Below are 72,089 nucleotides of genomic sequence, written 5' to 3' on the forward strand. Positions count from 1 at the left end.
CTAACCTTGTCCTATAAAGAAGGTTCTAGACTTTATATAGGTTTCTGTTTTAGCTTTCATCACCAATACAAACTACCTGAGGGGAAAAAAAAACAACTTGGTGAAAGGATTTATTTTGGCTCATGGTTTCAAAGGTTTAAGTCTCTACTTGACTGACTCCACTGCTTTGGGTTTGTTATGGTTTGGATATGAGGTGTTCCCCCAAAGCTTCTGCATTAATGCAGGAATATTTAGAGGTAAAATGATTAGGTTATGAGAGCTGTAACCTAATCGCCCACCCTGGGTGGTAACTTTAAGCAGGTAGAGTGTGGCTGGAGGAAGTGGGTCATTGGGGCCTGCCCTGGAAGTGTTCTTCCCTTTTGCCCTTTCCCCCATCTTCTCTCTCTTTCTAGCCTCCATGAATGGAGGAGCAGCACTCCTCTACCACACCCTTCCGCCATGATATTCTGCCTCACCTTGGGCCAAAGCAATGGACTCAGCCAAGCATGGGCTGGACCTCTGGAACCATGAGCCAAAATAAACTTTTCCTTCTTTAAGTTGTTCTTGTTAGGTATCACAGCAGCGAAAAGTTAAGAGAGGGTCGAGGTGAAGAAAAACATCATGGAATTAGGGCATGATGGAGGAAAGTTGCTCATCTCATGGCAGCCAGGAAGCAGACAATGTGCGAGGAATGGGCTGGGAACAACATATACAATTCAGGGAATGCCCCCAGTGATCCACTTCATACAACTAGGAACCACCTCCTAATAGTCTATTCAACTATGAATTCCTCAGGATTAATCCATTGATGATGTTAGTGCCTTCAGGATCCAATCACTTCCCAAAAGCCCCACCTCTGAGCACTGTTGCACTGGAGACAAAGCCTGCAATACACAAGTCTTTGGGGGAACACTTCATATCCAAACCATAACAGGTTTTAAGTTCTCTTCAAAGGGTGCAAGACCTCGTCTCCTAAGTATTAAAATCCAAGCCTTGAAGTTAATAAAATTGGGAGATCCTTCAGTACTCCGGGCTGCAATATCACATTTATTGATTTAGTGGTAACTTCCCTTTACATTAGAGTTCAGAGAGAATTCCTTTATATTCTTTAGAGCTCAGCTATTCATTTCAGGAATGTTATTGTCTTTCTTCTATTTCTGTTCCATACAAATGGCTTCCTTGTTTTTAAGCATTACTGGGGTTTTTTTTGAGAGAGAATTTTTTAATATTTATTTTTTAGTTTTCGATGGACACAACATCTTTATTTTATTTTTATGTGGTGCTGAGGATTGAACCCAGCCCCTCACGCATGCCAGGCAAGTGTGCTACCACTGGAGCCACATCCCCATCCCATTACTGTTTTTTATTTTCTTATTTTACACTTCATCTACTATTACCATTTGTTTGAATCAGATTGAAGAATTTAAATTTCAGACAATGCCACCTTGACTGAAAATTCTAGATTTCTATTGTTCATTATGGCCAAGGCAATAATAAATTTGAAGAAGTATCCCAATATTCCCTAAGGTAAGTATGTGTGTATGTGAATGTGAATTCCTAAAAAAGGTAGAAGAGGACTATGACAGACAATGCTGGTTGGTTACCAAGTAGTAGCCATCCCCCTTATTTTCTTACTGAAAGATACTTGGTTTTGTTTTATTTTTCCACCCTTCCCTCATTGTCTCAAGGGTAAATGTTAATTTCTCTATGTCATTCCCAGTAATACCATTTGTTTGCTAGTGGTAGATTTTTAGCTTTGCTAGTGGGAGATTTTTAGAAAGAGATGATCTTGAACCATGGAGTCTGAGAGAGGTCTACTGGTGCCTTCTGAGAAATATTTCTTTGCTCTTATGAAAAATAGGCAGAATTAAGCATTTGCATGGTAAATTCATCAGAGGATATTCAGATATGTTGTCTGAAACTGCCATGGGCATTCTGAGACCATAAGAGGAGATGCCCACCTAGCTGGGATGGCAAAGCAGAAAGATTCTGCCTTCTTAGATGGTGGTGAATTAATAAAACAAATAGATTCCTATGTCTTGAGATGCCACTTTCCAATGTTAGATAATAAATTACCTCTTTATTAAATCAGAATTTTATATTACTTGCATCTGAAAACATGCTAATAGATTCAACATGGTGTAAACTTGTTACCTATTATTGGTGATAGTCTAAAAAGGCAAAAGTGAGCATGAGTTCATGACAACTGAGAGAATGCTTTAATCAGATGACTGGTTTAGTGGTACATGCATTCCTCTATGAAAACATATGTACTGACCTTGATAGGAGAAAAGACCCGGTGATATAAAGCCTAGAGAACATGAAACTTTCCTATGGAAAAAGGGTAACTGAGAAGTTGAAGCCACAAGAACCACAGGATGGCTTTTTATCTTCTCGTGAAAGAAGTAGGTCAGATGAATACATCCTAATGCATGCATAGCTAGAATCAAAAAAATATCTCAAGCTGTATCCATGTTAGTTATAATTTGCTTTATCTATCTTGCTTTCTTCAAGCTTAAAAATGGTCTATGGCTGCTATGCTTATAAAGTAGTGAAGTGTGATAGAAAAGGAATGTCACTTGGACCAGTTCCCAAGACCATACTTCCTAATTATGTGAAGTTGAGTAAATCACTTCTACAACTTTGTTTTTTATCTGTAAAATGGAAATATTGTTATCTGGCATATGAGAAAAAATCTGCTATTAAGATCAAAAGAGTGAAACTATAAAACTCTTCACTAAAGCAACCCTTTTCTGATTTTGTAAATTAAACCATGGTTAACATTTGCGTTACTTTATCCAAAGCAATGATTCCATAAATTTCAAAAGACAGGGCTGGCTAGCAAGAAAGCCTTCTGAGTGGGTGATGTCTTATAGAGGGTGTAGGGGTGCAGGTTGGTTTAGTGTGAGTTACAACCACATAACACAGCACATATCCTCAGACAACTAAAAGGCACAGGTGAGCTCTGCCTGAGAAGGGAGAGCAGCAATTGCCTGGCTCCAGACAGCAGCTACCTCTGCTCTCATGCCTCCTAGGGGCTTGCTGCTGGGACTCAATTATACTGTCTCTACATCCAGACATGTTCACAAGAGAAGGCTAACAATCTCTCACAGTTTCTCCTTTTCATTTAAAGGCTGCATTAAAAAAAACTAATTAAGAATATATATTTAATGTCTACTGGAATATTGTGAGAGGGGATAAAAAATTTTTCAAGTAACACATCTCACACCTTAAAATTAATTCTACAACTGATCATTTTATTGATAATTTTAAAATCCTTGGGATCACAAAAAGGCACCCTTGGCCTAAAAATCTTATTTTCAAATGAAGAAACAGGCTGAGAGAGAGGTAAAGGGATTTTCTCAGGGTTGTCTGATTTTTAAATTTACAGTATCAAATTTATTTCTACTTTTAGTAAAAGTGGTAAATCAACAATATTACTACACAAAAGCTATGATATTGACAAATTATAATGGGGACATTTCACTTTATGTAAGTGTTTAAATAGGTTGAATTTATACCATCAGAAAAGTAGTAACAAATATGAAATTATGAAATTATCCAAGTATCACTCTTCCTCAATGGAGTCCTTCATCACTTATGCTGATCAAGGTACCATATCCTAATATGGTAACATAATAAAGTACGAATAAAACAAAGGGACACAATTATTATTACTATTTTAGGGGAAAGCCATCAAATATGTGGGATGAATCTTTGAAGTTATATCTAATTAGGGATGGCTTACATAAAAAACAGTGAGAACTTAAATACTTACATGTTTGCTAAATGACTAGTAGGACATAAGGCCTGCCTTCAGTTCTCCTCAGGAATACCGCTACATACAGGTTTCCATATACAGCAAGAGTCAAGCTCAGTCTAATGGCCCCCCAAAATTTAGAATCAAGGGATGAATTTTACAAGAAAATATATGGAATATAAGGACCTCCCACCATGAACTATTCCTGTAATAAAATACAATTAAAACATTATTTTATTTTAATTAAAGTACAATTAAAAATAATTCCCAGGTGAATTATTTCCTCCAAAAATGATAGTGATATTAAAATTAATCCATTTGACATAAAACAAACATTAGTGTTTCTAAAAGAGCTGCTTTATAGTTGGACACTAGTCAATTGAGCATTAATTTTAAGTAGTATATACTCTTATCAGTCTAAGTCATTGGTAATTAGCCATTATGGCCCTTATCAAACAGTGCTTTCAAAGGTATCCATTTACCATTTACACTGTAATATTTAGACTTGCAAGATTTACCCTCTGTTTATTTGGGGTCAACTCAAAAGGAGCGTTTTCTAGGTCTCCAAACTTTAACCATATGAATATTTCACATAAGCAAGCAATTGTCTCCTGCTGTCAATAATTCCAAATATGTTTGAATGTTCTACAGAACTTACTTAGTTATTCCCGAACCTCTCAGGAATACAACTCTACAACTCCCTTATCTTGATTTAAAGAAAAAACAACTCCTACAACCATAACATAGTTGGATACAGATCACTCAAATAAAGAGTGTTCAGAAAATAATTTTTGAAAACATTAATCCTCTAATTCTTTTTTAGTAATATTTTTTAAAAGCATGAATCACTCTGAATTGAATGAAGTAGGAAAGTGATTGGAAATATTAAAGTAGGTTAAGACTCTCTAATTCGACTCCACAGGGAAAGGAAAGATGCCATCTTCAAATATGGCTGCTTAATTTAAGCCATCAATAACTATTTGCCTAACTAATTTGCAGCAGCACCCTCTTGTGAAGCTAAAACTTTATAGCTACCATTCAAATTGCAATTTCTGAACACCTGCTCATTTGTTACATTACTATGATCTATAATACCAGTACCATGCTCAAAAATAATCATTTCTTCTTTGGCAAGACTCTAGCCAGTTGTGATCAAGTTCATATCTTGGGCATATTTTCTCTGCTCTGGTAGCAAAACAATCTTAATGGTTTATAGTAGAATCCCTTATATTTTATTCTTAATTCTCAGAGTATATCAGCAACAGAGACAAGTTTTATGTCTTAAGTGAAAAAAAATTTTTCCTCATTTTTATACCTCAAAAGCCACATATGTTATTAAACTGTAGTGGGTGATGTCTTACAGAGGGTGTAGGGGTACAGGTTGGTTTAGTGTGAGTTACAAACACATAACACAGCAGTAATGTTAGATCACATGTAAGAGTTCTCCAGGAAAGAGAGTAAGGTGTTGTTTAGATTGGAGTGTTACCATGGGAAATACTTATGTAACTGTTAGGATTAAAACATACACAGGGAGAAAACATGTAGTTGGGGAATAAGTTCATAAAGTTCTAAAAGGAATTCAAGAGGCCAACATTGGCCATATTCATTTCACCCAGATCTGAGTGTCCCTGTTTCTAGGTAGAGGAAGGAAAGGTGGAGATAGAGGGATGCTGATAAACATTGTTGGATCTTGATTTCAGTTCCAACTTCAGGATCTTCGATAAGTCACTTAATATCTATTTCTGTCCCATCATGTGATCAATTATATGGTAAATATGGGATAGGTAGAATTTTTCTGTAAAGGATTGGACAGAAACAGACACCACTAGTATAATAACTACTTAATAATGATAACTGAATAATTTTAAAGAGGTATAATAAAAATATAAATAAATTTAGCACAGGAAGACATAAAAGATAGCAAAAAGGAAAGTAGTTTAGCTAAGAGAAAAACTAGTATCATAAGGTAAATGTCCTACAAAAACAAAACCTGAAGACCAAGAACTCCAATTTATTTTGATGACAATTACATACATGAAATTTTGAACTACAATTAAGAAATCTTAGACATTATAGTCAATCTCTGGGGAAGTCATTTGGAGTTTAAAAGAATTACTGCTAAAGAACTAAATCCTCTTTGTAAAGCGTTCATTATCATCCTAGTGAATACTATCGACCCAGCGCACCATGTTGGCTTATTTTACCACCATTCTAATTATTTTCTCACTAGAGGTCAATTTTAAAAATCTTTCACCCAGAAGATGATAGTTATCCAATATTCAAAAGGAATCGAAATCATGAGAGTCTTGTTTTATACTTTACTCTCGTGTCATAAATCCTTACGATTCATGATCAAATAGCAACATTTTAGTCTTCTATATGTCAACATTAATTACTTTAAACACTTTTAACAATTTACCAGCATAACTGTAAAATAAAATAATGACATGGTCTGAAAAGGGAGAAAATTCTGTAGTTTCCCATGCTTCTCCTATAGTCTATGACTTTTCTACAATTTGAGAAGCAAATTTAATAAAGTGAGAGTTCTGAGGATATACAGATCTACAATCTCTTAATCTGAACCCCCTGGGGCCAGATGTGTTTCAGAATACAGAATTACAAACTCAAGAAAGCAATGCAGTTCATAAAACATGCAGATCATACATCACCAGTGAACTCCAGAGCACTATTCCATAATCACATATACTGACATTACTACATCTTCACTTGTTTATACCAAAGAGAATAAAGAGTATGAGTGACTTCACATCAGTTTAGTACAGATTCGACTGCCAAAATAACTTTGTTTCAAACTTGTGAAAAATGTTTTGGTTTTCAGAGCTTTTTGAATTTTTCATTTTTAGATGAGGGAATATATATAGGCCTGTGGTATGTAAAAACAAAACAAGTCTTCCTGAAGATTTTCCAGTTCAAAAGGAACCAATTCAATTACTTGAATGACAAACGATAAGATACTTTCCAGTATGAATTCAAGAATGAGCTTAAATTCTTCCAGTGGAAAAAGATTCAAGAGAAATGTGCTCCCTCTGCTTGGATAGTCTCAATGTCTATCCAGAGCCAACACACATGGTACTGTACTCCCTGGCATCAGCAATACTGGTCATTCTGGCAGCAATTCTCAACCAAACAGGTTTGTACTCAAGGACTTGGGATTCTAACATAAGCAACCACCTATCCTTTAAGAATCTTTGGTTTTTCTCCTCAATACAAAGATGGTTCTTGTAGTTAAAGTAGTAACAGCAACTCTATATTTTAACTGGTACTATTCTCGGTAGAGCCCTTTGAGAATCTGACTATTTTATGAGCATTAATTTTTAGTCCTGGTTGTGTTTTAAAAATACACATGGAAGTTTGTTAAAAAAAATACAGAGGTCCAGGTAACAGCAGATCAATACATTTAGAGACCCAAAGCATCAAAGAGACAGTGTTCTCATTCGTAGTTCAAAATAAAACAATACTATAGATAATGAAGTACATGTAAGGAAGACTCTATTATATTGGATTTTTCATACAAAGTTTGCACTCTCTTCCAATGTTTTGGTCCCTTTTGACTTTGATGCTCCTGCTTTGTTAAAGTGCTCAGCATGAACCTCTTCTTCCTACTAGACAGTCCAGTACTAGGTGAGCCTTCAGATTTGTAGTCTGAGTCCCCAGTAGGAGAGAAGGGGAAAAGAGAAAGAAACGGCGGGGTTGGGGTTATGGCTCAGTGGTAGAGTGCTTGCCTAGCATGTGTGAGGCACTAGGTTCAATTCTCAGCACCACATATAAATAAATTAATAAATAAAATAAAGATCCATGATTAAAAAATATTTTAAAAAAGAGAAAGAAATGGAGGAAGAGAGAAAGGGATGGAGGAGGATAGGGAGAGCAAGAGAGTGGGCAGAAGCATCCTAGGCTGCCATGCAATGTGTGAAAGATTCTGCAAAGTTCCTGAAGTGTCCTCAAGTCAAAGTTGACTATCAGGAGTTGTGAGTCTCCCAGGATGGGATGTTTAGTACTGTGCCACACTCTGTGGGAGATGAGAGAAACCACAGAAGGCATGGCCTCAATACAAATGAAGCACTAGGCCTATGCCACAGATCACTGGTGTGCCCAAGGGGCTCAGAAGCCTCAGGAAAAAAGCTTTTCCTGACTAGTGTCTTTTAAAGGCCTCTGTAACTATCAATCTACCTTCTCACTATTATAGGACTGCTTGGATATTTAACACAAATCCACAAAGTTTCACAACTGTAATGCATCAAATGTTTTATTTCTCTCAGTAGTTCATGGACAAGTAATTGACTGAAATGCGTTTTTAAAAAATGCAATATATATTACTAACGGATTACTTCTGTCCCAGATTAAATCAAACAAAACTGTTACAAATACTTGAAAGTTTAAGACAACTCAGATAATGAGTTTATAGGTTTCTATAAATTTCCTTAATTTAATGTGGTATACCTGTGTTTTGAAAATAAACCATCAGTGCAATATAATTTCTTCAATATTTAGGACACTGTTAATAGTGGTTATTCATATGAAAAATCTAATTAAATATCCCAAATTCCTGATTAGGTCAGTTTTAAAGACACAAAATACCAGAAATACTTACTATAGAATTGTTTATAATGCTCTTTTTAATAAACTACAATCAACTACTAACACAGAAATTATGTTTAAAACTAGAAGTTTTATATATGATACTTTTTTCACCAAAATAAAAAAGAATGTTGTTGAAAAGGCAATGTCTACCAAAAATCAAACACTCTGGGCATTAAACAATGCATCCTCTTCTGAGATTTAACATTACATATCACTAGGAAAATTTAAAAAAAAAAATTATAGCCAGGTCTTAAAAAACATGAATAACACTAATAATTCACACATCACAAAAACAGCCAACCAAGTGAATCCACATCTTGAATTCATCACTGACTCAGCGATTTGAAATAAATGCTAAGTTCAATACTATGAGCACATCTAAAGGTTCAGCCAAGGAAATTAAATACTTCTTGAGTATTTTGTTAAAGTTTTAATAAGCAGAACATCTCTGATCAGCATAGAGATATACAAAAGGCAAAAATACATTACACTGAATTGATTCTCATCATCTTGCTCCTCAAAGAACACATGGAACATTTTCTAATGTTGTTATACATTTATACCTTATTTTACTTTTATAAAGCAACTGAAAATTTTTTATTCTTCCTACTAAGTATTTTAAATACATTACAGGTATGTATTATAACAAAATATTAATTTATGATGCCTTTAAAAGTCTCTCAACTTTTAATTACTATTTCTAGAAATACAAAAATATTGTATTTTACATATCTGAGTCCTGAAAATCTTAAAGTGCAATGTTATCAGCAAATTTTAATTGTACCATATGAGCTCATCTTGAAAGAGCCTATAAATATCTTTCAAAATTTTATGACTACTACATCACAGACAGCCAAATAGAGCTATTTAAAGGTTTGATTGACAATATCTCTTCTAATATAATGCAAGGAAGAAAAACAAGCACCAAAGTAAAAGTTCTCTCATTAGGAGAAAAAACAATGTTTTCATGGGGCGGGGTGGGGGGGGGGAAACATGTCATTTCTCCATTTAGTGGGTTTTTTCCATCAATTACCTGGTTTACCAAAAAATGTTATCTCAGTTCAATTAATGAACAAATTACCTTTAGGCAAAATGTCAAAGTGTCCAACATTTTGTGGCTAAAACCATTCAAAGAACACTAATCATTCTAAACTCTTTCTCATTCTTTAGTTTAAAAAATTAATTAAAAATAAGTCTATTGCCATTTGCTTCACAATTTTAATATTAATGAAAATTTCATTCTGAGTCTCAAGTGGTATTTCTGCAAAGATCTCACTCACTTAAGCAGCAGTGTACAATGGGTTGCTAACACAGGCATGGTTATAAAATTAAGAGTCAAAACTATAGGGGGAGAAAAAAAACCCAACACTAGCTATTCTATTACATAAAACTAAAAAGTTGCTTGCAAACTTCTCTCTACCATGGTAAATATGAGTGATTTTTCCCCCACCAGCAGCCCTCTGGGGTCTATAATGATGATGATGTTTGAGGCCTTAGAAGTTTCTGTGATGACTGCTTCATCAGCTTTTGTTGGTGTCTCAAAGACTGTGCATCCTCAATGGCATTAAATGCTCTCTGTAAAATAAAATGTGTATTATGAACTGTGAAAACAAGTTCAGGTTCATATGGTAGAAGAGGAAGGTACAGAAGAGATGGAACTCTCCCCACAGATCCAGTAACTGAGAACAGAGCTTCTGTTCCATGTATCAATGCAAGCACTAACCTTCTGCCCCAGTAAGTCCACAGTTTATTATTTTTAAGTCTATACATTCATCCAATTTATAACTACAAGATTTGGGGGATAAATAACAGGTGTTAGTTATAAAACAGGCTTTAAAAAATCTTTCAGCTCAAAACCTAAGGGGTATTCTTTAAATAAACAGTTTACCTCTGCTGTGGTGGTGTCCTTCAGGTAAATTTTCCGAAGACAGCCTAGATTGGCATTATCTCTTTTGTGGAACAGACCCTGCTCCTATTTCAAAAGAAACAATGGAAGAAAAGAAGAAAAAGAAACCAACACCTTTAATTGGATGCTTGAATGTCAACTCTACTTTATAACCAGTAGACTACCAGAATATACATATTCAAGAAAGATATAAAATAAATCATCTTGGTACAATGAGAGTGATTTCATATGAGTTGTTAGAATTTATGAAATTGGATGTATATACATCTATCTATAAAATAATGGCTTTCTGCAGGCAATAATAGCCTACAGAAACACCACTTGATAAACTAATCACATCTGACAAATCAAAAAGCCCTTCCTTCATTTCCTTGGCTGACAGATAAAATTCTTATATAATGTAAAATATATTGAATCAATTCTCACCACTGATATGAAAGCAGAGTGATAACTGAGAAAACTGTAAAATATATGCAGAGTGACACAGTCTGCCCTAGCATGAAAAGTGTTTCAATACACCAAGGTACTCTTTAAATTCTAGTACTGCTGAAAAAACAAATGGGTAGGGGAACATGGTAGTTCCTCTTACCTGTAAATTTCCATAAAAAGCAAAGTAAACACAAACTAAAGGAAAACAACTCAAAGTGGATCAAAGACTTAGGCACTAGAACAGAGACCCTGCACCTAATAGAAGGAAAAATAGGCTCAAATCTTCACCACATTGGCCTAGGATCTGATTTCCTTAACAAGACTCCTAAAGTGCAAGAAGTAAAATCAAGAATCAATAAATGGGATGGATTCAAATTAAAAAGCTTCTTCTCAGCAAAGTAAACAATAACACCGAGGAGAGAGCCTACAGGTTGGTAGAAAATCTTTACCACATGCACTTCTGATAAAGCATTAATCTCTAGGATATATAGAAGAGCTCAAAAAACTTAATAACAAAACCACAAATAGCCCAATCAATAAATGGGCTAAGGAGCTGAACAGACATTTCACAAAGAAGAAATACAATCGATCAACAAATATATGAAAAAGTGTTCAACATCTCTAGCAATTAGAGAAATGCAAATCAAAACTACTCTAAGATTTCATCTCACTCCAGTCAGAATGGCAATCATCAAGAATACAAACAACAATAAATGTTGGCGAGTCTCACTCATACATTGCTGATGGGAGTGCAAACTGGTGCAACCACCATGGGAAGCAGTATGGAGATTCCTCAGAAAACTTGGAATGAAACCACCATTTGACCCAGCTATCCCACTCCTTAATTTATACCCAAAGGACCTAAAATCAGCATATTATAGTGACACAGCCACATCAATGTTTATAACAGCTCAATTCATAATAGCTAGACTATGGAACCAACCTAGGTGTCCCTCAATAGATAAATGAAAAAAGAAAATGTGGTATGTATACTCAATGGAATATTACTCAGCTTTAAAGAAGAGTGAAATTATGGCATTTGCCAGTAAATGGTTGGAGTTGAAAAATATCATGCTAAGCAAAATAAGCCACTTCCACAAAACCGAAGGCCGAATGTTTTCTCTAATATGTGGATGCTAATTCACAATAAGGCGGGGGTAGAGGGACACTAGGGAAGAATAGTGTTACTTTAGATTAGATAGAGGGACGTGATGGGAGGGGAGGGGAGGGAAGGAATGTGGGAATAAGAAAGATAGTAGAATGAAACAGACATTATTATTCTATGTATATATGTGACTGCATGACCAATATGATTCTGCAACATGTACACTTAGAAAAATAAGAAATTATATCCCATCTATGTATGATATATTAAAGTGCATAAATACATTCTACTATCATGTATAACTAATTAAAACAAATTTAAAAATTTTAAAAAAGGAAAACAATACTCTCATCTTACTAAAATTTTGTGATAAAAGCTTTCCAGCGCATTTCAATAATAGAGATAACATCACTATTATTTAGAAAAAAACAAAGATACTACAGAAATTACCATAATTAGAATGGAAACTATAAGTATTTTTAATAAATGTAAATACATTTATATTATATGTATGTTATAATAAACATGTTTCAAAGTTAAGTGAGTCTGAGAATTAAGTAAAAGATGAGGTATCATTTTTTGCAAATTGCTAGGTGATTAAATAAAGTTTTTAGAAAATGATGTGGAGAAGAGACAAAAAAATTGCTTAAATTGTATTAGCATTCTGTAAATTCCAAATAATATAAAACATAGCTATTTCTGACATATTATTTATTTTCACCAAGCACCTTGTAATCTTCTAAAAGAAGGATATTTTTCGAGAAATGCCTGATATTATAGCAAAATGGGTATTCATATGAAGTAAAAACAACAAAAACACCTCAGTTTCACTATTGCTTAAATCTACCAAAAAAGAAAGTATCAGTACATCAGCATCCTAACTTTTTTGTCAAACTGATATTTCACTCTATGCAATCAAGGATTGTCAGAAAATACAAATACACAAATAAATGGGTTGTAACTTTCTTTATATTTCAGCATAAAATAATAACAATAATGTTCCTTTTAATGTGTTGTGTAGTTAACTGAAAAACAGAGTCAGAAAGCGCTGGTTTCCACTCATAATGAATGCCTGGCTCTAGAGGTGTAAGTTGTGTTTTCTTACCTTAACTGAAATTTTCAGCAGATTTTCATCAATACTAGGAGGAAGTACAAAATCTTCAAAAGGACATTGCCAGTCTACGGACATATGGCCAAGGATTTCAACTTCTTTTATATATAGTACTCGCCTATTTTGCAAAAAAACAAAAAACAAAAACACACAGGTAGTGATAAAGACAGCTAATTATTCTCTCTACTAGTTCAATCTGTACATAGTACATGCAGTGCTCACTCAGTAAACAATGAAAACTGGCACTGAAAAGAGTATGCTTCTCATTAAAAGTCTCAATATCTGTCAAATGAAGAGAAATATGACACCTGTCATCTAACAAAGTAGACTCTCAAAAATTCCCCTTCTGCTAATCTTGCAGAATTCAGAAAAGTAAAACATTCTCTAATTGACCAAAAAACTGATAGTGAAATCATCTCTGAAACACATAAGGGACAGGCTGTACTCTCATCTGGGAAGCTTTAATGGCAGAAGTCCCTGAAAATGTTTTACTTGGGGAAACTTTTAATTGTTCTTTACTGTCAGTCATTTATGCCTTCCAGTCACGAAGGAATGTGCAGGAAATGTCACAAACCTCAAATGTCAGCAAAGATTCACTTGAAGCCTACTAATAAATATCAGACTTGAACACTTTAACTTTAATGCACTGCATCACAGAGGGAGTATCTTATTTTACTCAATAGTAATAGAAAAAAAAAAACAGAATCCTTAAAGGCCATCCACATTGATTTCCCAGTCTGTGATTCACATTAGTTACCAATACAACCATACTTGATTTTAAGTTTCTATTACAGGAAACAAAACTTCAGTAAAGTAATTGAATTGCTAATTCAACAAATATCTAGGGTGTAAGAGAAACCAGAAAGATAAGGTTTCTCTTTGAGAGGTACTCAAAGGCTAGAAGGGGAAATAATCATGTCAATAAAAGCCCCTGTACAGCAAGACAAGTGCTGGTGAAGCAAGTGACATGCAAGGAGGTTCTCTACTTGAGAAAGGGGAAAGAGAGTCCAAAGGGAAGTGCACGCTGACAAATATAGGGATACAAAGAAGGGAAGACTTCTTTAAGTAATGTGGGGGTCTACAGCTGGAGTATCAGACAAAATACAATGATGAGACACTCTGGATGGCAAGTTTCTTAAGAGTCCAATCAGGAGGCAATGAGAGCCTCAAGTAGGGCAATGTCTGTAAGAAGGAGGTGTTTGGAAGGTAGGATTAAATGAACCTGGTGACCACTGGAGTGCAGTAAACTAACTGCAACAGGCCTTTGGAACTGCATTTCTCAACTGAGAAGCCTTTAAAACATTGGGCTTATTTGGGACTGTGTTATGCCCTGAAAGAGGCTCAGGGACAATAGCCCCCAGCCTACCAAGTGCTATAATGCCAGGACACCAAGCTGCTCAAATAACTTTCAACAATCCCATTTGTTTCCAAATGTCTCTAGAAAGTAGATCCCACTCCCCCTACCCTAGGCCCCAGCTGAGATCAGATGATAGAGCTAAGAGTTAAAGCTGGCTGTTACAAATCCTTGTGCCCAATGTAACTCACTATTCTGTATATCTTTAAACTCTTCTTTTGACCACCAATATTATTGCTCTCCTACCACCATAAGTCTCCTTCACTCTCTTAATCCTGTTTCATGTTAATCAAAGTTTATTAAATCTCAGTCATTTTCTACCCTTACAAGGAGACTCCAAGATCTTGACTCCAGATTTTTAACCAAATTCCTATTGTTTGTCTACCTTTGTTTCCTTATCTACTGAGGCATCTCCACTTTGATGTCTCAAAGTTGTCAAAACCCAGTTAAGTTAAAAAAAAAAACAAAACAAAACAAGACACACACCATTTTTTTCCCTCAAATTACTAAATATAGCACCACCAATCCTTCTGGTGTTCAAACCCAAAGCCAAAGAGTCCTTTTCTATCCCTTTTTCTTTCATTTTCAGTCACCAAGGCCCATCTATTAAGCCTTCTCCTATTCAATTCTTATTCTTTTGATTTAGGCTCTCATCACTTCCTACCAAGATAGCTATCACAGTCTCTGTGGCAGATAAAATTCTAAGATGGTCTCTAATATTCCCTATCCCTTCATGTATAGTTCTGAATAATCTCAGGACCATGAATATCACAGATTTCCTCCCATGATATAGCTTTGGTTATTAAGGCACAGATAACTAAGTAAAAATAATTCATGCAGCGGTCCTGACTTAATCACATGGACTCTTTAAATATAGACCAGAGATTAAGAAGTCAAATTCAAAGTGCCCTTTTTGGCTTGATGGAGGGAGACACACAGCAAGGAATGAGGTGGCTTTTAAGAGCTCATTACAGCCCCCTGGCTGACAGAATTCAACTGAATTCTACCAATATTAAATGAGCTTGGCACATTGTAATATTTGTTGTGCAGCAACAAAAACTACAAGCCACTGATTTCCTATCTACACAGACTCTTCCAATCTAGCATCTAGAGATGCCAGAGGTTTTTAAACTACAAACCTTATCATATTACTTATTGTTTATAAGCCTTCAGTGGGAAAGAAAATAAAAAAGCAAATTTTCATTTGTGTGCTATGTTCAAAAACTTGTGTGAGAAGCTGCCAGTAATACCACCTAATAAAATAAAAGGCTATATCTTAAAAGAAAAAAAAAAGAACTAGTCATTCTCCATCACATTAATAATAACACCTAAACCTTAATGTAACAGAAGCAACCACAAATGACTCTAGCCTCATACCCCAATACTTTTCTTGCTAACACTGGACCATCAGGCCATTGTCCTGATTTGACTCTTCCAAGTACCATTCCACTTTATATCTTTGCTTTGCCTCTTGTTACCAAGTGGCAGTGACACATACTGTAAGACTCAGCTCCAGGACCTCCTCCTACAGAAAGTTACTACTCTTCCCCTTGGCACTTTGGTCCCCACATCAATGTAATCAGAACTTTTCCTATGTCTTCAGAATCTCTGTACATCACTTTTTCCTAGCACCTATCACACACAGTAATGTCACTGATGGTTTGTGGGTGCCCCCTCAGATAGGGAAGGGGCATCTCTGTATCTCTCTACTAACAGTTAAAAAATAAGTCAGCCCAAGGATCAATTTCCTAATAAAGATTACCAACATAAACAATGGGGGAGTTAAGATCAATTAGCGGAACTACAACCTAATAAATTTAGGTTATGAAACGTGTGCTTTGTTTCTAAAACCACTAAGTAAAAGAACCTTGAAATAAATTTTGAATGAAAACTCAATATATATTGGGAAATAATACATCAGGCAGAAAAAGCTAATCAATAATTTTTGCAAAAAAATCTAACCCCAAAAATATCCTTTATCCAGACTGGCAATAAGCAATAAAAATAAGCTATTTTTGCCAGTCTGGATAAAGGATATTTTGGTAACAATAATTTGCAAAGTAAATTCTAAATTCAGTGGGAAAAAAATAAACCATTGAAAAATTAGAAGTAATTCACAAAATAGAAAATATAACTGGTTGATATACTAAAACATTCATATTCATCAATAATTAAAAATTGGTAATAAAAACAAATTATTTTCCACCATTACTAGCATCATTTAAGAAAGGACACATACAGCTGCACACAAAGCTAACAGAAACTTTCTGAAAAATGACTTGGCAATATATAAAAAGGCCTCAAAAAACTCACAACTTTTAAGCCAGCAATTTCACTTTTAAGAATTTATTCCAAGGAAATAACAAGAAAACGATTTTGCTGCAAAGATATAATACACTATTGATAAAAGGGAAACTGAACAACAAATAGTAAGGGAATACTTGAATAAACTATGGTACATCCATAAATACAATACTATCTAGTCATTAAAAGTCAGGTTGTCAATAAAATTTAATGGTTTGAGAAAATGATTATAGTAATATCGATATATAAAAACCTAGATTACCAAAATGGACATAATTCATTTTTTGCACATAATTTTTAAAAAAATACATGTACTACAACAATCTGATAAGTCAGCTAATAGTGGTCACTCTTGGATGGTAAAACTGTTGGTAAAGAATATTTTGTGGGTTAAATTTATTGTACATACCAGGACATTCTAAAAATAAAAGAGATGGCTCTTAATAATTATATTGGGACAAAAGATGTAAACAAGAATGTCTAGTTAACTTTAATTATTTTCATATTTTAAATTATCTGTATTGGGGGTAGGAAACTATGGCTCTGGAGCCCAATCTAGCTCAAAGCCTATTTCAATAAAATTTTACTGGAGTGTAGCCATGACCATTTTTTAATACACTGGTGGTCATGGATATCTTTACCATCACAAGGGCAGAGTGATTAAAAAAGCTGAGAAAGAAAGCACAGTCCTTGAATTTATATCTCGCCCTTTAAAGAAAGTTTATTGATTTTGTTCTGTATTATCTATAAATGGATAAATATAACTAGCAATTTAAAAAAGCTATTTTAAAGAATGCTGTATTTGGAAGAAATGAGATAGATTTTTTTTGGTAATCATAGGGTCAAAGAGATCAACATAATGATAACTATCTCAAAGAAATCCATGTTAGAATGTTCTAAAACTAGCAGGGGCAACTATGTCACTATAGTGGTCAGGAATACTGTTTTACTAACAGCCTCATAAAAAGTTCCCTAAGAGGGGCTGGGATTGTGGCTCAGTGGTAAAGCACTTGCCTAGCATGTGTGAGGCACCAGGTTCAATTCTCAGTACCACATATAAATAAATAAAAAATAAAGGTATATCGACAACTAATAAATATTTTTTTAAAAAGTTCCCTTAAGAGACTACATAAAATTACTATTATTCTTCAAGTTTCTTGATGCAAAAACAGGTACATAATGTATACAGTAATATTTCCACAGAATGCCTTACATCAAACAAATACTAAAAGTAATAATTATCACACACACACACACACACACACACACAAAACTGGATCCCCTTATCTAACATTAATTTACATAACAGGTATAATAATTTTAAAATTAACATATTGCCACTGTCAGCTAAACACAATATGCAGCAAAATAAACATTGTTTTTGTTTTAATCTAATGGAAACAATAACATCTTGGGCATACCAATGAGTGATTACTTGTTGAATTTGTAAAAGCTGTTTTTTAGATGAATTATTTTGTGTTAATTTTTAATAGATGTGAAGACTGGAGAACATTCTCTTACATGACTGGTTAAACTTCTCTTTAAACAGACTTGTTTATCTCCAAGTCCTTATATTCCTTCCCATCCAGATGTATTTAAAGGCAATTCTGAGGAATCGAAGGCAGGGTCTTGTCTATCTTAAGTACTTTGCCTTAATTACTTAGAAAGTTCTGAAAAATTATTACTCCATAATAGTCATTTTCCGATAAATTTATTTCTAGGGTAAATTCCAAGAAAACAAGCAGATAGTTTAATACAAATCCTTTTCTTTCTTTCTTTCTTTTTTTTTTTTGAAAAAGTATCTAGGACTTAAAAAAATGCTTAGGTGAGTGTGGGACAAATACACAGAAATAATGTCATCCCTTTAAAGAGATATAGTAATCACCTCAAATAAAACCCAGTAAGAATAAGTCACTCATGTTTTCACCTCTATAACTAGAATTGTAACTCATTTACAATGGTGCCACTACTGCTGGTGTAAAGCCCACTGCAGACTCCAATCTCAGGAGTCCTCTCATCTGGATTACTTCGTAAACCATGCTAAGTCTCAGTTTCATCATCTCCAACATGAGGGCATTGGAACAGATGATCTTAAAGGACGTATTTAGATCTGTATTTTTGTGATTCTATGGCAATTAATATTTTTCCACTGCAGTACAGTCTTTTAAATCCTCAGCCATTTCAGCCTTAAAAATTCCTATGATCTATACAACTAAGTTGTACTTGAAAAATGTTGCCTAAAATAATACCTATTTGTAACCATCAGTACTGTTCTCTTGCTTCTGGGAATAACACAGTGGTATTGGTAAGTCTCTCCTTCCAACTTTTTGATATGATTCTGAAAAGGAAACAAGAGTTAAGATTTGGGAAGTTTATATATTCAAGTAATATTTGTGTAATAGCTAATTATAATAAGAACGTTGGAAAATTTTATTAGGAACAAAAGCACAGTTCTACATATTGGCACACAAAGCTAGAAAAATACCCATAGTGTGTTTATAAGTTAACTTCCATTGCTGCCCTTAAAGAAAAAAATATGTATTAAGTGCTTACCAAGTGATCATCTGGTATTTTATTCTGTGGTGACACAGAAATTTTAAAGTATCTATCAGAAATAATCACACATTTTAGGTAAGAAACATAAACATATGCTAATACAAACTGCTGATTTAGCATTACTGAAGTTCACAGCAAGGACTTTCAGGTGGATCTATGAACTGTCTAGCATAGAATATAAAATTTTTAAAATGTGGTGCTGAAACAATTTTCAGAGGACAGATCATGTGTCTCATCAGAATTTTTTGATGGAGGTCTAAAATCCCTCTCCAAAGTTAAGACCCAACCAATGATTTACACAGAGGTAGATGTTATACCAATGATAAAATTCCAAAAGAACTGATGTTCAATGTTTTTAAATACTTGGTTGTATAGATTAAACATGCATTGAAAAACAGATTTATATGTAAAATCATATTTCTTACAAAAAGAAAATATAATGATGATATTAACATGAACATGGAGAATTTCTAAGATTTCAAAATAGTTGGCATAATTTGTTTCTGAAGATGAATATGAGCATGAATAATATAATTCAAATAAAATCATAGCACATTAAAATATTTTCCTTCTCACTATCTTAAAATTATTGAATTAGTAAATATACCTTAAAAACAATGAAATATTTTTATGATGTATGCTAATAAAATAATTACTGAATGTCTAGAATTCATGATTAAAGATCAGATGATAATATATAATACAGAACATAAACAAGTGAATAAGACCACAATGCTTTACAACCGAGATTATTCCACTAATATTATTAAAAAGGACAATATAATCAAAATCATCACAAGCAGAGAAAGCACACTTGACATTATTTTAATGCTTAAATATACATTTTTAAAAGAAGTCTGGTCCCCAGTCATTCTTTGACAATTACAAATAGCCATGAACAGGGAAGAGAAATCCCCACAAAACTGGGGTCTCATCTGTAGGATCCATCTCACAGAAGAGCAGTTTTCACGGCGATGGTCACTTGTTTCAAGCCCTCCTATGGGAATTAGCAAAAAGCTTTTGCTATTTATAAAATGCCTCAATTTCTTCAAAGAGCAAAATGGGGAAAAACATAATAATATAGTGTATTTTTTTAGCATGAAAGTTAAATGTTAAAATATTTAGATATGCAAGTACAAGAAAGTTTACCATCTTTTTATCTTTTATGCATTTCCATTAGTTCTTAGACTACTGTGCTTCAAATTAAGAGTTTTTAAAGTATAATTTATCACCATTAACACACTTTAGAAAACCATCTTTTTCATACACTAAAAATCCACTACTGTCTGAGATTCAGATTAAGATATTCAGTCACTGATGACAGCAGTGATTGAATATTCACTCCACTTCTTCCCAAAATGCTACTTGAGTAAATTAACAATACTTTCAAAAGGCCATTCTCCAGTAATTATTTCTTAAAATTAATTATAAGTAAATAACACAAAACATGAAAAAGCAAATATATTATCATGTTTATCAGAGCATTATTACTATTAGTAAAATGAACAACTTTAATGTCAACTGTGAAGTATACAGTGTAAGGCTACCTCAGCAGATGGCAATGCAAGGGCTTAGTTGTAGCGTACTTAAGTAATTAATGTACTAAGTACATTAGTACACTAATGACTTAGTGGTAGAGTACTTGCCTAGCATGTGTGAGGTGCTGGGTTTGATTCCTCAGCACCACAGAAAAAATAAATTAAATAAAAAATTTAAAAAATATATGGTAATACAAGAATTTTAAATGCTAGTGAAAAGAAAAAGCAATGAACACCATTTCAAATCTTGTATGATCATTAACATCTAAACCAAAATAGACATTAAATTTAAAAACTTGCCACATGGTGTGCAATATAAGCATTGTATGTAATATAAACAGTAAGATCTTAGGATAGCAGAGAGGCAGAAGAGCATACCCTATGACATAATGGCATATGATTTAGGAATCCTAAAAGCGGAGTATTAAAGAACAAAGCAGGACTCAGCAGAAAGAATAACTTACTTAGAATATACCTATATTACAATAAGATCTAGGATTTTATTTACTCATTTTATTATACATGGTCCCTTAAGGTCAGAGTCTTTTTTTTTCTTCTGTATATCCAGCATAGCTTTAAAAAAATCAGTAAATACTTTTTCTTACCCAACTAGCAAGATGGGTAAGGGTGAAAAAGAACACATATCTCAAGTATCAAATGCCTACACTTGCTACCCATGAAAAAAGCTACTAAATCCTCTTGGCAGTAAACAGTCTATTTCTTTCAGTAAATGATAATACAGTGTAAAGGGCTGCATAATCCTTTTTTTTTTCTTGTTAATGGGAATTTAACCCAGAGCTGCTTTACCATTGAGCCATATCCCAAGTCCATTTTATGTTTTATTTTGAGACAGGAAGGATCTCACGAAGTTGCTGAGGCTGGCCTAGAACTTGCAATCCTCCTGCCTCAGCCTTCTGAGTTGCTGGGATTACAGGTGTGCACCACAGCACCCAGTAGGGATGTTTAATATCTTAGCAAAAAAACTAATAAATACTACTATACATATGACTATATGTAGACAATGTGACTATACCTTTAGCTAAAATAACAAAGTTTCTTGAAGTTTTGTGCTTACTGACATATAATTGTAAGAAGGGAAATCACAAGGAAAGATTTAGTAACAAAGAGATAAACAAAGTAAACAATAAGAAAAAAATCTTAAGTTCCCAAAGTTCCCAAAAGTTGTCTCATTTAAATTGCAATACACCAGGAAAATAAAAAATTACTGCATTTATCCAAGAGCCTTGGGAAGGGTAAGTATTGGTGATGATCAAGAAAGCATCTTTAATCATTATTGTGTTTGATTCTCATACAAAACTGTACATGTCATGACCTGCTTGCCTCACTTCAATTACCTAGGCACAGGAAAAGCCTGTCAGCTACTGTTAATACTTATATGTTTGTTATACTTGGTCTCTTACAGAAGTCTTTCTTTCTTTCTCCACCTCTCTCTATCTCTCTCTCTCTCTCTTTTTTTTTTTTTTTTGGTGGCGTGCCAGGGATTTAACCCAGGGCTTTCTGCATGCTAGACAAGCACTCTACTACTGAGCTACATCCTCAGCCCCTAGGGAAGAAGTAATATTTCTTCCATATGTCCATCACAGGCTGGTCTTTCTTTTTTCTTTAAAGTGTTTGTTTTTATATGTGAAGTATTTAATTATTTAAATAATTGTAGTTATCAAAAAATATATAATCCAATTGATAGTTTCACTATCTTCAAATTTACAACACATTAGAAATCTAAGTTTTACTTTGGTTTCAATTTTGGGGAGAGAGTGAAAGTTGTGAGATAAGATATCTTAAAAAGAAATTCAAATGTAACTTACAGAATTAACTTATGGGAATAATGATTTTAAAATGATAATCTATAATCATTATTATTTTGTTCTCATTAGATGAATCTTCCCTAAGGATTTAAAAGCAAAAAGGTTTGGTTTTTAAAAATAAATACATATTCAAAAACCACATAATTTGCCTAATTACATATTCTACTTCTATTTATAAAAAGTAAACCAAACAATTCTGAAATAAGAATAATTGACAAGGAGATTAATTTTTTAAAAACTCTAAATGCTTAAGGCTGAAAATGTATGTAACATAATTAAAAATTATTGCTATTTATTTAGCAATAGTATTAAGGGATTATAAAAGAAAAAAACAGAGGTTGGGTTGGGGATGTGGCTCAGTGGTAGAGTGCTCACTTACCGTGTATGAAGCCCTGGATTTGATTCTTAGCACCACAAGAACCAAGAAGTGGCGGTGGAGAGGTATGGAGAAATAGAAACACTGAAAGAACATATTCTCAAAATTCATGTGCCAGCTCTCATTTGAGGATGAATTCAGTTCAGTTATTAAAACATGTACCCCAGTCATAGTCCCATACTTGAGCAAATTTAGAGTGATTCATGAAGCTGAGATGGGTGTAATTCCATCATCAGGACTCAAAAACATAAAGAAGTTATTTATTAGACTGGATATAACAACTATCCCCTTTTTCAACTTTACATGAAATGCACATGAGCATCACCTGAAAAGGTAAAATTTTCAAAATAATAGTATAAATGTCTACTTCTGGACCCAGTAGTCTTTCTCCCATTAAATGGAGAACAGAGATTTCCTGTATTCTCTTATTTTTTATGGGGGCTCTCTTAACCCTGTATAAGTATTACCAGATATAATACCATTTTCATTTGCAGTCATTACTACAAAAAGTTGAGAAGGAGGTGAAAGCCATAAAGAAAATTTCACTAAAGTTGACTCTCAATCAAATTCACACACAATTAATACCACAGTTTGTTTTGAGTTTTAAGGATGAAATCAAGTAGTAGTATAGGAAACATTTACTCCTGTATTTCCAGTTCTTGCTGTGTAGGTAGAAAAAGAAAGGAAAAAAAGTTAGAAACACACAAAAAGTTTAAACATAATCATATATAATAAAAAGCAAAGGTTAAAAACAATTAAGAGTCATTTTAATACAAAGAGGAACACATTTATTTCTTTTGGGGGAAATCAGTCATGGGAGAATAGCAGTTTATACATGTATATATTACTTTAAATATAATAAAGTTAAAACTAAAACAAAATATAAAAACTTTAATTTTCAAGGTTTAATGAGATTATAATCATAGATACTCTTTTTTCTCTTCCTCCAGTTTTATGTACCTAAATAAACCTAGATGTACAAAGTAGTGCAAATAAATTAATTTGGTGGTGAGAAAAGAAAGAAGTGACATTCCAGTATTTACCTACAAAGCAGGAAACCAAAACTAATACCATTAACTACATGAGTTTCCACAGAAATAGATATAGCCTATGACATCTTCTGATGTCATCCTTCCTACACACACATAAAAAAGCTTTGTTCCTGTGCCAAAAAAAGTTACCCATTATTTCCATTTAAAATGTTATGTTAAAATTAAAAACAGTCAAATTCTACTCTACAAATCATGTATAATCCTTCAAAAAAGTTCACGATTCAGGGACTTAAAGACCCACCCATGAAATTCTCACCCTTGAAATCTTTCTTTCTTTCTTTCTTTTTTTTAATTAAGTATCACTCATAGGTTTGGGTCGTGGTTCAGTGGCAGAGAGCTTGCCTCTCACATGTGAGGTACTGGGTTCGATTCTCAGCACCACATGAAAATAAAACAAAATAAAGATATTGTGTCCATGTATAACTAAAAATATTTTAATAAAAAAAATCACTCATGACTGTGAAGAATAGAATTTACCTCAAATAAGTCATAGCCCTCCGATTCTTGTCTATCATATGGACGAATGATACCATCTTCCTGAATCAGGCATGGGGGAAGGAGGCTAGACACTTCCTCAGTTGATTCTGCTGCCCTGAATAAGAAAGCAGAAAAAGGGTAAGAAACTAAGTGAGAATCTTTCAAAATAATACAATTATACATGCTGATTAGACACATAAATATTTTATAAAAATGATCAGCAATTTTAAATAACTTGTCCAAGTTAAGACAAAAAAACATTAAATCCATGTTTATCTGACTCTAAGGCCGTCTTTTCTTAAGGAAAAGAAAATGTCAAATAGTAAAAGCACAGATTGGATTATTTACTCTTTGTATCCTTGGTACCTGCGAATCACAAGTATGAGCAAACATCTATTGAATAAAAGAGAAACTGAGCCATAAAAAATTTTTTCTTATTCCTTTCTGGTAGCACTTTACCTTGTAAAGCTGAAAAGCTTCCAATGAAACATAGAGCCTTAAGAGCAGGCAAAACATCTAATCTATCTATGCAGTCCTAGTACCAATTAGAACACAGAAACAGCTCACACACAACATGCTCTCCATACCTCTGAATGCCTTGGAAAGTACTACTGGCCATATCTATGATTCCACCAGTTGGACGAGCCACCGCACCCACAGGCCCTTTTCCAATTCCTTTAAAGAATCCAGCAGCTCCCTACTTTTTGGCACCTTCAGAAAACCATAAATAATAAATATAAGATATTTTAAAATAAGCAAAGACCTGAGCCAAACTTGAAGTAGGACAGAAAAGCCTGAACACCTAAGGAGTTTTCAGGAAGCAGGTTTATTGACTGCAGTCAGTCCGAATTCTCTTATCAGAGATTTTGGCAATTCTTTGAACTTTATAGCTAGTGGGAGGAGGGGCTTGGAGTTTTTACATGACAAGTGCTTTACTTCCACATCCTCTAGACCAGGAGTTTTGCAAGTTTTTTTTCCCCCTGCAAACCTGGCATTTACAAAAAGAGGAAACTACCAACCAGCATATCCTCTGCATGCAGAAGTTTTTTCTTTTCTTTTTTAGTACCAGGAATTGAACTGGGGATGCTCAACCCCTGATCTATATATGAAACCCTATTTTGTATTTTATTTAGAGACAGTGTCTTACTGAGTTGCTTAGCACCTCACTTTTGCTGAGGCTGGCTTTGAATCTCAATCCTCCTGGAGCCTAAGCCTCCTGAGCTGCTGGGATTATAGATGTGTGCCACCTTGCCTTGCTAGAAGTTTTTTCTGACATCCCATGTAAGAAGCTTTCTGAGAAAAGGGGGGGATTTACAAGCCACAAATATGGTGGGGGTTTCTGCTTAATTAATGGTGAGGGTCTCTCGGTAGGGGGTCTCTGACCTACTTCAAATCCAGAAAACTTCAAGAATTTGAAATTCTGAACAAGTTAAATTTAATCTTAATGTGATAAAATCGTGGTTCTCTAAGTGTTAAATGCAAATTCACCCTAGACTTCCTAAATCAGAAATTAGAAGGTGCGGGGATAGCAATCTTATGTTTTAATAATCACTTCATCAAATCCTTAAGGCATACTCAAGTTTCAGAACTATTGACCTAAGAGTTTAGTCAGCATTAGTGACTGGAAGGTCTAAGAACTGACAGGAAAACCTTCTCTCTCTCTATCTTTTTTTTTTTTTTTTTGGTGTGTGTGTGTATGACAACCATCAAGATTTTTCAAGCAGTGTACTTTTAAAAATTATAACAACCTTATCGCAAAACTTTTCACATGAAAGAAAGCCTATGGCCATTAACAATCTTCCTCCATTCTCCATTTTCCCCTACCCTTCCTCACTTGATCCTACCACCCAGTTTACTTCCTTTCCCTGCTCCCTCCCCAGAGCTAGGAAACCATCTAGAGAAACTTCCTATCTTTATGGATTTTCCTATTCTGGATTTCAAACAAATGGAATCACTGAACATGTAGACAGACTACTGTACCTGGGCTCTTTTTGCTAAGTATCATGTTTTCAAGCATAGGTGTCTTTCATCTTGCAGCATGTATTAGTACCTGATTTCTTTTTATAACTAAACCCTATTCCATTGTATAGATATGCCATGTCTTAATTTATTCATTCATCAGGGGAGAGACATTTAAGATTTTTCTACATTTTGGCTACAGTGAATAATGCTATAAATATTCACATACAAGTTTTTGTTTGGACACCTTTTTCAGTTCTTTTGGATATATATATATATATATATATATATATATATATATATATATATTTGAGGAGAATGACTGAGTCATATGGTAACTCCAGGTTTAACCTTTTGAGGCAAAGCCAGATTATTTTTCTCCAACATGACTATACTTATTTATATTCCCACCAGCGGGGCATGAGGATCATATCTCTCCACATTCTCTGTAACACCTGACTTTAGTAGTAAGTGTAATGTAGTATCTCACTGTGGTTTGATTTACATTTCCCTGTGACCAATGAAATGTATTTACTAGCCATCTGTATATCTTCTTTGGAGAAATGCCTATTCATGTTCTTTGCCTATTGAGTTATAAGAGTTCTTCACATACTCAAGATATAAGTCTCTTATAATTTGCAAAAATTTTCTCCCATCCTGCAGCTCTTTTCCTTTTCTTGTTGGTGCCCTTTGAGAAACAAATATGTTAAAATTTGATAATGTCCAGTTGATACACATCTAGAAAGGCTTTACCTAACCCAAAGTAATAAAAATTTATTTCTATATTTTCTTTTGAGTTTTATACTTCTGCTCTTATATTTATGCATTTAATCTATTCTGAGTTATATAGTTTCTCTCTTACATTTATTAATTTAATCATAAATATACAGTGTAGGTAAGGGTTCAATTTCATTTATCATGTGGATACGAGATGTCTCAGCAGCATCTGTTAAAATGATCATTCTATTCTATAGAATGGACACAACCTAGTGTTCAAGGAATAGGCTTATAGTCCTAAAAGGAATGGGAACCCCTGTCAAAGATCAATTAACCATAATTGTAAGGATCTATTTCTGGACTCTCAATTGTATCCCATTGATCTATTTGTCTATACTAATATCAGTATCAACCTTAGCTTACTGCAGCTTTATACTGTAGTAAGTTTTAAAGTTGGAAAGTGTAAGTCCTTCAATTTTGTTCTTTTTTTTGAGATTGCTTCTGCTAATTTAAGACTCTCCAATTTATACATAAATTTTAGATTCATCTTGTCAATTGCTGGACAGAAGTCACATGGGCTTTTGATAGGAATTACAACAGAGAGCACATTATTTTTTTAATGGGAATAAAAACAAATAAAAAAACAAGCCAATTGCTATTGAGGGCCCCAAAGAAACTAGACTGTAGATGGAATTGTTGAAAACTGCACTCAAAGTCTAAATCACAGACAGTACTTAATCTTTCTGCTTTCTGAAGAAAATATATTACAGTTGAAGACTATGTATATAAAATAGAGTCCATACTCTCTCCATTAAACATCTAGTAGTAACAACATCTGCTAGTCAAGCATCAGCTCTTCCAGCTCTGCACAGGAAGCAGACCTTCTCAACCTACCTTCCATAGGCTTTGTTATTATTCCCGTCACTCCACCAACAACTCCCTGAAAAAAAAAATCAGTCACAGCCTTGACTGAAGGGAAGGTGCTTTATTTCAAACCAACACTAGGGGTCTCTACACACATACTAGAAACGATTGCTTCTTAAAAAACAGGACTTGATAATGTGAACAACATGCACATATAAGTGAGCACTGTGATTTTATAAATATTAAATCACAGAAAATTTTAAATTAGAACACCTTACAGAAGTAAAATCTTATAATAGAAAGAGCAGTAAATAAAAAGATTCTAACTCTGGTTCTGGTATATTCAGCTATATAATCCAGGCAGTTGATTCATTATCTTTAAGCCTCAATTTCTACATCAGTAAAAATGAGTAGAGTGAAATATCTCTAAGATCTAATTACAAATTTTAATGAGATTACTTTACAAATTAGTGAAAGTGTAGAAAACTGAAAATAAAGGAAACTCCCAAGAATAGCAAGTAACCCTGACAAAGCACTTTAGAGTATATAACAGACATTAAAAGTCACTGGCTCAAACACAGCAGTTGCAGTTTCCTAAAATTATTTCCAAACTTAAAATATTAAAGTACTTACATTTTCTTAATAATTTCAAGTAATGGTAATAACTAAAATTACTTTTATATTCTATAAACACATAGAAAGAGAACTGGACACACATTAAACTGAAAAGATTACATACCTCTAGAAAGTGGTGAGGGTTGATAAAGAATACTCTAGCTTTATCTATGTTGTTTTAATACTTTTTATTAAAAATAGAACTTAAATGTTCTTGTAATGATTTGTAAGGAAAGAATTCACTCAGTACCTATATAATTAAGCAGTAGTCATATGTTATCTACATAAGTTTAGAAGTTTTAAAAGGCAATGAAAGGCAGTTCCTGGTTTATCACTTAAGTTTCATACATTCCTTGCACAGAAATGGATGACTAGAGGACTAAATCTGCTTCTCAAGAGCCCTTCCTCCCTCTAATATCACCATTATCATATTCCCCTGCTGCTCACTTCCTCCCCTTCCACACTAGGGCTAAGGCGCCATCAATTAGAGATACCCTAGTCCAAATGGAAAACTATGTTGGGGATTTGGGAATAGCACTGGTGGAGCCAGGGAGGAAGGAGAGCAAAAAGGAAACCACAGCTCCCAAAGTTATCACTATTGCTACTCTGACAGACCTAGACTCATAAGTGGCATTCTAAGTTTCAAATGATAGCTAGAGTGCATATTTTAAAGTATACATATATAAAAGTCGAGGGTTTTTTGAAGAGTCAGCTGGAGACTTACTCGCAGAAAGCCCTTCCCTCCTCTGGCCAGGCTGTCTCCAAAATCTTTAGGCTGTCGACCCATCTCTTCTCTTCTTTTTTGCTGATATTCCTTGTCCATTGTAATTGCTGCCAAACCTTTCCCAACAGAACCTATGATTCAAGATACAACTCCTGCTGCACCACCTACAAAAAGGCCCAGGAGAGTGAGTCATATTGTTTCTTTAGAAAACCATTATCACAGTACACAATATACAACTGTTTTAAACTAACAGGTGCTTAAAATCCTCATATGCAAAAATGTAGAAATTATTTTTTGCCATTTATCAAGAAGAGGAATAAGCTTATTTAAATAAAGTACAGTGATTCAACACCATCAAGTTATACTAAAAAATCAGAAGGCTACTTTAATTTTCCATTTAAAAATAAGGAAATATACACACACATAGGTGATACATACCTACTGTGTGTCCAAAGAGACTTCTTACTCCAATCACTAATCCTTCAGCAAATTCTTCAGGACCTTGAACAGCACCCTGGCTCAAAGAAAAGTTTACTACTTAAAATTTAAATTAGTTTAAGACTTTCAATCTAATATTTCAGGGTTTCTGTGAAGACATAGAATGTGTTATGATCCATAAAGACTGGGATGCAACAATTTTTATCCTATATCCCAAATAATGACACCACACCCACTGTGATAGAAAATATTTTAAAGACACATGACCTCAGAGGATTCCATAAGATAACAAATTTAACAGGTGTAAATCATAGGCTTTAATTACAATCTGAAGTTGGCCTTCCAGTACAAAGTTCCTTTAGAATGCTCAAACTGACTACACTAGCAATAGACTGAGACCACATATTTTGGACTCTTTGTTCTTTCATTTATTCTTTCTGTGTTGTCCTATTAAAACCCTCACTATACTAGGCTCCTGAACAAGTCTGTTGAAAGCTTGAATATGAAGCAAAGTCAGTTTTTAATGCCCCATTAATCCTTTTGTGGAAGACATGGGCACATTTATTGCACAGAAGAGCACTAGACATGCTCATTTAGTTTAAAAATAACCTTTCAATATCATCTCAAGTACTTTTAAATAAAAATGTAAAATTGATTTTAAGTATTTAAACATTATTCAATTCCTAGATACAATTAAAATACAAATTATTATGTGTCAATAAAAATAGAATATCCATTTTTCTATATGTATACTGAAATTAAAAAAACAATACCTGGAAGGGTTCATAGAACAATGCTTCGACTCCTTCAGACAGACCTCTAATTAATCCAAATGGGTTTCCAAGCACATCTAAGCCCAATACAAGGACATACATCTGTTTTAAAAACTAAAGAAGAAAATAAAACAGTAAATTAAGTTATTTACTACTGTTGACAGAAACAACATCAAGCCACACTTAATAGGAAAAAAGTGGGGATGCTGACTAAATTAGGTTTGTGTTTTCAGGCAAGCTGTGTAGAACAACAACTACATACATTACCAGATCTTCAACATTGTAAGTACAAGGCACTGTGTTACACTTTACATGGAGCTCTCAAATTAGACAGAACTAAGTTTAAGGCACAGTCTGTTAATAAGCAGTTATGTGACCTTGGACAAGTCACTTAGTCTCTATCAGCCTCAGCCTTTTCATCTATTAACACAGGAGGTTATACTCATGTTGCATGGTGAGGATATATATTAAATGAACATGTAATTCAGTAATTGTTAGTTGTTTTTATTATTGTATTATCATCACTTTTACTAATGAACTACATGAGGAATAATTATTAACTGAAAAAAATGGACAATATAACTTATTTGAACATATAATAATAATGTCTATACTACTATAGGTGAAAAGATCTTCCAGCAGAAGATGGAAAAAGAAATAACACCATGAAGCTCCATGGCACAGCAATGGTATCTGAGTGGCCTGAAACAACTATTTTTTGTATACACCCCCAAACCATGAAGTGACTGATGCAAAGGAAGGAAACCGCTTAGAATTCCTCCTACAACTCCACTAGACTACATTTAGAAACTGCTGTCACTGAAGAATTTAAGTTAATGATTCCAAAGTTACTATTATTTCCCAAAGTTGAAAAGGTATTACTGCAAAGGGAAAATAACATGGGAATAAATTTTTAAAAGGTATATAAAGAGTGGTAGAAGAAAGAGAAATTAATCATTTAAGAAATCACTAAGTATTGAGATTACAAATTGAGGTAAATATGTAAACATTACCACACACTATACAATCACATACAAATATTTTGCTTAAATATTTTATGAAGTATATTCCTTATGAGCTACTATGATGGGAAATTACCTGCTCACTGTAATGCCGAACAACACTCCACATGAGCTGATCTCGCTTGTAAAACTGGTATTGAATTTCATAATAAGCAAGTCTGGGAGGAGAAAAAGGAAAGATTCGATGATACTAAGATTATTTTCTGAACAAATGTATGATATATGATATGTCAAGATCAATGTAATGTTTTGAGCAACCAATAAATTTCTGATGTTTAAAATTTTAAAAAAAGATTATTTTCTGAAAGAAAAAAGGATTTGAAATTTCAGCAATAACTGAAATAACTAGTCATAGTTATTTCTTTCACAATTAACTTTGTATATCTGCCACATACAATTTATGGTTGATGTCTTATCATTATGGTAACAAAATTATTATAAATATAGTATGGTCTCATAAGTTTGTCATAAACAAAAAGAGTAATAGTTTTAAAAAGTCAACAATCATCCACCCATACCATAATTTTTAAGTTTGTTCTTCTCATTTCCCACTTTGAATTCTTTCTTTTCTGTGCAACTATAAAATATCTAAAACATTTTGTATGCCACTTTTATTCTAAACATTGTGCAAACATATTTCTCTATATCTTTATTCAAAACTCCTATGTCATCATTTTGATGCAGGAGAATTGTTAGTTCAAAGACAGCCTCATTAACATAACAAGGCTCCAATCAACTTAGTGAGATCCTGTCTCAAAATATAACATAAAAAGGAATTATTTTTTTAAGATGGCGGCGAAGGGAGTGCATCACCCCCGTGTACCACATCACTGTTTGGGAGAATGATGAGTTAGAACAGCTAAAAACTATCTTGTTAGGAATTTCTAGCAAAACTGGGGTGCTCCAAAACCTAGTGGAAGGATTTTTATTGCACGAGGATCAGCTACAGGGGCTCAAATGCGAGCGATTCGTCCGCACGGAGGGTCACGCTGCTTATTCAGCAAATCACCCCGCAGCTAGAACCTGCGGCACGCGCTGGGAAGCAGCAAGCAAGCAATGCAAAGATACAGCGCTGCGGATTCTGTGGGAGCCTGCCAGCTGTGCAAGCACTGTACACAGTGCTGAATTCTGGATTTGGGACGGGGGAAGGAAGCGGTCCAGTTTGGTTCTCCACACCGGTCAGACCACAGAGGAGGCCAGTGGCCACCATCTTGAAGAGCTGACGTCACAATGACTGATCACAGCTCAATCAACTATAGAACAGGTAATTTCAGGCTGCCATTCGCCTGCATCTCGCAGACAAATTACTCAGGCTCAGTGCTAAAGAACCCTTGGAAACTGCTTCTGGGAGCCTGCTCCTATCAGAACATACACCGAGCCCAGAGCAGCTGAATTCTGGCTCCCGGAACTGCTCTGGCCCAGGGCTAAAGAACCCACGGATACTGCTTCTCGGTCCGGATCCTGCTGAATACTGTGGAAGCCAGAGGGGCAGAGCAAAGCCTCCGCCCGCGCCCGGAACAGCCACAGCGACCCGCCGGGTGGTATCACTTCACCCCATCTGCATTAGTGGCCGAGCAGAGCCGCCGCCAAAGCCCGCAAGGTAGGCAGACCTGCGACCAACTGGCGGATCAGGCCCAGCGGCCTGCTGGTGGGGTAGACACATCACACCAATTGGAGTAGGGGCAGAGCAGAGCCGCCGCCCATGCCCGGAAGAGGCCTAGTGACCTGCCATGATCAAGTAGGATTCATCCCTGGGATGCAAGGCTGGTTCAATATACAGAAATCAATAAATGTTATTCACCACATCAATAGACTTAAAAATAAGAACCATATGATCATCTCGATAGATGCAGAAAAAGCATTCGACAAAGTATAGCATCCCTTTATGTTCAAAACTCTAGAAAAACTAGGGATAACAGGAACATACCTCAACATTGTAAAAGCAATCTATGCTAAGCCTCAGGTTAGCATCATTCTGAATGGAGGAAAATTGAAGGAATTCCCTCTAAAATCTGGAACAAGACAGGGATGCCCTCTCTCACCACTTCTGTTCAACATAGTTCTCGAAACACTGGCCAGAGCAATTAGACAGACAAAAGAAATTAAAGGCATAAAAATAGGAAAAGAAGAACTTAAATTATCACTATTTGCAGATGACATGATTCTATACCTAACAGACCCAAAAGGGTCTACAAAGAAACTATTAGAGCTAATAAATGAATTTAGCAAAGTGGCAGGATATAAAATCAACACGCCTAAATCAAAGGCATTCCTGTATATCAGCGACAAATCCTCTGAAATGGAAATGAGGAAAAACACTCCATTCAAAATATCCTCCAAAAAAATAAAATACTTGGGAATCAACCTAACAAAAGAGGTGAAAGACTTATACAATGAAAACTACATAACTCTAAAGAGAGAAATAGAAGAAGATCTTAGAAGATGGAAAAATATACCCTGTTCATGGATAGGCAGAACTAACATCATCAAAATGGCAATATTACCAAAAGTTCTCTATAGGATTAATGCAATGCCAATCAAAATCCCAACGGCATTTCTGGTAGAAATAGAGAAAGCAATCATGAAATTCATATGGAAAAATAAAAGACCCAGAATAGCAAGTATAATGCTAAGCAGGAAGTGTGAATCAGGTGGTATACCGATACCAGACTTCAAACTATATTACAGAGCAATAGTAACAAAAACAGCATGGTACTGGTACCCAAACAGGCGGGTGGACCAATGGTACAGAATAGAGGACACAGAAACCAATCCACAAAATTACAAATTTCTTATATTTGATAAAGGGGCTAAAAGCATGCAATGGAGGAAGGATAGCATCTTCAACAAATGGTGCTGGGAAAACTGGAAACCCATATGCATCAAAATGAAACTGAATCCCTTTCTCTCGCCATGCACAAAAGTTAACTCAAAATGGCTCCAGGAGGTTGATATCAAATCAGAGACATGGCGTCTGATAGGAGAAAAAGTTGGCTACCGGCTCCAAATTCCTCAATAGGACACCCATAGCACAAGAGTTAATAACTAGAATCAACAAATGGGACTTACTCAAACTAAAAAGTTTTTTTCTCAGCAAAAGAAACAATAAGAGAGGTAAATAGGGAGCCTACATCCTGGGAACAAATCTTTACTCCTCACACTTCAGATAGAGCCCTAATATCCAGAGTATACAAAGAACTCAAAAAATTAGACAATAAGAAAACAAATAACCCAATCAACAAATGGGCCAAGGACCTGAACAGATGCTTCTCAGAGGAGGACATACAATCAATCAACAAGTACATGAAAAAATGCTCAACATCGTTAGCAGTCAGAGAAATGCAAATCAAAACCACCCTAAGATACCATCTCACTCCAGTAAGATTGGCAGCCATTAGGAAGTCCAACAACAACAAGTGCTGGAGAGGATGCGGGGAAAAGGGTACACTTGTTCATTGTTGGTGGGACTGCAAATTGGTGCAGCCAATTTGGAAAGCAGTATGGAGATTTCTTGGAAAGGTGGGAATGGAACCACCATTTGACCCAGCTCTTCCCCTTCTCGGTCTATTCCCTAAAGACCTAAAAAGAGCATGCTACAGCAACACTGCTACATCGATGTTCATAGAAGCACAATTCACAATAGCAAGACTGTGGAACCAACCTAGATGCCCTTCAATAGATGAATGGATAAAAAAAATGTGGCATTTATACACAATGGAGTATTACTCTGCATTAAAAAATGACAAAATCATAGAATTTGGAGGGAAATGGATGGCATTAGAGCAGATTATGCTAAGTGAAGCCAGCCAACCCCTAAAAAACAAATGCCAAATGTCTTCTTTGATATAAGGAGAGTAACTAAGAACAGAGTAGGGACGAAGAGCATGAGAAGAAGATTAACATTAAACAGGGATGAGAGGTGGGAGGGAAAGGGAGAGAGAAGGGAAATTGCACGGAAATGGAAGGAGACCCTCAGGATTATACAAAATTACATACAAGAGGAAGTGAGGGTAAAGGGAAAAATAATACAAGGGGAAGAAATAAATTACAGTAGAGGTGGTAGAGAGAGAAGAGGGGAGGGGAGGGGAGGGAAGGGGGGATAGTAGAGGATAGGAAAGGCAGCAGATTACACCAGACACTAGTATGGCAATATTTAAATCAATGGAAGTGTAACTGATGTGATTCTGCAATTTGTATACGGGGTAAAAATGGGAGTTCATAACCCACTTGAATCAAAGTGTGAAATATGATATGTCAAGAACTATGTAATGTTTTGAACAACCAACAATAAAAAAAGGAATGTGGATGTGCCTCAGTGGTATGCACTCCTTGGTTCACTACTCAGCACCAAACCAAACAAAACCAAGCAAATATATCATAATTAATAGTGATTCCAGAGTACATGAATATGTAAAAATTTTGGTGATGATATAATTTTTTTAAACAGAGAGAGAGAGAGAGAGAGAGAGAGAATTTTTTAATATTTATTTTTTTCAGTTTTATTCAGTGGACACAACATCTTTATTTTATTTTTATGTGGTGCTGAGGATCAAACCCAGCACCCTGTGCTTGTCAGGCGAGTGCGCTACCACTTGAGCCACATCCCCAGTCCCAACAATATAAATTTAATAAAGATATTTATTAAAAGTATTAATTTTCTTTAAAAGCCCAAAATAAAAATTTCACAAAATCCACTAGTAATAATTTGAGGTAGCAGTGCAATAGTATATGACTATACTCCCAGTGGCTTAGGAGGATGAGAGGTAGAAAACTAGGAGTTTATTCTTAAGTTAAAGACCAGCCTCAAGAACTTGGCAAGGTCCTAAGAAGCTCAGTAAAACCCCATCTCAAAAATAAATTAATTAATAAGTGTTGGAGACTGGGTATGTAGCACACTGGTAAAGTTACCATGGGTTAATTTCCAGTATCCACATTAATTTAAAGATATAAATAATAATTCTTGGTAAAAAAAAGGCCATACAATCCAGTATTGGATCCTTTAGCAAAAAGAATTGGATTCCTTTTGCTAAAGATATTGCCACACTTCTATTTTTATTGTATCTTTATTCATAGTATCTAATAAAATGAAACAAATGAAGTACCTTTTAGATAGAAAATATATCAGAAAATGCCTTCCAGCTGCAAAGCATCCAATTAGTCCATCCCTTCAGAAGCTACACACTTAAAATACAAACTTGTCCCTAGAAGGTATGACTCCAATAATGGTGTTTTCTAAATACTCAAAAAAAAGGTGAAATCTCTGGGAACCTTGTTTCAGATATTCTAAAACTCAAAACTAGGTCATATTGGAGGTCAGAATGAAAATACAACACACAGTAAATTCTTTAATGGAGAATCTTAACTCAAACACTGTCATAACTGAAAGCAGTGTTGGAGATAAATAAAATAGATTATCTGTTTCATAGACTTCTGGGTTATGGATTCAATTCAAACATATACTAGAAAAAAGTTAAGGCTACTAGTTAAAATCTACTTAAAACAGGTATTAAAAATGCACCAGGAGCTGGTGTGTTGGTGCAGGCCTGTAATCCAAGTTGCTGAAGAGGCTGACGAAGAAGGATCAAAAAATGTTCAAAGCCAGCCTCAGCAAAAGTGAGTTTCTAAGAAACTCATTGAGACCCTGTCTCTAAATTAAATATAAATAAATAAATAAATAAATAAATAACCAACCAACCCTGGGGATGTGTCTTAGTAGTCATGTTCCAGAGTTCAGTCTCCAATATCCCCCATATAAAATGTACCAGGAGGTTGGGGCTGGGGCTCAGTGGAGCTCACTTGTCTGGCACATGTGAGGCACTGGATTCAATTCTCAGCTCCATTTATAAGTAAATAAAATATAGGTCTATCAACAACTAAATATATATATATATATATATATATATATATATATATATATATATATATATATTTATATTTATATTTATATATATATATATATATTTATATATATATATTTTTAATAATATACCAAGTTATTGACATGGACTTTGATCTAATTAGCCCTTGAGATTGAAGTTGGCCAGGCATGGTGGTGCATGCCTGTAATACCAGCTATTTACAAGACTGAGACAGAAGGATCATGATTTCAAAACCAGTCTCAGCAATGGTGAGGCACTAAGCAACTCAGTGAAACCCTGTCTCTAAGTAAAATACAAAATATGGGTAGGAATGTGGCTCAGTGGTAGAGTGCCCCTGACTTCAATCCCTGTCTTCCCCCAAAAAACATTGGGGCTGGGTAGATAGCTCAACTGGTAGAGTGCTTGCCTTCTAAGCATGAGGCCCTGGGGTCAATCGCCAGTAGAGAGAGAGAGAGAGAGGGAGAGAGAGAGTGAGAGAGAGAGAGAGAGAGAGAGAGATTGAGATTGAATTTGCATGTAATTTAAATCCAAGTTAGTCCCACTTTTATTTTTTCCTGCCACACCAGAAGAGTTTTCTGACTCTGCTGATGGCTGGTGAGACAGGCCCTGGCTCAGTGGACCTCGGGGCAGCAGAAGGTGTCACGTCGTCTGTGCAGAGGTGGCTCCAGCAGACTCCCTGGGAATATTTAAAAGCCAACTCGGGTCGGGTCCATCTGCTCCGTGTTGTCATAAGCCCCTGACTCCAAGCAGAGTGGGTGGGATGCTCCTGCCCTCCACCTTGGCACCCCACTGCCACCAGGCCTTGGGGACACACCCAGCCCCTCCTCCTCAGCCGAGGAGCTGACTGTGCGAGGCAAAACCGCTTCACCTGGCTGAACCTCGGTTGCTGTCTGTGAAATGGAGAGGGCGGTTTACAGCCCCTGTGCCCTCCCTCAGGCTGGGGCTGTCGACTGGGACCCGCCGTGTGACGAGTTAGAACAGTGCTCAGCACGTCATCAGCACTCCGCCAATGCTCCTCACCACTACGGCTTTGTTGTTTGTGTGGCAAGTGCAGACACAGGAAATTGATGAGGCCCTGGTGACCGTTCATCTCAGGTCTGATCTGGCCCACACCTGCAAGAAATGGAGTTGGAGGTCACTGTGGATGAGCCCCATGTTGTCGCCCAAAAAGCCACTCTGTGCCTGACCCTCCCCAACCTGCTAGGAAAAGACGCCAATCTGTGCACAAAATCGAGGCTCTTTCACTCTGGGAAATGTCTGGGGCCACCAGACTCCAGGTCTCAGGGGGCCACCGGACTCCAGGTCTCAGGGGGACACCGGACTCCAGGTCTCAGGGGGCCACCAGACTCCAGGTCTCAGGGGGCCACCAGACTCCAGTCTCGGGGGCCACCAGAATCCATGCCAAAGGATCTGATGTGATAAGGTAGAGCCGAGAGACGTGCTTAAGGAACACGTGGGGAGGCTCCGGGAGGCCAGTGATCAGCTCTGTCCAGGGCCCTTGAAGACTGTGAAGACCTGACCCCACACACACACACACATACACACATACACACACACACACACACACACATACACACACACACACACATACACACACACATACACACACATACACACACACACATACACACACACATACACACACACATACACACACACATACACACACACACACACATACACACACACATACACACACACACATACACACACACATACACACACACACATACACACACACACACACATACACACACACACATACACACACACACATACACACACACACATACACACACACATACACACACACATACACACACACACATACACACACACACACATACACACACACATACACACACACATACACACACACATACATACATACACACACACACATACACACACACACATACACACACACACACATACACACACACACACACACACACACACACACGACCCGCCTTCCGACAACTACGGGAAGCTTCCTGGTCTTCCCCAGTTAATTGGGAAGGTTTAGGGAAGCACTGCTTTACACAGACAAACGGAGGAACCCAGCACTGCCAAGTGTACCCGATGAGAAAGGAGGCCTTGTCTCCTCCTTCCCCGTAAAAAGCCTCCATGATCCCACGGTGCTTACCCGGCTGGGTCTTCAAGGAGAAGGGAGTCCAAGCTGCTGACGTTCTGAGGCTGGTCAGCCTCCTTCCTGGGCCTCTGTGAGAGGCACAATCCCCAGAAGGACGGGTCTCATGAACGTGCTGCCCTCCAGGCCCATGCTGAAGCCCTGCGATCAGTTGGCTGGCTGGCTTGGGGCGCTCCCTCAGGCCTGTCTGAGCCCAGCGTCACCCACGTGTCGGCACAGTGGCCTGGCCCAGGTTAGGCAGTCCACGGGGCTCTTCTCAGAGCTAGAGTGTCCTGTGCCCAGTGAATCTCAGTCCCCAAAGGTGTGTTTGGGCCAGAGTCAGGGGGTGTCAACGGCAGGTGCCATGGCAAGAGAGGCAGCCTGCCCTCCATCCACACCACGGCCCTGTGTCCTGTGGCCACTCCAATTCCTGGCTCCCCAGGGACTGGGCACTAGCTGCTGGCTCCTGGGCACTAGGAAGAAGCCAGCACTCACAGACAAGGCCCTCTGTCCCTCAGAAGTGCACTCAGGGTTGGTGGTCCCAGTCCATCCCCAGCTAGACCAGTCGTAGCCCCGGAGGCAGAGGACATGGGGATGGTCAGTCTAACAGGGGCATGTGTTCAAGTGGGCAGGAGTGGCCCTTTAGGGAGTGGCTGTTAACTCTGGTCACCCATTGGAGTCACCTGGGGAGTAAAATACAGAGGCCAGCCTCCCTAACCCTGTGCAGCCAGATCCAGAGGGAGGTCGGGACTTCTTTCCGACGTTCTAGAAGTTGCCCACGTGGCTCTGGTGTGTGCTCTGGGTTCAGGGCTGCACTCTGGAGCCTGAGGAGAAGTGGGTTAGTGATCAGTTGCTCTCTAAGCTCGGTCTTCCTCATCCTACCACCTCCTCGAGTGTCTGCCAGCCTCTGGTTGGTGCCTCCTCCAGGAGCCCAGCCGTGCGCACGGTGGCATGGAGACCTCGCTACGGGGCAGGCTGCTGCAGCAGGCCCAGGCTAGGCTCTGGGGTCTGCCTTTCTAAGAAGCTCCTGGTGGCGCAGCTGTGGCAGGACCATGGCTGAGAGGCAAGGCTCCAGGAAGGAGCTGTTCCTGTACGCGGGTGTGATTGCACCGTGCCTTGGCCCCGGGACTGCAGCCCAGGGCTCCTGGTGACCCAGCCACATGGCTCGCGGTGAGGTGGGCGGCAGGCCTGTTGGGCTGCCGTCTCCTCCTCCTCCCTGCGGTGCTCCATGTTCCGTCCCCCGCTCCCCTCCACCAGGGGCTCTGCTCCTTCGTGTCTCCTCTGCAGCCTCTTTGGCCTTACCATGGGGTCAGAGCTCCTCGCGCTCAGACCTGACCCTTCCAGCTTCTCTGTGTCCACATCTGCCCCATGCTCTCCTTGGCACCGGGTGTAGCTGGCTCGCAGATGCCGGCCTTCAGGCGCCACCTCTCTCCTGGGCTGGAGTCCCAGGAGTCCAACAGCCCAACCCAGAGTCCCAAGTCACTTCAAACTCAAACAAAACAAACTCATGGCCTCGAGCCCCTAACCGGGTCCTTCCCAGTGACCTCGGTCCTTAGGCATCACCCAACCCATTCAGGATCAGAAGTCACCTGCTATGTTCACTATTGTTCAGGGGGAAAAAAAAGAATTAAAACCATTTTCTATTCCTATGTACAAAACCACCCCAAATGTAGTGGCTGAAAACCATGCAAATCACTTATTTTGCTCACAAATCTACAATTGGGATGGGGCTTGGCAGTTTCAGCCGGGGTGACTTCCCTGAGGTTGGAAAATCCCCTTCCAAGATGGGCACTGGGTGGCTGGCAAGCTGGACTTGACTCTGTTCCCCACTGGGGGGTCTCCACAGGGAACTGGCTTTCTCAGGGCTATGGCTGGAGTCCAAGAGCCAACTACCCAAGAGACAGGAAGTGGGAGGCCTAGGCCCAGAACCAGACCCGCCCTACCCTGTGAACACAGCCTGTGGGTCAGTCTCAGACCCCAAGTCAAGAGAGGGGGCTTACCCCTGCCTCTTGAGGGTAAGAGTCTCAAAGAGTCTTGGGACTAGCTTTTGAAATGGCCCGGCCACTCACGGCCCCTGTCTCTCGGCACTGGTCCCAGATGCCCACTGTGCCTGGCGAGGTTCGCTCTCACCGTCTCTTTTCATTTCCTCTGTTTCTTCTCCTATTGTTGCCGATGACTCTTAGGCTTGGACCCAGCCCACATTTGTGGACTCATGGTGTGACCTTGGAGTCCCTTTGTAGGAGGGTCTGGGGGTGGCAGCGTGTGGCCTGGCTGAAGGGCAGGACTTGCCCTAAGCTGCCGGGGTGGGGCAGGTCTGCCATTTTACCTGTGTCTTTGAGGGAATGGTTGGAGGCTGAAGACTCCAGGATGGGGCTCAGGCCCCGGCCAGGCCCTTGGTGCCGTCCCACACCCTGCCGGTTGGCACCCTGGGACACACACACCCTTTCCTCCTTGACCTCTGCTCCTCCTAGCTCCTCTCCGCTCCTCCTGTTCCTCCTCCACCCTGGCTGGACGGGCCCTTCCTCCTCCCGAGGCCCCAGCTCTGTACTCTGTTCAGTGGGTGACACTTGTGACCATGGTGGCTTCCCCTCTACTCTGTGACTACTTATTTATTACTGTCTGACTCACCCGAGGGCTGGACACCACTGGGGCAGCCACGCCTCCCTCGTCGGGCAGGGAGACTGGACACAGGTGCCCTGCCCGTTGCTGGCTAGGTGCTGAGGGACAAGCACCTTCCCTCCGGCCCCCCTGGGTGACAGGCGGCTTGCCCTCCCTGCCTCCCTCCTGCTGGTCCCCCCTCCCTGTCTCCCCAGGCTGCCTCTGCTCCTCTCCAGGGGTCACATTCTTGGGACACTAGCTTCTCTCCGAGTGTGCCTACCTCACGTCTTTCCCAGGGCTTGGTGGGGGAGGGCTGCAGAGGGGACAGACCTTGTGGGCTGAAGGAGCCCTGTTGTGCCCCTCCCTTGCAGCTGGCACCTGTGTCTAGCAGGAGCTGGTGCCCTCATTCTGTATGGGAGTTCCCGCCGGGGGACAGTCCGTGTGTGGAGGGCACATTGGGCGTGGAGGGGACGTCTGGTGGCTCTCTCACCTCCCCTGCTGGGAGTGCTCGGCGGGGGGCCTGGGGCCTCCTCCCTGCTGCTCGGCGGGAGTGGTCTTTGCCCAGTCCCTGGAGTGGCCTCTCTGCCCAGGGCACCGATGGTCCCTCCTGGAGCCCTCCTCTTCCTGGGCGCTCCCCTTTCCTCGCCACCCGGTGACCCGCCCTGGGGAGTCAGGGGCCAGAAACTCCTGGGGAGCACAGCCCTGCCCCAGACTGCCGCTCCTGGTTCGACCGTCACAAGTTCCCTGGGAGAGGGGCGTGAGGGGTGGACGGGCCACCTCCTCACAGGGCCAGGCTGGTCCTCCCAGTGAGGCCTGCTCCTCTGGCTCCTCCCCATTCCTGGTCTTATCCTTGCTGGGAGCGCCTTCCCGGGAACCTCGGGCCACCCAAGGCTCTCCATCTTAGTTTGGGGACTTAAGGACCTTCAAGGCCCTTAGCAGGCCCCTGGTTTCAGTTTGTCACCTTCCAGGTCACGAGCTTCTTGACACCAAGGCGGCCCCCAGGTGTCCTGGCCTTCACCTCCTGCTTGGCGTCGAGGCCACCAGAGTACTGTGAGGAGCATGTGGGGAGTAAACTACTCCAGGAAGAGACCCAGGGTGCCGCGGTCCCCAACCCAAGGATGACTGGCACTAACCCTGGGTTTGTTCCGTGGGGGTTGGTGGTGTTGTATGGACGGCTCTGCAGCCGGCCTCACGGCTCTTCCCATTTTGAACTATCTCTGCTCTTTTCAGGCCAAGTGTGTTAGTCTGTTTTAATTACCATAACTAGTAGAATAATTTATGAAGAAAACAGTTTTATGTTGGCCCATGGTTCTAGAGGTTCAAGGTCAAGGGGCTGCATCTGGTGATGGCCTTCTTGCCGGTGGTCCTAAGAGAGTACAGGGCATCACATGGTAAGAGACAGAGGACATGGACATGCATGCCTATTCTCTCTCTCCCTTTTCTTATAAAGCCATCAGTATTTTATCATACTCTGTGGACTTTATTTAATCCTAATTACCTCCCAAAGACATCACCTCTAAACACCACAGTCACATTAAGTTTTCACCCTGTTAATACCTCACAATGAGGATTAAATTCTAACACCATGAATACCTGGGGATCACACTCGAACCATATCCAAAGCATAGCACCAAGCTAATTAAATTCCTTTAAAACTTTGTGGATTTCTTCTGTATCCACTTCACGAAACAAAAGTCATACTCAAGAACACCTTCAGAACAAGCCTTTCTCTACTTTGGGCTCTCCATGAGATTACTATGGGACCATGTCCATAAGATTCTTAGGAGTCTATTATTTAACCCAGAGGATCTACAAGGTACATTGTTAATATCTTTAAAAAGCATTTGTCTGGTTGAAAGAGTCTACAAGGCACAGCCTTAAAACTTCTGATGTCTTAATAGAGAATCTCATGGTTGGGCACTTGGCTTCCCCTGTGCTCTGAGATGTTTTTCTAGTCTTGATCTTTGACCTGAAACTAACTTTTACATTGGAACGAGAAATAGTTTTTGAATCCAGTTAGCCCTGACTTCTAAATTCTGTTTGAAACTAAAAATCTCGTTCTTTAGTTCGTCTCTTTCTATCCACTTCTCAGGAAGCACAGTTAAAAGAATCCACTTTTAACATTCTGCTTAGAAATCTCCTTAGGCTGAGGGCAATTTGATAGCTAAAGCTGGAAATAGCCAGAGGCTCTTTTAGTTTTGCCTGGCACCTAGCGTAGGATGACTTGAAAATTAAGACAACTGTGTAGAGTGATTCCATCTGGTCTCTCAAATGAGTTGGCTTCATTTATAGCATGGTGGCCTCCAGGTAGTAGGACTTCTTACCTGATGGCTCCAGTGTTCCATTGAATGAAATGGAAGCATCATGAACTTTTCTGACCCAGACTATAAGAGTTACAATATCATTTCCACTGAGCCTTATTGATAGATGCAGTAACCAAGCCTGTTCAGATATCAGAAGAAGGAAATTAGACTCCTTGCCTAGAAAAGGGAGGGGCATGATTTCATTGTACCAGAGCATGTGGGAATGGAGATGTTGTTGTGGTCATTTTTGGAAAATACAATCTGCCTCACCATCACCATTTTGATGCATTGCAAAGTAAGTTACAGACACTGTTAACACTTTCTCACAAAAAATGTGTGAGTTCGGACTGCCCACATCTTCACCAACATGTGGAGTTGACAGTCTTTTATATCTTAATCATTCTGGTTGGTGTCTCATGGTATTTCTTTGTGGGTTTAATTTGCATTTCCCAGATACCTAATGATACTGATCCGTTTTTATTTGCTTGCAGATCACACATATCTTCCTTCATGAAGCATCTTTTTAAAATTTTTTAGTCATGCTTTGTACTCTTTATTACTGAATTAGTAAGGTTTCTTATATAATCCCATATACCAGCCCTTTGTTAGTTATATGTTTTGTGAATGTTTTCTTCCAATCTTTGGTTTGTCTTTTCATTTTTAATGGTATCTCTTAATGAGCAAAGATCTTTAATTTTAGCAAAGTCTTATCAGTTTTTATCTTTTATAGTGATTGCTCTCTCTGTCCCATATGATGTATTTATAGACTCTAAGTTGTGAAGATATTCTTCTGTGCTTTCTTTTATAATTTTTTTTTGGTTTTAGCATTTATATTAAAGTCTATGAGTCATGTTGAACTAATGTTTAATGTGATATGAGATTAGAATTATGGAGGCTTTCCCCCACCCATGTCTTCTTAGCTAAGTTAGAACTATATGTCTGTTTCCTGTGTGGTTTCCAGGTCAAGGAGAGGCACGAGAGAAATTGGTGCCATACGAGGTAGAAGTGAGGGATTCACCATCTTTAAGTCCCAATTCCCCATCTAGGACAAGGCACAGTGCCACTTATTACTGCTGGCTTACTTGTTGATGGTGGGTTGTATCCAGGCACACAGTTCTTCCAATTCCTGCAATCACATCCCTGCTTGGCAGAGTCCTGGTCCATATCCTCATGTATTTTTCTACTGCTGGGATTATTTGTAGCCAGGAATCCAGGTGCATCTTCATGCCAAAGAGCATCAGCTTCTTCTGAAAGGCACCCATAGCATTGAGATTAGCAGTGATGAGGGATAGATGCAGGGTCAAGTTTGTCTGTGTGGGTTCCAGTTCATCTCTGTACCCTGCTCTTCGCCGCATCTTTCTTTTCTGTCTTCAGCTCTGCTGATTTCAAACTTGGCACCAAGCGACAGCAAGACCATTTCGTAGACTCAAATCTGCCCTCACAATTGGTAAAGTCTAATCCCTATAATCAAACCCTTGTTCTCTATTACCCACAGTGGCTCTGCCTTCTCTGATCAAACTGTAACCGATGCAAAGGTTGAAATTCATTTTTTATCTACATGGAAATCTAATTGTCCCAGCACCATTTATTCATGACTTTCCCTGTCCCATTGGATTGCTTGGCACCTTTGTAAAAACTCAAATGACTTCACAATTCATGCCATTATTATGCATCATTAATAATGCACTAAGAAAGACATTTTTTAAAAAAATAAACTACATAATAACACTCATGCATATCTATTTCCAGGTTCTCTATTATGTTCATTGATCTATTTTTCAATCCTTTTGCCAGAACCACCCTCTCAATAACTGTAATTGTATAATAAATCTTGAAATTCCATTTCTTCTTGAGTGGGACAATACTCAAGATTTTTTTATTATGTAAAAGATTTCTGACTTCTACATATAGCTGTTGCATTTCTAGTACATATTGGCTAAGCAAATAAAAATAGCAAGAGAGTTTGTGAACATTCTAAGATGACCTTGGGTTTGTTTATCACAATGACAATTGCAGATAGTCTGAAAATCAGTCACCTGTGCACAGTTGGACATCATGTGGGGATGTATGATGTCCCTGCCATCGATGGCCATGCATCCCTCGGAGGGAAAAGAGGTATCAGCACCTCATGTATTTTTCTAATACTGGGATAACTGGTAGCTATGAATTCAGGCTTGATTTCCATAGGAGTGGAGTCCTGTTCTTCAGGAAAATAATCGGTTAAATTTTCTGATTTTTCCAGATTGATGTTTCCCCTAGAACTGTGCAAGATACACACAGGATCGGGAAAAGATTCTGCTTGAGATGTAAACTTTTCAGAGACCTTGGATTGAATATCCCAAGAGAAATTTTATGGCTTTTCTGTGCCTTTCACACCAGATTTACACTTTAGTCCTAACTCCTAGGACCTCAGAATATGATCTTGTTTGGAAGTAAGTTTGTTGCATATGTAATTAGTTAAGATGAGTTCATACAGAGTAGGGTGGACATTAACCTGCATTTTTATACAAAGGTGACATTCAAGCACAGAGACAGTGAGACACTGAAGAAAGACTATTCGAAGACATATGGAGAACATGCTAAGGAAGGTAGGAGAGAGGCTGGAAAAGAAGCCAGCAGCCAACCCTACGTTCACTTTGATTTCTGAGCTGTGGCCTCTAACCAGTGGGGCAGAATGTGTCTCATGTTTAAGCCACTCAGTTTATAGTTCTTTGTTAAGAAAAGGTAATATAAGAAGTAATTAGAAAAGTTATAGAAGAAGCGTTAGAAAATTAATATAAGAAGCAAACCTTTACCCTTAGGGACCAGCACTCTAGGGAACAGCAAGACCTTTTCCTGGTGACCTAGCTCTTTCTTATTTCACACAGCTCTGGTAGGAAGTCAATCCAGCAGCTACTTTCCAACCAAGAATTTGGCTCAACAGAATTGCGTCACACCTCCCCACACACACATGAAAATTCAGATCAAGGCTGTAGCCCCAGTGCCTCAGAATGTGACTGCGTTTGGAGTTAGGGCCTTTAGAGAGCAGATAAATTTCAAACGAGGCCATTAGGGTGGGCCCTAATCCCATCTGACTGGTGCACAGGCCCAAAGTGACAGTCACCTGAAGAGCAGCAGAACCCGTGGTCATCCACCAGCCAGGGAGAGAGGCCTCAGGAGGAGCCAACCCTGCTAGCAGCATGACCTTGAACTTCTGGCCTCCAGAACTGTGAGGAAATGAATTTTGTTGTTGAAGCCACCCAGTATGTATTTTGTTATGGCAGCTCCAGCCAACTAACAGACATTTTAGGATTAGATGAAAATTGGAGTTATCATCGTAGGCTTATGGTTTTCAATAGAGTAGTCCCCCGTCATGTGTGGTTTCACTCTCTGTAGTTTCTGTTACCTGTGGTTTAACAAGAGCCTGAAAATATTAAATGGGAAATTTCAGAAATAAACACTTTGTAAGTTTTTTCTCCTATTATCAGAACTTTAGATCATTTCATTTATTCATATTTTAAAACATGCTTACATAGGACACATGTTTCTTCAGGAAAGCAAAATTCCCAGAATGAATGACATTTGAAGGGTTTTAACATGTTTACTCTGTGCCATTATACATTGGATATATGTGGCTTGCTTTTATTTTAAATTTATTATATATTATGGCAGAATGCATTACAATTCATATTACACATATAGAGCACAATTTTTCATATCTCCAGTTGTACACAAATTAGAGTCATCATCTGAAGTTTTGGACATTCATTAGGGGTCTTGGAACATATATACCTCACAGATAAGGAGGAACTACTATATATGTAAAACAGATGTAAAATAAATGTAGATATAATTGTATATCTCTATGCTTGTATATGTGCATGGATTTATAAACAGGAGCATTTCTATATATTTTTCTATCTTGGCTCACTAAGAATCCCTGAGAGCTATGACTTCCAAGAGCCATGAGCTCACCAAAATCCAAATCTGTCTTTCTAAATATAATTTTCCATTAAAAGGGATGAACTTGGGACATATTCTTGTGGAGAGAAAGTCAGGGCTCCAAGAAAGAAGGAGATGTATCAAAGGGACACCAGAAGGAGATGTCACTGGCCAAGTCTTGGACAATTATAATCTACTGATAAAAGAAAACCATGAGTCTATACTCTTATAAATAAATAATTGGGGAGAACAGTAGAATGCTTCCCTATAGTAGAATACCAAATATTTAAGGAATGATTGAGAAAATCTTCATTTCACAGTAATAGGTAATTAATCCAAGAGTCATCAATAGTGGGTGAGGGTTTGATGAGCAATGAGATATTAACTGTGTGTCAAAGCCGATGCATATAAATATGAGATGCATATTGTTAAGTGAAATAAGCCAACCTAGGAAACCTATGTACTGTATGATTTCCTTTATATAACATTTTGGAAAAGGCAAAACAATAGATCAGTAGTTGCAGAGGTTTTGAGAGAGAGAAAACTTAAATAGGTGAAGCACAAGTACTTTTTAAGTCTGAGGAAACTATTCTGTAGGATATAATAATGGTGGATTTGTGCCTTAACATTTATAAAAACTATAGGACTTTACAGCACAAAGAGTGACTCTCAATTTATGCAAATTATAAAAATCACACAGAAGGATAAAGAATCCCAGGATGGAATGTATATGGTAACAAAAAAAAATGAACTATAACTTTACTGAAGGGTTGGGGCTAACCCAAGTAACTATGGAAACAAGTGAGAATGAGTGGTGGCTTAAGACTAAATGACAAAAGAAACTATACATAAGCACTGAACTCTGGTTGATAAAGTTACTTCCCATGAGGGCAAGGATTGAGAACTGTGAAACCTCTATACTTACATATTGGAATTGAACAAGTAAATAAATGTGGGTGGTAGAGGGCTGGAGCCAGATTTCTCACTATCAGAGTGACAATTCACAGATCAGCAAGGAGAAGTCAGAATCATGCAGGTGGTAAAGGATTAGAGTTGAACTCATTCTTAGGTTAATATAGATTAATCTGGCTAGATACAGGAATATTTATAGAGCTGTGCATGTACACAGGTTAGTATTCACACTTATATTTTCTTGCTTTGTCACTTGAGAAGACTTGGAAGAAACATGAGCTCAGAAGCAATGAGTGCAACTCATACTCAGATTTTGGTTTCTACGACCATTGTCCACTAAAAAGAAAGAGAGCTTAATGGTTAATTTTATGTGCCTAGTTGACTGGCCTAAGATGCCTAGATATTTTGTTAAACGTTATTCTGACGGTGTCTATGAAGGTGTTTCTGGGTGACATGCTTCCAGAGGAAATGTTAATTTGAATCAGTAGACAGAGTCAAGCAGATTGCCTTCCCCAGTGTGGACTTCCTTGAAGGCCTGAAAGGAACAAATGTGCTGAGTAAGGAAGAATTTGCTCTCTGCCTTAATGTCTTTGACTTGGGACATTGGTCTTCTCCTGCCTTTCACTTGGACCTGGTCTAGAACATACATGACTGGCTCTCCTAGTTCGCAGGCCTTCGGCCTTAGATTGGAACTATACCACCAGCTCTCCTAGGTCCCCAGCTTGCCAAATGCTGATATTGGAACTTCTTAGTCTCTATAATCATGTGAGCCACCCCCTCACACTAAATCAATCAATCAATCTATCTATCTATCTCCTATTGATTCTTTTTCTCTGCAGAATCCTAAGGAATAAACAGGGATCCTGGGGGAAGTGGCTCATTATAGAACTGCTGCATCTATAAGAAAAGCCAGAGGCATTTTATCGTGCCAAAACTAAGAAAGTGCTCCAATAAAAGCAAAATTATTGAGCTATGTTAGAGAGATACAAGGACTAACTAAAAGAGCTTCCAGTGGCAAAGATGGAACAATTTGATCAACAAAATAAATAGCGTAGCATTAGACTATAACCCAAAGCATACCATAGAAAATATGACTCCATACTAATCTAGATACATTATGGAGTAAACAACTACATGGAGGGAAATAAACAAATCAGAGCCTACTCTGTCCTCAAGGAGGATGGCCATAGCTTCCCCTTCCTTAGGCAGCCTAATTTCCTTCCAAAGAGTACAACATGGAAAGGAGAGAAGGCACCAGTACCTTTACTTTGGAAAAACCTAACAAACACTACCTCAGCCAGGTAACCAAAGTCCCCTGATACCATGTGGTGAGAATGGTACTTCATCAATGTGATATTCCTTCCTCAAACCTATGACCTGAGTTTAATCATAAGAAAAAACAACAGACAAATTCCAGTTGAGAAACATTCTACAAGACAACTGACCTCAAATCTGTAAAGGTCATCAAAACCAAGAATAATGCGACACTACCACAGTCAGGAGGAGCCTCGGGAGAGATGATGTGATGTCCTGAATAGGATCCTGGACAGGAAAAAAAAGGATATCAGATTAAAAACTAAGGGCATATGAATAAAGTATGGACTTAGCAATAATGTATCAATTTTGGTTTGTTGATTGTGAGAAGTGAACCATACTGACACTAGAGGTTAACAATAGTGGAAATTGGGTCTAACGTATATGGGAGACCCCTGTAGTACCTTCACACTTTTTTGTAGGTCTAGAGCTATTGAAAAATAAAACATTCACTTAAAATTACCTTTAGGGAATGAAAGTCAGCCTACTACAGCCATTAATGCATACCCACAGTTACAGCAGCATAATTCACAACAGCCAAATTATGGAACCAACCTAGGTGCCCGTCAACAGATAAACAGATAAAGAAAATATTACACACACACACACACACACACACACACACACACACACATACATACACACTGTGGAGTTTTTATATAGTCATAAAGAAGAAAATTATGTCATTTGCAGGAAAATGGATGAAACTTGAGAGCATTATATCAAGCAAAATAAGTCAGAATCAGAAAGTCAAGGGTCATCTATCTTGTTTTATATATGGAAGCGAGACAGAAAAAAAAGGAGGGGTGGGAGAGATGGGGGAAATCTCATGAAAATGGAAAGAAGAGCAGTATAATAGAGAAAGGGGATGGACAGGGAGGGAAGGGAATAAAACTGACCAGATTATGTTATGTGCATTTATAAATAGGCAACAACAAATGCCACTGCTATATATAATTATAATACACCAACAAAAATAAATAAAAAGTTTTCAATTTTCTTTAGGACTTAATGTTTGAGACAATGGTAGAGAAAATCATCATTGAGGCCTGTCAGGTCTTCTGGTCGCTCTATGGCACATTGGCAACAGACAGGGGCTACACGGAGGAGTGAGATACACTTGGGAAACTCTGCTTGTCAGGGCAATGCTGCTGGTGCTGCTGCCCCCCAGTCACTAAGCTGTCCTTGTTCTCTGCAATGGTTTGAGAGTGTCCTCAGAGACCACATGTTGGAAACTTAATCTCCGACATAATGGTTTGGGGGATGGGTCCTAAGGAGAGATGACTAGGTCATGAGGACTCTGCTCTCATTAATAGATTAATGTCATTTCCCAGGTGTGGGTTAGTTGTCTCGAGAGTAGGCTTGTTATAAAAGCAAATGTGACTTCTCAAAAGAAGAAACACAAATGGCCAACAAATACATGAAAAAATGTCCAACATCATTAGCAATTAAGAAAATGTAAATCAAAACTACACTGAAATTTCATCTCACACCAGTCAGAATGGCAGTCATCAAGAATACAAATAATAATAAATGCTGGAGGGCATGTGGAGAAAAAAGGAACCCTTTTACACTGTTGGTTGGACAACCACTATGGAAATTGTCCACTATGGACAATATGGAAATCTCCAGTATGGAGATTCCTCAAAAGGCTAGGCATGGAACCACCATATGGCCCAGCTATACCACTCCTTGGTAGTTATCCTGAAGAATTAAATTCATCTTACTACAGTGATACACGCACACCCATATTTATAGCAGCACAATTCACAATAGCCAGACTATGGAACCAGGCTAGATGTGCATCAATGATAAATGGATAAAGAAAATGTGGTATATATACACAATGGAGTTTATATCAGCCATTAAGAGAAGTGAAATTATGTCAATTGCAGGAAAGTGGATGGAACTTAGAGACCACCATGTTAGGTGAAATAACTCAAATTCAGAAGGTTCATGGTCATTTATTTTCTCTCATATGCTGAAGCTACAGAGGAAAAAGAAAAACAAAGGTGGGAGTAGATCTCTGAAAATCAAAGGGAGATTAGTAGTGGGAAAAGGGGTGGAGGTGGGAAGGGAGGGGGAAAGTGCTGGGGAGTGATACTGAACAAATTATATTGTTATATTATGTGCATGTATGAATATGTGACAACAAATCCCATCAACATTTACAACTATAATGCACCAATAAAAACTGTGGGGGAAAAAAAGCAAGTGTGGCCCCCTCTTGCTCTCAAATTCACTTGCCTTTCCACCTTCTGCCATGGGATGATACAGCAAGGAACCCGTCAGATGCTAGCACCCTGATATTGGATTTCCCAACCTCCAGAACTGCAAAAAAGATATCGCTCTTTGTACATTTCCCAGTCTGCAGCATTCTGTTATAGCCACACATCTCATCCATCACACTCCTGAATAGTACTTGACTAAGATACAGCTTTAATCTGATGCTCTGACCCTGGATGTGGAGATCTAGTCATCACTAAGCTGCAGTTTCACCGGAGGAATCTGCCAAGCTTTCTACGATACCTTTTATGCTTTCTAAGTGCTTCAGAAGTAGGCTTGAAGATTGCTTTACATATTTTTTCCTCAAATTTTTGCCTGTATTTACTGTTTTGCACAATCACCTCTGACAATTTTGTCCTTTAAACCTTAGATCTAGATAACTGGTGATGAATCAATAACATTGGCTTTTGGCACAATAAAATAATCTCTAATCATAGATTAGTCCGTGGTCAACCTATATTTTCCTTGAGGGAATCCACAGTGAGGCAGGCCTTGACATTGATCCTTGTCTCAGACCTGAGTTCCTGCCTGGTTCAAGTGTGACTTGGTGCCGTGGATTGCTGCTGGAGAAAGCTCCAGATAAAAATAACAATATAAATAAATAAATAAATAAATAAATAAATAAATGAAAATAAAGCAATGTCTCTTGACCTCTGGCATTCTTCAAAAGAATGATAAACTTAGGGAGAGAAACTAAACAAAGGGAAAACCTCCATGGTGCACCCGGTTGTAGATGTGAAGCCTCCCTCTCAGCTCTAATAGGAAGCTTGTAATGACTTCAAATGCACTCAGAAAAGTCACTTTACTCTCACCTCATGACTCCTAGGAACTGGCCATGGCTGAGATCACCCTCTTTTACCAAGAAGTAGGCTGAATTTGGAAGGACAGACAACCTGCCCACTGTCAGAGGAACAGTTGCTCTGCATTTGACATCTCTGTGACAAACACAGGTTACAATTTCCTCCTTCCACCAGCACCACCACCACCACCACCATTTCATTTGCTAGTATTACTATTACTACTAATTACTAATATTACTAAGACTATATCTGCTCTGCTATGACTCCTCTTACTATTACAGCTACTATTTCTACTACTACTTTCATTGCTAATCCTTCTACTGTTACAACTACTACTTCTAATATTTATTTCTACTATTATAACTACTACCATTCCTTTGACTATTACTTCTATGACAATAATACAACAAGTATTACTATTTCTAATATTATTGCTACTGCTCCTGCTATTACTACCTCATACTGCAGACAGCATTTAGGAAAGTCGATTGACCTTGTCTTTTTTTTTAACATTTATTTTTTATTTGTAGTTGGACACATATCTTTATTTTATTTATTTTTATGTGGTGCTGAGGATCGAACCCAGGGCCTCATGCATGCTAGGCAAGCACTGTACTGCTGAACCACAACCCCAGCCCATGGCCTTGTTTTTTATCTGTGTTTTCAGACTGGTCCAAGAGTGCCATCAATGAATGGATTGATAGAAAAACTATCTAGTGACTAGAGTGTAACATTGTTTTTGGCAAGCATGAATCAATTCATGAAGGTATGAGTCAATTCTTGGCTCTGATTGATTCTAGAAATTTACCTGAAATGTCCAAAAATTGTCTTGGACCTCAGCTACAGCAAAAAGAACTCTGCAGGAATCCTTGGCCCTTAAGAACTTTTTGAAAAACTAACAAAATTTATAAAGAGAGAGTAGTTTTTGGTTTATAGAAAAATTGAGTAGGAAGTTCAGAGATTTATCATATGATCTGTCACTTCCACAGTTTCCACAATTATTAATGTCCCTCACTATTATTAATGTCCTGCTTCATTGGTCATAACTGATGAGCAAATGTAGATATATTATTATTAACTAAAGTCCATAGTTTACTTTAGGGTTCACTCTGCATTGTGTATTCTATGGATTTTCATGTGTATGCAACATTATAGTATCATATAAAATAGTTTCACTGCCTAAAACACCCCTGGGTTCCATCCATTCATTCCTCCCCTATATTCTCTCCTCATAAACCCATGAATACCATGGATCTTTTTACTATCTCTATACTTTTGCTTTTTCCAAAATGTCATTAGTTGAAATCTACATACTTGTTCAGATTGGCTTCTTTCACTCAGAAATATGCACTTGCAGTTCCTCCATGTCTCTGTACATCTCCAGGGCTCCCCTCTTTCCATTGCTGTGTAATGTTCTATTGCATGGACATACCTCATTTTGTTTAACCATCATCCATTGAAAGATACCTTGATTGTATCCAAGACTTGGCAATTATGAATAAAGGTGTTCTAAACATTCACGCTTATTTGTGTGGATATAAGTTTTCAACTAATTTGGACAAATACTAAGGAGCAAATTGGTGAATCACATGGTAAGAGTTTATTTTGTTTTGTAAGAAACCATCAAATTGTCTTCCAAACAGCTAGGTCATTTTGCATTTCCAGTAGCAACGAATGAGAGTTCCTGTTGCTCCACACTCTTGTCAGCATTTGGTGTTGTCTGTGTCTTGTATTTTAGCCATTCTAATAAGTGTGTAGTGGCATCTCACTGCTGCTTACATTTGCAATTCTGATGACAAAGGTAATGTTGGTCATATTTTTAGATCTTCATTTGCTATTTTGTGGTGAAGTATCTGTTATGATTTTTTGTCCACTTTTAAATTGGGGGGTTTTTTTGTTTCCTTTTTGTTGATTTTTAAAAATTCATTTTCCCCCTCCTTTTTTAAAATTGGTACATTATAGTTGTGCATACTGATGAGATTCATTCCTACATGTTTGTACATGCCCACAATATACAATATAACAATATAATTTGACCAACATAACCCCCTAGCGCTCCCTCCTCCTTCCCCACCTCCCATCCCTTGGTCCCTTTCCTCTACTGATCTCCCTTTGATTTTCATGAGATCTGACCCCTCTTTCTTTTCCTTATCCTCTCCAGTTTCTGCATATGAAAGTAAGCATACAACTGTAACCCTTCTGAGTTTGACTTATTTCATTGACATAATGGCCTCTGTTCCATCTATTTTTCTGCAAATGACATAATTTCATTTTTCTTTATGGCTGAATAAGAGCTCCATTGTGCATATGTATCACGTTTTCTTTATTCATTCATCTGGTTTAATAAAGAAATGAATGGCCACCTCATCTGGTTCCATAGTCTGGCTATTGTGAATTGTGCTGCTGTAAACATGGGTATGCATGTGACGCTATAGTAAGATGACTTTAATTCTTCAGAATAACTACCAAGGAGATGCATAACTGGGTCATATGGTGGTTCCATGCCTAGCCTTCTGAGGAACCTCCATACTGATTTCCAGAGTGGTTGAACTAATTTACAGTGCCACCAACAGTATAAAAGTTTTTTTTTCCTTTTTTCTTTAAGAGTAAATTGTATATTATGGATACCAGTCTCACCAAATATGTGTTTTGCACAGATTTTCCTCCTAGTCTGTGGGTGGTCTTTCCATTCTCTTTACATTCTTCTTCATTTTAACACAATCTAACCTATCAATGCATGACCATTCATAGATATGTTTTTGGTGTTGCCAAACCAAGGGCACCTAGATTTTCTCTTATGTTATTATGTAGGGGTTGATCATTTTGCATGTTATGTTTAGGTTTATGAAGACCTATTTTTTAGTTACATACTCCAAGGGGTGAAACAGACCATCAATGTTTGAAATACCCCAAGTTAAAATAATAAGTAATAATTGAAGGCTGGGGTTGAAAACATGCATAAGTGTAGCAGGCAAGATCTCCTTCTACTGGAAACGTGGCAAGTTCCTTTCATGCTGAGATGCTGGAGACTCCTCCCTATTGCTCCCCCCCTATGTTTTCTGGTTCCTTTCCAGCAGTGTAGGGAGTTGAGTCAGGAACAGAAATATTCCCACTGGAGAGCTCAAGGTCACTCCTGAGTCCATCTTCAGAATCATTCCCAACCCTGCAGGAAGGGTGAAAGAACAGATCTGGCCCCAAAGAAAAGAAGTGAAATCCATTCTGCTACTCAGATTATGGGGAGCAGGGGTCTGAAAAAGGGGCGAGAATTTGAAATTATTATGTGTTTGCTATGATTATTTCTACTACAATCATTATCATTATCATCATTATTTTGTCTCACTCTTGTTTATTTGCAATTGTTTCTGAGGACAGGATAGACACAAGGGTAGGGGTCCTTATACAGGTTACATTTCTGTACATTTCTGAATAACTGCTTTGTTCAGAGGTGGGGACCAGGAGCTGAGCCCAGTGGCACATACCTACAGTTCCAGCTACTCAGGAAGCTGAGGCAGGAGGATTGCTTGAGGCAGGAGTTCAAGACCAGCCTGGGCAACATAGCAAGACCCTATTCTAAAATAGAAACAACAAAAAAACAGAGGTAGGGGATGGGAAAGGGATGCTGTTGAGCCTGGGCCTCCACAAGCAAAGTTTTTACTGTGCATGTGAACCTGAAGCAAACATCTCCTGGAACTGGGGCTGCATCTTCTCTTCTGAATCATCTCCAAGACCACTCCAAACCCATTCAAGGAAAAAAATGCACCCTCCATTTGGAATCTATTGAGAAGCAAAACCAAAAGGGTTGGATGAGTGATTGGGAACGGGCTGAATGGGAGGAGAAGTCAGGAAGAAGCCTCTGGCTTAAGTTGTCCTCTCCAACAAGGAGGAGTGTCTAGAGATCTCTGCTTAACTGTGCCAGGTCTGAAGTACCTTTGGGACATCTTAAAAGCAATGCAAGCCAATAAATATGAGCAAGGGCTCCTGTTTCCAGGGGATGCCCTGGGTTCTAGCTGGAAAGGGGAAATCATAGAGATAAGTGGTCCAGCAAAGACCCTTCTTTTTTTCCAACCTTGTATTAAAATCCCTTTGATGGTCCGGTGGGCCTTAGGCCAAAGGAAGAAAAGAGTTCATGAAAAACCATTCAAAGAACTAAAAATAACTTGCTTATTTCTCAGCTAGACTGGCTTTGCTCAAGACTTGGAAAAGGCAAGGGGGGAAATAAATAACTCGAGAGCAAAAATCCATGGCAACAAGCAACTTCTGTTTGTGGATATCATCCCAAGAAAATTAAGTGTCTGGCGGCTTCAGGGTGGGAGTGACAGTGAAGTCATATGTATCCATTTTAATTTCCTTGGATTGAGCAAATAAGCTGAAATTCTGTTGGTCAAGACACATTCCACATCATTTCAGGAGTTTCTAATGAAGATTATAATATATTACTATGATCGCTGGATTGTGAACCGGCTTTCTGTAGGATGGATTAATTATCAAGAAGGGAGAAGAGAATGAAAGGGATGAGTGCCGATAAGTGTAGATTCTCGTTTCTAGTTAATCCAGCGGAAACATTTTCATTTAAACTGTTGATTGCCCTCCTTTGACTCTTTTCAAACTTATAACTGATTTCAAACATACAGAAAAAAAATAAAGTGGTCTATACTCGATTTTCTCTAAATATTTCATACACATCTATTTTAGAATCTCTTTGGGGTTCTCTATTATCTCCAGTTCTTAGAATGTCAATTCTTCTGCCTGTCGCCACAGACTGGTCCTCGTGGTGATTTGTGATTTCTTGGTGAACTCAGCTTCCGGAGAGGCTTCTTTCTGCAGGAGTTTCACGTCTTGAATTGCAAAAACAGCATCCGTGGGGCCTGCGAGAGGTGTGATATTCCTACCTAGCACCCTGGAGCTCATCTCTCATTTCTGACTTGAGGATCTGGCACAAACACTATTCACAGGTGCATTTGTCAGGGCTCAATCTCTCAGAAAGGCCTAGATGCAGAAGTAACCACAAAACCATAGGTGACCATGTGTATTTTTAAAGTCAATCCCCACCCAACCCACTCGTGTAAGCCAAGCACTGGTGCCCGTCCTGAAACCTCTTCCCATGAATAAGGACATTCATTCACAATTTCTGCTTCCTCCCGCCAGGACTTTCAGCCAACCAACAGTTTCATCTGTTTGTATGTCTCACAAGCTGAAGAAATGCTCACACCACAGAAACAGGGTCTCCCTAGGGTTGCTGACACCATCCACATTCCCATTTCACAGGCTGGGAATTGTAAACACTTAGAAAACTGTGATTCCCAGATGCTGTGAACAGAAAGAAACTCTTGTCTGATTTATCCTCCCTGTTGACTGGAGGGATAGTCTGACCTGGGCCATCACACACTTTCTCAGGTTGCCGTACGTGGGACTCAACTAAGTGAGGTTAAAGACACAGATGACACAGAGGTGGATAAGGGAAGGGCCACCAGAGGCCTCCGAACTTGGAATAGGAAGCAAGATACAAGAAGAACAAGAGCAGCCATCCCTGATTAGTGAATGATGACCGTGGAGGTCAGAAGAGGGAGACACCAGGGTGGCCAGAGGAGAGGAGACAGAAGATGGGGGCAGGTTGTGGGGGGACATGCAGGAGTGCAGGTGTGCCAGCATGGTGTGCGCAGGTGTGTGGATGCACAGGTGTGCAGGTGCGCTGTGGGGTAAGCCAATGTCTTCTGGATAAAGGGAGAAGCTGACTCCCCTGGGCCCCACTGTCCAACCAGGATCCCAGTTTTGGCTGGGAAGTTGCCATCCTCTGAGCCCCCTTTAGAGTGGGGGATCCCAGGGCTCTGGCACCATTATTGCAATCAACCCCACCGACACACTGCACTGGATGAAGGGGAGGTCTTGAACTTGAAGATATTTTCAAGTTTGATGATACCATAGCCCCAGAAAAGTGACTCAACCAAGGAGAAGCAGCCAAGCCCACACTGGCCAGCTCTGCTCTGGCTCTCAGGATGCTGATGTTCCTGACCTCTGGGGTCACAACTTAGCTGAAATGAGAGTTCCTACTTACAGGACAGGGGTCAGGCCAGAATAGGGAAGGGCAGCAGGATCCCAGAGATGGGGAACAGTGATGGAGTGGCACAGAGCCGTGGAAGTTCTGTCACCCAACAAAACTGCAGGACACTGAGTGAGAAGCTTCCTGCTGGGCACCTGTAAATCAGGACCAGATAACTGGAGATGCACCTGGCATGCAAACCCAACCCCAAGACACCTGATTTGGGGATGTGAGGCAGACTCTCCTAAAACCTGCCAGTTCTGAGCCCTCCAATTCCAATCCTTTTCTAAATGCTGAACACACTCAAATGGTGGGGCTTTTCCAAGAGCCAAGGGCTTTATAGGTAAATGTATGTCCTGTGATTTTCACTCAACCAGCATTTGTGGAATGTCTTGCAAGTGGAAGGCACAGGGATCAGTGGGATTGAGACAGACCAGGCCACTGATCTGTCCCCAGGAAGTTTACATTCAGACAGGAGAGACATTAAAACTACAAATACACAAGAAAATTTCAGCATTCAAAATGAATGCCACAACAAAAATAATAAAATGACAAAGAAGTGGGAGGTGGAGCTGGCGAAGGGAAAAAGTGGTTCTGAGCTGTGATCTGAATGACAAGGAGAAGCCAGCCTGAGAAGCAGAGGGAAGAAGTTTCCAGAGACAGACGGAGCCGGTGCAAAGTCCCCAGGGCAAGAAAGGGTTTGAGGAGCTTCTAAGGCTGGCAGAGGCCAGGGAGGCTAGAGTCTCTGGGAGGGAAGAGGGTAGACCTGGAGAGGAGCCAGAGAATGGTGGGGACAAGGACCGGCAGGCCTTGGGGCACAATCACAGCTGAAGTCTGTTGTCTGAACACAACAGGAAACTATTAGACAGTTTACAGTTGGGGGATGACATGATCCAAATAACCTGTAAAAATGTCCCCTCGGGCTGTTCATGGAGAATGGGTTACAGAGGATCTGAGAGTGACAGGGTACCCGGTACGGGCTGCATCTGTCCAGGTGAGAGGGGCTGGGGAGGCCTGAGCTAGGATGGCAGGAAGAGATCACATCCTTGTCCTGGAGAACTTTCCAAACTTACTTGACTATAGAACCCTTTAATGAGATGCCTGCAGCATTCCATGGAACACACTTTGGGAAACATGGTACTTGTTCTACCCATTTCAGCTAAATCCTTATACAGGGAAACCGTCTTCTTCTCTGGTTTTTCCTATGCCAGTTGGTCTGGACTTGAGGTTAAATACTATATCAACTTGACTACAGAAGTCAGTTATTCCAAGACCTTGGGCTACTTAGGCACTGCCTCTTTCTTTCTTAACATGAGGACTCAGAAAAGAATTTAGAAAACCAACCAACTCTATTCAGTCACCCTTTACAAACACAGATTCCTGACTGAATGTCCCAGAGGATGTTAGAAGTGAGGATAACACTTTTTGTCCACAAGCAGCTCCTGTTTCTTCACTTGATACCTCTCTCTCTCTTTTTTCCCTTTCTTTCTTTCTTTCTAATCGGTAGGAACAGCAGAACTCTGCAAAAGTGGCATTGCCTTGGAGGTTAAATGGTGACTTTTAAGTACAAATTATACACTTAAAAAAATACCGGCCATCATTCTAATCAGAATAATTACTAATACTATGTGTGCCAAGGCAAAGGTGAAATCCAAGAGATACACTTTGCCCGTAGCAGGATCAATTATCACACCTCACTGTGCTGCAGTGAGCTTCCTCCATTCCCAGGAGCAATAGATTTTGCTGGAAAGATTCTCACCTAAATCCTACTGTTATACATCATCTGCTAAACATGACACTAATGTAAGCATCTTAGAAAACACTTACATGTACACATGTAAATAGTGGGGAAAATAAACTAAACAGAAATCAGCAAAGTCTCTGCTCTTCAGGGAGTGAACAAAAGGTAACTGCAAACAAAGACACTCTGGCATCTTCGACAGTCAAGATGGCTTATCATCCCAAGATGTGCCCAGGACTAACACTGGGTGATACCGCGGGGCTCTGTAACAGGAGTGCCACACATCCTGGCTCCAGGCTCAGATTGGCTGCTGCGCCCAGGAACACATTATAGAGCCTCCTACCCTGGCGGCACACAAAATACAGTTCATGCTTTCTGATTGACAAGATATTGGGGGATTAAGTCAATTGCTTCCTACTGTGACCCTTGGATGTACCATAACTGAAATATGCTGTGCTTGAATTTCTGGAGACTGCTAGCAAGTGTATATTAAAACCCAATGATGATAACTGAAAAGGCCCATCTAATTCCACCCCAACCAATGAAATGAACAATCTCTTGTTCTATAAGTAAAGGGAAATCTCAAAGGAAACGCATAGACTTTGGAGTTTAATGCATTTCTAAGGTCAAACTGGAGACAACGTATAGGTATGGGAAATAGAAATATTGTGCACCCAGGCTAGAGGTCACCTCCACCTGGAGCAGGGAGCTCAAGGGAGTTCCACTTGTGGATTTCAAGAGCAGGTAGATGCTGATGCTTTTTGGTTCCTTCTCTTTGCCTTATCTGAGTCAGGTCTGAGAGAGAGAAAGTCATTCTCCAAATTCCCTTTCCAAGTTCCTGTTATGACTCTCCACAGGCATATGTTCATGATTCATGGGAAGAATGCATTCTCAACACACCTTCCAGAACATTCAAGCAGCATGACCAAAGTGGTTTGCTTGGGATGTTACATGTGAATTTAGATCTCAAACTCTACATGATGGCTTTCATTTCTGCACAACACTGATGCTCTTCTAAAACTTCTGTTGGCATGGCACCATAGAGAGATGTTGGCACATGGGACATCTCAGTTTATGTCTTCCTGGTTCTCCCTCTATTCCTAGGATTTCGGGTGTCCAGAAGCCACAGAGAAGAACTCTGGTGGGTTGATAAGGAGACAAGATTTCCCTGGGGAGTGGCACTATAAAATGTCTCTATAGGTAGCCCAGGGGTTCTGCGGCAGGAACAAGGTAAGTATTGTTTGGATTCCAAGCAGGTGCCATCCTCAATGGTGCCACCGATACCCCATGCTGGCACAGAGGGGTGGGACTGGGTGGAGGTGAATGGGAGGAGGTGGAGAAGTGGGGTGGGGTGATCTGGGGCACTGCATGGGTAGCAGTTTCAGTGCACATGCAAAGGATGTTAGTCCCCAGGGGCTGCAGAGGGGAGGGAAGGTGCAGACAGAAACAGAGAGTACCAAGGCTGGACCTAGGATTCTCAAAGAAACCCAACAGTATTAGCAGCACACAGCCCAAGGACCACTGTCCCAAAGGAAATATTTTGCTATTGCAAAGAATAGGGCTCTATAAAGGCAAAGCCGACATGAATGCATTTAAAAGGCACAGTCCACACCCAAGCACCCGCTGCTGCCGCCCCACCCCCACCATGGGGCACATCATTGCAATCAAGCAGATGTGTGTGATTCTGAGAGGAGCCAGTGGGAAACAGCCTGCCCCACTCTTCCCCTCTGAAACGAGGTGGCCTTGTATAGGGAAGCTCTGTAGTAGGACTCAAGTGACACCAGGGGTCCCAATGGGCTCAAACATTGCAGCTGGCTCTACCCTGAATCAGAAAACCCAGTTCCAATAACAACTTGGGCAGTTCAATGGAAGCTGAAGGGGAGGCCTGGCTTTAACTTTTTCAATAAGAATTGTTTACCCTGCAGGTTAAAAAGGTAGCATTCGAGATCATAACCAATGGCTCCAAACAAAAGCAAAGAAGCTTCTTTCTGGCAACTAACAATGTTTGCATTCGGGTCTAAAGCTTCCTGGGACCTTCTGGATTCAGCCTCCCCTTTCCCAAGCACCAGCCCAGCAGGACCAAGCACAGCTCTGTCAACAGGCTCCAGAGCAAACACATCCCTAGAACACCATCTAGATTAGACAAAGGAAAGCAGGCTTGTGGGACCCAGGCAGCTTCTAGGGGCTGGAGAGAAAGTCCACAAGCCCTTTCTCTACCAACCACTCGTTGTCAGTTCTTACCTGAAATGTCTTTGGCCCAGGTCCAGATGAAATGCCAGTTAGAAAGCTCTGCCCGTCCGCCTTCTCCGGGCAGACAGCAACAGTGGTGAGCTCTAATCATTTACAAAGGTCACGATCGGGAGCGAGCCCCGGAGCAGTCATTTAAAATTCAATTGATCCCTATTTGTAGTCAGGGAAAGAAAATGGGCACTTGGACTGTATTGTAATTATGAGGCTTCCAGGCAACAGGTAAATAGATGTGCAATCTCTATACTGGAGAATACCTGGGAAAAGAAATTATTACTCTGGCATAGCACATTGCTAGGAAAGGTTGAAGATAAAATTGCGCATTAAAAAATCAATCATCTTTTAGCTAATTTGCCTTGCTCACCACCCATCAGGGTTATCATAATTATCAGATGTCTGCTGAATATATTAAGAGAAGGATGGTCTACTTGCTCCAAATGATCACCAAGAAAGCAAAGGCCTCAAACCCAGTAGGGACTCTAGGGAAGTGACATTTAGGGATGGGTAGATTCCAGAGGCCAACAAGCACAAAGGAAGAGCCTCGGGTGGCTCTCTCTGATCTTCTTGCTGACAGGTTCCCCCAGAGCTGTCCAGAGCATCAGTTAACTGTGGGCACTGTAACGTCATCTCAGTGCCCACCCTGCTGGGGAAAGTGGCCCGAGAGGACAAGGATTTTGTCCTGTGAGTGGCAGGAGAAGAACAAATGGCTGCAACATTCTGTGCTGCTCTGTCCCACTGGGCTGGCCCTGGTACTTTGACATATAAAACCTATACCCTCACTATGACCTTCATAAATAAGTATTATCAGCTCCCTACTACTGATGAGGAAACTGAGCCTGTTAGTCAGTTTTCTGTCACTATAACAATTACCCGAGATAGTCAAATTATAAAGAAAAAAGGTTTGGGTGCTTCTGGTTTTCAGAAGTAGATCGCTTGCCTAGCAAGTTCATGATTGGTTTGTCCCACTGCCTTGAGCCTGTGGTGAGGGAGGGAGTGCATGGCAGAGCAAAAATACTCATCCCAGGCCAGGAATCAAAAGAGAGCAAGAGGGAGGTTCTGAGGTCCCACAATCTCAATCCAATGACCTGGATTCGCCCATAAGCCCCTACCCCTTAAAATATCCACCACCTTCACAGGGCCATGCTGAGGACCAAGCCTTTACCACATGGACCTTGAGTTTAATGCAATAAAATCACACAAGAACATGAGGAATGGAATAAATGATTTCATCATGTTTCTAAATCCTTTGGTTTAATCATGGATTATAGAGAATTGTCCCACCATTTTTTCCTTGGCATGTCTAAGATAGGACAAGAAGTGGAGCTTCAGCTGGTGGGTGCAGCTCATTGGCAAAGCACACATGCTTAGCATGAGTGAGGCCCTGGGTTCAATCCCCAGCACAGAAAGAAAGAAAGAAAGAAAGAAAGAAAGAAAGAAAGAGAAAGAAAGAAAGAGAGAAAGAAAGAAAGAAAGAAAGAGAGAAAGAGAGAAAGAGAGAAAGAGAGTGTGAGAGTTAGTTAGTTAGTTGAGCTTGGGAGGACCAAGCAATCATGAATTCAATATAACCCAGATATACTTAGAATTGAGAATGGGTAGTTTCTTAGAAGTTCAAAAAGGAAGAACTATCATCAAGGCAAAAATAGTATAAATCATTTTACCCATTCAAATAAAAACAATGTTATGTTTGCCTTTAATAGAGAGAGCCACTGTTTGACTTTGAGGGCCTCAGTTACTCTTGCTTGGTGGGTCACTTTCTCCAAAACAATATTAAGAACTGTAGTTTGTAATTGCATTGAAATAAAATGAATATTAATATTAGTTTATCAATATTATTATATTATTTTTTTGACCTAAAAGTTATTTTTTCTACTAATCAAAAGCAGTAATATATTTTTCTTGATTTCCTGACGTACCATGGGCCTCCAGCACTAATAGAGAAATCAGGCCTGCTTGGTATGCTACAATCTTTCCTCCACAAAACAGAATGCTCATTCTTAGGAGGTACATCTTAGGAAAAACACACAGAAAACTGAGCTGTTCCCAGTCAAACGTTCAGAATAACCTCAAATGTTGTCTTCTCTCCACAGTCATATTGTTGGTCACACATGTTTGGTTGGCAAATACACCTGATCTCCAAAGGCAGTTTGCTGATTCTCTTTGAGACTTATCAGCCTTTATCAAGAAAGCTCCAATTCTTGTAGTTTCAAACCTTTTGAAACTCTTACAACCTCCTGTGAAAGTGCAATTCATCTCTGCAACACAGATTTCTCTCATGCTATCAACAGAATTGATCAAGATATCAGAACTGAAGCTTCACAAGAACACAGACTGTTTAATTTTTTTTTGTTGTTGTTGTTGTTTGTTGCTTGATCCCAAATACCTAGAACTGCAGCCTACCACCCAATGAATGCTCAATGTTTGAGTGAATAAAGTCAGTCAACGACACATCTTTAAAATCCATTTATACTGTACATTCCTGAACTCGGTTAATCACCACGGAATCTCCTCAGTTAATCCATCTGTCTCCTCCCATGGGATTCCCAGAGTATTCTTCCTAAGCTCTATTCTGAAGATGCCACATTTTATTCAAAGTCTTATGATAGTTCCCCATACTCTTCACAAACACAAGAATCCAAAGTATTTAAGTGTGAGACATAAAGAGCTCTTCAAGGTTCAACAGCAGGCTGTATCTAGCCTCATATCCAAAAAGGCTGCTCAAGTCTTTGATAGACTCTGTTGGGATCCCAGCTTCCAGATGTTATACTTCTGTGGACTCGACCCTTGCCAAGCCCCTATTAATCTCACCTTCCTTTTCCCGAATTTTACCTGGACTATTCCCAGCCCGTCATCTCCAACGCATTCCTTTGGGAGCCCTGAGCCCTTCCAATGTCCTGCAAAAGAAGGAACTAAATGGGATAAAACAGGAAAGGAAGAAGTCAAGTTATCATGGTTTGCAGATGAAATGATCCTATACTTAGAATATTCAAAAAGCTCCACCAGAAGACTGCTGGAGTTGATTAACAAATTTGGAAAGGTAGCAGGATGCAAAATCAAAATACAGAAGTTGACAGATTTCCTATAATCCAATAATGATCCCACTGAAAAAGAAATCAAGGAAACAGTTTCATTCACAAGAATCTTAAGAAAAAAGAAAGCCTGGAGAATAATAATAATAACCAAGGAGGTGAGAGAGCTCTATAATGAAAATTATAGAATATTGAAGAAAGAAATGGAAGAAGTGCTTAGAAGATGGAAAGACCACCCATGACTGACTTCTTCCTGAGCCATGTTTGACCCGTGGCTTTTGCCTTGCCAGGGGTTAGGCTTCTGTTGTATCCACAGCGAGCGCTCCCATGATGTATGACACCACAGGGCACGGACTTAATATGTGACCAAGTTTCATGAAGATAAAATCGAAACAAGATTCTGAATTGAGTACTGTGGAAATAAAGACCAACGAAACTAGAACAAGCAGACTATTTAGTCAAAGCCTTCTGTAGCAAGGGCTAGCCACCAGCACCGACATTGGGCAGCAAGGCAGAGGAGGCGAAAGCTCGATAGCAGGAAAACAGGGAGTCTGTTGGCCAAGGGAAGCTGGAGGATGGATAACCAGGAAGAGGACATCCTCGGGGACTGGTGGGGAGTCCCTATTTGACTTCCTTTCATTGGTTGTAATTTAGAACCCAGAACAAAAATTACAGTAGCTCACAGTAATTAAAGCCCTAGCCATTTGGGGCTGAGGGATACAGGGCTTACTGTCTGGATTCCTGCGTTGTTACTGAAGAGAGAAGCCTGGCTTGCTGAAAACCAGAGAGTGTAGGCTGCTTTCCTGGGCTGCTTGGTTGCAGACTGTGGATCAGAATGCCACTATCACACAGGCTCTGGCTCTCTTTGATTTGAATGTTCAGTCTCTCGAAACATCTACTTCATCTGTAGATCTTATGAGTTTTCATCTCAAACTCTGTGTGTATGTGTGTGTGTGTGTGTGTGTGTGTGTGTGTACTTTCTTTTTACAACAAGGCCACTGAAATTTGTTTTTCCTCTGGCTTTTGCAAGTTTCCTGAGTGCCTCCTTATCATATTATACTGGGTATATTTTAGGAGGTAATAGGACACATGTTTTCATTTTTCATAGGTAAGTGCCCAGGAATAAATTGGCTTGGCAATAGGTTAGACCTATATTTATTTTTTAATGAAATATCCAAGCCTTTTCCGAGGGTGTCTGTACCACTTTGCATTCCTACCAATTGTGTGGCTCCATACCATCACTACTAACATTTGATGGTATTGGTTTTCTCATTTTGAGCTGTCCTGTTGGGTCTGTAGTGGTAAATCATTTTGGTTTTACTTGGTGCATCATTATGATGAGCACTTCTCTGTATATTTATCTAATCAAAAACATTCCCCATTTTAAAAAAAATGGAGTAGTCTGTTGAGTTGTCTTTATATATTAAATATAAATTCTGGATATGGATCATTTGTCCATTTACCTATCCCAGTTGTGGATTTCCTTTTTATTTTTTAAAAATGTCTTCTGAAGAGCAGAAATTTAAATTTTTCATTGAAACTCATTTCATAATTTTCTTTTATATTATGTTTTTGAGATTGGCCTATGGGTTTGATGGTGAGAGCAATCTCAAGCATTGTAAAGTGTGTATCCTGAACTAATCTTGATATTTTAGGCAATGCTCTGAATGCTTTCGCTTCCAGGTAGGTTGTAGTAACTCAGAGGAGGCCAATGCTCCCAGCACAACAACTGGAAACAACTAGATGAGTAAGAAAGTCGTGTGTTTAGAGAAACAGGGACTAGAGAATCAATGAGGTAACTCAGAGGAATTCTCTTGGGATATTTGCCCACATGGGCTGAACACAGGATCCAAACAGAGCAACTTTCCTTGAGGGAAAAACAAATGCCAGGGGTCTGTGGGTACTCCATCCTGGAAATCTTGGTTTCCCACAAGGCAGTGAGTTCTATGGGGTATGTGTGATGCTAAGTAACTAGACAAAAGCTCCCAGGTAGAGTGAGCTTTCTAATAATCAGGAAGCACTTACAAGGCCACTTGGAGTTGGAGGTTTTCCTCACATATACAACTACTTTCCCTTTCAAGATAACTGCCAAAATTTGAATCCCTAGAAATGGAAATTTGAAGACCTACTCTCAAAATCCCCCAATGCAGCACCGAATCTTTTGCCATTCTTTAGGTCAAGAAGTCAGACATGCAAATAAACACTGAAAGGCCAAACCCTACAACAGGCCTGAAGCAGGGGGTGGATGTGTTTCAATAAGCAACAAGCCTGAGCTGGCTTCCTTGCAGTCTGGACAGAGGACAGGCTCCTCCCTTTTTCTTTCATACAGAGGAAAGGAAAACTCCTTATGGAAGAGAAATCACTTATGTTTCCGGCTCCTTTCCCCTGACACTGGTGGGGATAGCAGAGGTGCTAGCAAGGCAGGAGCTTCACCACTGAGCTCGGACCCCAGCCCTCTCTGGCTCTTTCAAATGCAGTGTCTGGAGCCCATTTAGGAAGTACTAGACATTCAATGTGGAATAAAAATGTAAACAACAAGCAAAAAATAAACACACGGTGGAAGCAGATGTACATATGGTCCTGATACTGGAGTTAACAAATAATGATTTTACAATTGCTAGAACATGAAGAAGACAGATAGACAAAGGAAGACTTGAAAATCTCAACAGAATATCCAGTATCCCAGAAATTGAAATAGCTGAAATTATGCTGAATTGACACATTCAACAGCAGAGACTGCAAAAGATAAGAACAGTAAACTCTAAGGTGAGTCAGTAAAGAGAGGGAAAACAGAATTTTAAAACATAAACAAGTTGAGGCAGGAGAATCACCAGTTCAAAGCCAGCCTCAGTAACAGCAAGGCACTGAGCACTTCAGTGAGACCCTGTCTCTAAATAAAATACAAAATAGGGCTGGGGATGTGGCTCAGTGGTCATGTGCCCCTGAGTTCAATCTCCTATACCAAATGCTGGTGAAAACAATAATGACAGAATTTTCCCAAACTGTCAGACTACTTTGACTCAGAGATTCCAAAAGCTCAGGACACATAAATACAACCACTCTGAGACCCACTATCATCAAAAGTGAAAGCAAATACCTCAAAGCACCCAGAAAGAGAGGTAGAGAAAGGGGGGGGAGAGATAGAGACAGAGAGAGAGAGAGAGAGAGAGACAGCGAGAGCGAGCACTCGCAATTCATACAGTCCTATGGATCAGAAATATTTCCAATTGGGCAATATTTCTCATTTAAGGAAACTCATACTTACATTCTGAGAATACCATCTCCCCTCTTACACATGCCATGAGAGCAAACAATTGGCTACTCAGCAATAGAAAATGTATATGACAATAAGTTAATGCAATCACCTAACACTGAGAAATTGCAGTGCTTCTATTTATATATATATATATATATATATATAGTCTACATGTATATTAAAACATCACAATAATTTGGGTTTATAAACATATAGTAAGAAAACTAAGGGTTAGAAAGGAATTCACAGGAGAGAATCAATTGTATCTTGTTGAATTCTCTAATGAAGAATGAAATAACCTGAGAATATTAACAATTATACACAATCAAATTTTTATAATATTATTTGTTTTCACTCTATTTTTGAAACATAACATAACAACATCTAAAGATCATGAAGGATCCTTAAAACTTGGAGGAAGTGGAAAATGCAGGGTTTTCAGAGGTTTTTGTTTGTTTTAATGCTTATAATGGAGGGGGTGATGTGATTAAATGGCAAGTTTCCAGTTATTTTAATGCCATTTCCTACTTGAAGAAGCACCTGCTCAGTGGTGCTATCAGTACAAGTGTCTTGGTGGCAAAAAATGGATAACACTATTTGTTTCCATTTGGTACAGAAAGTTAGCAGCTGGCCAGAAAAACAAAATGAAACAAACATCAACAAAAATACCTACTCTAAAAAGCCCCTTGGAAAGTCAGGGTTCTATTTATTTGTATGATTCCTGATTGGAGCTGCTTATACATTGGGACTTTGTTCCAAATGGAAATCAGTTCCTGTATATTGGATGCCATTTTTGCAAAACTTATGGGGCAATGATGTCCTTACTAGTAGGCATTAGGGGAAAGGAAGGCCACTTGCAGTGTCAAAACTGATCCTCACCCTGATGCTTCCTGATGTCTTCCAGGCACCTGGTGGCAGGGAATCAGAGCCTGATGAAAGTGGCCCCTAACAGCTGTGGGTGGCAATGGGTACCTGCAGTTATAGCCAAAGCCAGAACCCACATTGCAAAGTGAGTAACCCTCATACACAAAAGGGTTTTCATTCACCTCTTGCCCAAATGGCCAACAAGCTGTTATGATAAAGGATGGTGTATATCAACCCATCAAGGGGAAAAGGTTATTGGAAAGGACCAAAAGAAAGCCATCAAAGTCCTGCTCAGGATGGGAGAGGGAAGAACTGATACCCTTCTCAAATCAAGCAGCTTTTGAGTTGGTGATCCAAGCCAATGGCTTATCTGATGCCTTTTTTTAAATTTTGGTTTTCCAAAGTTTAAATGATTACTTCTGAAAGGTGAAATAATGACTTCTCCAAGTTTCAATGAATGCATCTCAAAAGTTCCCATGGAAGCTGAGTTGCTAGAAGTTCTCTCAGTCATTTATGATGGCTCAGTGAGTATGATAAAGATTTTAATGACCTGCACCAGGGAAGCAGATCAGATCACACTGTATTTATCACCGCTTTCAACCCTAACTCCCTGGAATCACTTTCTTCCCTCTGCCTGTGTTGGAGAATTTTATAGTGACAATTTTGGGGTAAGGACACCAAGCTTTACACAAGAAGAATTCAATAGAATTCCAACAAATACTCAACTGCATTTTTAAAGAATTTTCTTCTTCATACTGCCTCATGCATCCACCTCTGGATACCATCCTTTCCTGGCAAACAGGGACAAGTGTGTACTGGTTATTTCCTTGACCGGGGCTTTCTTTGTTACTATGGAAAGGCCAGCACAAAGTGCCACCAGAATTGCTTTAGAGAAGAGCTGTCCACTCGCTGGGCCAGCTTAGCTCTGCTTTACACCACAGGAGACCAGTGGGGCAAGCCACACCAGGAGAGCCAGCTGGCTTCCTCAAGCCAAAGGTTGGAGGTACTCAAAACAACAGTCAGCCACCTGAAGATACCACAGGGGCCAAGGAGGAGGGAAATGACCCTTTCAATCACCTTGGAAAGATGCAAAATCACAAATAACAGATTTTGCAGGGAACTTGGCCTCAGTAAGGTAAGAGGCCCTGAAGTTTAAGCTTCTTTAGCATTACAATACACCCCCTCTGATCAAAAGCCTTCAAACAGGCCACCCCAGTTCTCCATTGTGTTGAAAATAACTTGATAAATGCATAAAGCCATGCACTCAAAGGTCACTTCCACAGCGCTGAT

The 72,089-nt window shown here is 39.0% G+C and overlaps 1 protein-coding gene and 1 long non-coding RNA gene across 2 annotated transcripts; both read right to left on the bottom strand.

Annotated features, from left to right (window-relative positions):
- Positions 1-9,056: 9,056 nt before the first annotated feature.
- LOC308640692 (intermembrane lipid transfer protein VPS13C-like) lies at positions 9,057-18,909 on the bottom strand. The gene is made up of 4 exons (XM_081312480.1): positions 18,800-18,909; positions 12,887-13,010; positions 10,230-10,313; positions 9,057-9,916 (listed from the first exon to the last, which is right to left on the bottom strand). Exons 1-4 carry the CDS (start codon positions 18,811-18,813, stop codon positions 9,809-9,811), a joined length of 330 nt encoding a protein of 109 aa, XP_081168606.1. The 5' UTR covers positions 18,814-18,909; the 3' UTR covers positions 9,057-9,808.
- A 5,267-nt stretch (positions 18,910-24,176) lies between these two features.
- Positions 24,177-29,383, bottom strand: LOC308640695. Its single transcript, XR_014020333.1, has 4 exons — positions 29,255-29,383; positions 27,946-27,991; positions 24,963-25,086; positions 24,177-24,490 (listed from the first exon to the last, which is right to left on the bottom strand). It is a non-coding gene; the product is annotated as an uncharacterized lncRNA (long non-coding RNA).
- Between the last annotated feature and the right edge of the window lie 42,706 nt (positions 29,384-72,089).

This window comes from Spermophilus citellus, assembly GCF_964194105.1.
Source record: "Spermophilus citellus genome assembly, contig: SCAFFOLD_102, whole genome shotgun sequence".
NCBI classification, from domain to species: domain Eukaryota; kingdom Metazoa; phylum Chordata; class Mammalia; order Rodentia; family Sciuridae; genus Spermophilus; species Spermophilus citellus.

Bases quoted from the DNA above. Each gene is read 5' to 3' on its own strand.
- LOC308640692 (XM_081312480.1), bottom strand. The intron at 10,314-12,886 runs GTAAGAAAACAC...CTTTTGAAATAG, and splicing joins TGCTGAAAATTTCAGTTAAG to GAGCAGGGTCTGTTCCACAA. The intron at 9,917-10,229 runs GTAAACTGTTTA...TTTATTTTACAG, and splicing joins AGGACACCACCACAGCAGAG to AGAGCATTTAATGCCATTGA.